Source organism: Spea bombifrons, chromosome 10 (assembly GCF_027358695.1).
Source record: "Spea bombifrons isolate aSpeBom1 chromosome 10, aSpeBom1.2.pri, whole genome shotgun sequence".
In the NCBI taxonomy this organism is placed as follows: Eukaryota; Metazoa; Chordata; class Amphibia; order Anura; family Pelobatidae; genus Spea; species Spea bombifrons.
The window spans coordinates 18,909,794-18,981,882 of NC_071096.1; the positions used below are offsets into that span (position 1 = coordinate 18,909,794).

Sequence of the window (72,089 nt, forward strand, 5' to 3'; positions counted from 1 at the left end):
TGCCGCGCGCATCGCAAGGGAGCAGGATAAGAGGTCTGCATTAACAGACCTCCTGCTCCCTTGATTGATTTTAAGCCGGTTGGAGGGAGATCCTTGATCTCCCCAACCGAGCATGCTCCTCCGTGGTGGCAACCCCCTGATGAGCGGCACCCTGGACGGACTGCCCACCCCCCCCAGCTCCCTGTTAGGTACTGTGCGCTCTTTCTAAAAGTTATGTGCACGCGCACAAGCGCACAGCTTAGAGGGAACACTGGTCAAGAAGGAATTTTTTCCCTGGTTAGTGCAAAATTGGAAGGAGCCAAACTGTTTTTTTTGCCCTCTTTTGGATCAACAGCAAGGAAAGGGGGAAAGGGGAGAGAGTGAGAACTAGTGAGAAAGGGGGTTAGTAAGAATATTGAAATGAAGAGTGAGAATGAGTAAGAGAATGAATAATTAATGCATGGATGAATTGTGTGAATGAGTGAGAGAATGAATTAATTAATGTGTGGATAAATTGTGTGAATGAATTAATGTGTGGATAAATTGTGTATGAATGGGAGAATGAACAAATGTGTGGATGAATTGCTTGAATACGGACTGTCCATCCCCCCAGCTCCCCGTTAGGTACTGTGCGCTCTTTCTAAAAGTTATGTGCACGTGCACAAGCGCACAGCTTAGAGGGAACACTGGTCAAGAAGGAATTTTTTCCCTGGTTAGTGCAAAATTGGAAAGAGCCAAACTGGGTTTTTTTGCCCTCTTTTGGATCAACAGCAACAAAATAACAGATAAGGGAAAGGCTGAACTTGATGGACGCATGTCTTTTTTCAGCCTATATAACTATGTAACTATGTAAAGATTACCATCAAGAACTGATATCCATTACCTCTTATCTCTAAACTACTAGACTGGGTGTGTTCGGCAACAATATTTTCTTAGCTGGATCTCCGGGGAGCCTATAACCTAGTCCGTATTCATCAAGAAGATGAATGGAAGACCGCCTTTAGGACACGATATGGCCATTTTGAATATTTAGTCATGCCATTTGGTCTCTGCAATGCCCCTGCTACCTTTCAGCATTTTCTAAACAATATTTTTTGAGACTTTCTGGATCTCGGCATGGTAATATATCTAGATAAAAACCTGATCTTCTTCTCCACCCTGGCAGAACACAGAGACCATGTAACCCAAGTTTTACTCCGGCTTAGAAAAAATGGACTTTATGCTTATCCAGTTACTGTCTTTACACTACACATTACAGAAATTTAGAGTATCTTCGGTCTGCTCGGCACCTCCACGGCAAGCCAGATGGGCCATTTTCTTCTCCCGTTTTCAATTACACTGTCTTGGTCGTGATGCCGGCATTTTAATGCTGAGTGCCGGTATATGACTCCATACCCGGCGCTCATCAGTGAACAGCAAGACAGAGGCCTGGAGGACTTCAGCACGGTAAGTGAAATATAAGGGGGGGTTGATAGTGAGAAGGGGGGGTATGGGTAGATAGTGAAAAGGGGGAAAGGGGAAAGAGTCAGAACTAGTGAGAAAGGGGGTTAGTAAGAATATTGAAATGAAGAGTGAGAATGAGTAAGAGAATGAATAATTAATGCATGGATGAATTGTGTGAATGAGTGAGAGAATGAATGAATTCATGTGTGGATAAATTGTGTGAATGAATTAATGTGTGGATACATTGTGTATGAATGGGAGAATGAACAAATGTGTGGATGAATTGCTTGAATATGTTTGCAAAATGCATTAATGAATATGTGTAAATGATTTGTGTGAATGAGTGAGAAAATTAATGATTGAGCGAATGAGTGAGTGACTGTATACATGTTTGTATGTATCATATATGTATAAGTGATTTGGGGAAAGGCAAAGATGGCACAAGCAGAGTGTTTGAGCCTTGGGGACCAAGATGGCACAGGCAGGGTGTTTATGGGACAAAGATGACACAGGGGCAGGCCCGAACTGGGACACAAAATAGGCCCAGGCATTTACGACTGAGCAGCCCTTTTTTTTTTTTTTTGTTAAACCAAATTCTGACAAATTTAATATACAATTTCTTGTTGTATATTAGTTATATTTCAGCATGCTTTTGTCACTGTACTCAATTAGCATGACATAAATATATAATAAATGAATCATAAAGTCATGCAATTTATAAAGTGCTATATCTTTAATGAAAGATTCTAAATCTTTGACCATTTAGTTGGTACTTAGAAAGAGGTAGAAACTTTGTAAAAAAACAAACTTTCACTTAGAAACTAAGCCTTGTTTACTTAAAAGGGTAGTCTAAGCACCAAAACAACTTTAACTTAATGAGGCCGTTTTGGTGTATAGATCATGTCCCGGCAGTCTCACTGTTTAATTCTCTGCCATTTCGGAGCGAAATCACTTTTGTTTGTTTATGCAGACCAAGTCTACAGTTTGGCTGGCCCAACTGAGCGCAACTGAGCACCGCAATCATGGATGTGATCGCAGCGAGATCGCATATGTGGCAGGCTCAATTGGCCTGCCACATATGGCCAATATATATGCCAGTATTTTAACTCTTTCCATGCAAGGATTGTTTTAAGCTAAAGTGCTAATTTTAGGACTTGCTCACAAAAATATTTTTTTATATATATATTTTTTTTTTTGCCTTTTTTTACATTTTTTGGAACTTGAAGGTTCCCCTGATGGTGACATCAGTGGGAAATTATGTTTACATTTTAGTTTTTTGTAACTATTTTTTTCTTATTATTTTTATTTATTTTTATTAATCACGCTGTGATTAGAAAGCTGGGCTCCATTGACTTGCATGGTTGAATGCAGTACCTGTATTCAACCTGCAAGTGGAGCCAGAGTTCTCTAGGGGGTCTGGAGACCGTCTAGTGAACTTTTTCAACTTCATTGTATTTTTTACAGGGCGGCCGTCATCTTGCGGTTGGCGAAGTCACTCGCAGTGGCGGTTGTGAGTGTTTGGTGTTGAAGTTTTGAAGTGTTGAAGTTTAGGAGGTGATCGTTGATCGCCTCCTAAACACTTTTAAAATGGGCGTCCGCTGCCATACAGTGTATGGCGGACGTTGCTGCCCCGGGGAGGGGCCAGACACGGCCCGTAGTGCCGATTGCGGTGTTGCTGAATGCCTCGAGGTCGAGGCATTACAGCAACACGGTTTGGGTTTTAGGGTGACCGTTTTGGTTTTAGGGTGACGGTCCTGGCACGTCAATTGTTTACCCTTTGTTTTCGGGTGACGTGACCCGGACCGTCATTTGTCATTAAGGGCCTGCAATGCTATTTCCAGGAATTTGAATTTACAGGTATATAAGAACTGAAAGTTATGGAAAATGCCTTTTAACATGTATTATTCATAATTTATACTGGACAGAGGGATCATCATCTATGCTTCTGATCACTGGCTTAGACTTCAATCATAGCTGTTTTCTGTTGAAAACTCATTGAAGCCAAAAAGAGGAAAGTTTAGATTTTAGATAAGTCAGTTAGTTTTTTTTTCTAATTTCTTCATATGTCTCTCTTTACTTTAAGTAATGTTGCTAAAAAGTTTTGTAATGTAAATATCTTGATCCTCGTGTAGAAGAGTTGGCTATGCAGGACAAGTATTGTGAATTGCTAATCCATTATTTTTTTTATACACTGATATCATTTCAGTGCAAATGTTAGTTATTTAATAAAATCCATTTTAGGAATAGACCCTCTTTTCATGTGTTTTTCTGCTTGGACGACAGATAGTTAAAATCTGCTGATGCATTCTATGTTTCTATGCTTAAAAAACAAACAAACATAAGTTATATGGAGAAATTAATGCACACTGTTGTGTATTGTAATTGTGTACTGAAAAACTTTGTTTTCATGTTTAGTATGCAGTGTTGGCAGTTCGAGGTCTGCAACTTGGTTTCATGCAGAAAATTGGGCACTCGAAAACGTTCGCAATCACTGCTCTAAGATGTTAAATGCTGACTTTGATTTATACAATTTCATATGATACTCATAAAGATAACTGCATTTATATTGACTCTACATAAACTTATATACACTATTCATTCATTTTCCCAAACTTCAAACTTTAATATCTTATTATTTCATAATTAATTCATTTAATAAAATACAAAAATTAGATTAAATTAGTATAAGGTCAATAATAAAAAATAAATTTCATCACACATAATTTTCAAAGTTTCAATTTCTCATCAGAATTTCAATGAATATCATGTGAGACATATAGTGTGTTTGGTCAGACCTGGACTGCGAGTCTCATTATACCAATTCTATTTTCTCTAAAGGGAATACTACCAACTAAGCACACACAGACGTAATTACTAGACTTGGGGTGCCGGCGAAGTCTTTGTGTTCGTCTTCGGGGGAAAAAATCTTCGTATTCTACAAATATTCCCCCCGTTCCTGTGTTCATTTCGAGCGAATATTCGTATACGTTACTCGTGTGCATTTCCATCTTCGATTTCCTAGCAGGGATTAATATGGGGTTAACAAACACATTGCAGCAGCAACTTTGGCCATGATTTAAAGGTCGCACACACGGACCGCGCGATCCGAGGTGCTCCGAAGTGTACCTTGCCCTAAAAGGAAATCCCTGTTCCTCTCAGGCCAAGTTGCTCAGAGCAGTTGTCTGAGACTTAGAAAAATGCTCTGAGCAACTTGGCCTGTGAGAAACAGGGATTATTTATTTATCATATAACACCCATAGAAGTATAATAAAATAATAATAGGGGACTTTAGACCACTTTTACATACTTGGCTAACATTTGTAAACTATTTACAATGGCATACTTTCCAACAACCCGAATTTGACGGGACAGGACTGAAAAAAAACACGACTCTCCCGGAAAAGTAGGGGCTGTTGGCAGGTATGCGGATGAAAGAATGTGGGACAAAAACTCAAAATAAGCTTAGACTTATAGGGTTAATGTAAAGTTAAGAATATTAGTAGTGCACTGGGTTGGTTAAAGATCTATTATTGATAAATAATATATCAAATTTTAAATTTAATGGGTGTTATTACAAATAATGGGTACATTTCTTATGTTTATTTTATTATATTATAAAAATAGTTTTATTATATTTATTTTTACCTACATTTGCATACTTACCCACAAGGGCATACTTACTTACCAAAGTTGACAGGATGCAAACAACGGGACTGTAGGGAAATTTGGAACCGTTGGAAGGTATTTGTTAGAAGAAAGAGGACCAAAAAACTCCAAATATTATCTTAGGGTTATATGGTGAAGTGTAAGTTATAACATTACCTGTAGGCTACTGAGCGTAGTGTTAACGGCCAGGGCAAATAACAGGAAAGATCCTTGTGAATTGTGTATATGTGTATGTTATGTTTGGTTGGTTGTGAATCAGATGGAGGTAGCAGGCTTTGCCATACCTCAAATAGATGCAGCCAGGGGGAGAAACTACCTTTACCATTAGGGACATTTTGGGCATGACTTTAGCCAGGAAGCGAACTGGCAGGGAAGAGACACTGGCACCACCACCAGCAGCATTGGAAACGGAAAAGGTGAATGAGTGGGCAATTGACGACCCACCAGGGCAAAGCATCCAAACACTGTCAGTCCTTGACGTTTGGGAGCGGACTTCCAGAGCTCAAACAATAGGCCCTAGCGTAAGCTGGCTACACCGGCGTGTAGAGCTGGGTACCCCAACTTGGGCAGATTTAATTTAAGAAAGGCAATCTGCTCCATCAGATGAGGTGTCATGCGTGAGCGCTGTGGACTCAGTATATTTCCAGTCATAGAAAACACATGCTCACTTTGAACATGCTAGTTCTGTCAGTGGGTCCGACTATACTTCCAAGTGCCTCTTCCCAAAATGCAGCTGCTCCACTCAGCTGTGTTGTGCTGCTTGTGGCACTGCTGCTGATTCTGCTGCTAGGAGTAGCAGACATCATCTCTTCCTCCACCTGCACCTCTCCCTCCTCGGACAGCATTCCACTTTTATGCTGCCAGTCACTCACCTTTTGAACCAATTGCTCCCGGTAGCTACTAAGAACAATGAATTTGATTGCTAGCCTTACCTTAAGACTTGGATCGCAAAGGCACGCTAGCATCATTTCAGGACTTTCTTCCATCCTTTTGCGAAGGTGTACTTTTAGCAGATCTACAGCTTCCTGACTATGGCTGCTACGTCAGGATATAGAGCGCCACCTTGAACAGCCTCACAGTTTTCAAGGAACACATGCTTCTAGCTTCCTAGATGGGAGAACACTGGGATTACCTGGGCCAGACTGGCAGTGTTTGAGCTTACATTTTCTGTGGCATCCCTAAATGATTTAAGGACTGCCACTAGCTGGGTGATCACTGTCCAATCCTCCCTAGTCAATGGAGATGTAATCCCAATATTGTGCTCTGAGGCAAGATTATTGATTGCCCTCTGCTGCTCCAAAACCCTCTTCAGCATATCTAAAGTGGAGTTCCACCGCGTACTCACATCTTAGACAGTGTATGGGAAGACCTGCCCTCTCCTGCTCTTCCCTCAAAAGTTGGCTAGCCTTAACAATGTAGTGGAAGTGCCCAGTGATCTTTCTGTAGCCTGACAGAATTACTGCTGCTAAATTACTTCCTTCTTACATTGCTGACTTGACTATAAAATGGATGATGTGGGCTGCTCAGCGCACACTAACAATATGACCATCTTGCAGCGCTTCCACCATGTTTGCATGTCCGTCAGTTACCACAAACTCAACTTTACCGTTGGTGCCACCCTCTGCTCCCACCCAAAGGCAAAACATTTTCTTTATTGCATGCAGAATATTTTCAAAAGTGTGCCTTTCATCCATCACTTCTGCATGGAGAAGGAATGATCGGTAGCCTGCTGCAGCAGCTTCCTTAGACACACCGGGCTGCCACCAGTGTGCTGTCAAGAAAAGAAAGGCATGCTGCCCGCTAGGTGTACTCCACAAATCTGTTGTGAAATGTACACACTGACCAGCAGCCTTGGAAACTGCTGAAACACAGGAGCGATACGAGTAATCCTACCTCCTGCACTTTCCATAGCGCCCTTCTTCTACACTTTCAAATTGGGGCACGGGGAGCCTTGGACAGTGCACTTTTGAGAGTTATTCTCACTCTCCATCTCTAGGCTCTCTACACTGCTACTAACAGTGGTTGTTCTTCATTTGGCACAGTTACAGTACTGGTGGTGGCAGTGGTAACAGTGCCAGTGCAAACAGGAGTACTGGCCATAGAAATGCTAGTGGGACTGCAAATTTTTTGTTTTGCTGTTGGAAAATTGTGCATTAGTCATTCGTACACTGCTTCCTGAGGAATCAGATTCCTGAATACTCATCTCCTCTATTCTCTCCTCCACTTCCTCTGGCTCATAGTCAAGTTCTTCATTAGCCAGATCAAATGGAATTCATGCTAGGCTGGAGCTAAGACTGATATCATGACTACTACTAGTAGTAGTACTAGCAGGAAGAACAGAGCCTAACTCTGAACTTCGCCTCTCGGTCTCACGCGCCTCTGGTACCTTGCTAGATGGAGTTCCACTACGTGTAGCTCTCTCTCTCTAACTGTCTTCACAAAAATATTGTAAGGACTTGGTAGCTTGCTAGAGGTGGTGCTAGGAGGAAATGGTGTGGCAGTACCTGTGGGAACAGCAGGCACAGCACAAGTGGTGGTAGAGGTGGTGGTCTTGGGAGGCCCTTTAACTTTGAATGTGCTTCTGGTGCTTTAGGCTTTCCGTAACAAAACATAGAGCTGGTGGGCCTAGCAGTGCTACTGCTGCCTGCTATTATTGCCTTTCCTTTACATGATGACATAGATCCTGCAAGCAATGATTCCCCAAATGAGAACCGAGAGCTTGGCCTACTTGTCTGACCAGACTGGCTGCATCGTAGACGAACTTGTGATGGTGGTGATGGTGGTGGTAGATGGATTTTGTCCCTCCCTCCTTTTCTTAGTCCCATAAGGAGGATCTATTTCAAATTTTATGTTGTGTGTGTAGTGCTAGGGGGAAAGGGAAAATAGCTTTCTAAAGAAAAATAGGATTTAAAAGAAGAAAAAATGGAAACACAAAAAATTTGAGGAAGTTTCCCTTCAGTGCTACTGCTGAAAAAGAATGTACAACTGCACTGTGCTGTTGTGTGGAGTCTGGCAAAGTGCTCAAGTTATTTAAAGAGTGGTTAACTAATGCCACTAAATGGTCTTATTAACTCAAGTTTAACTACAATATACTACCTAGTAAAACTACTAGCAGTATTTTATTTTTATTTTACATTTACATGGGCCTAAGAGCCTACTACTATGCTAAAGCTATATTTCATTTTTATTCTAAGTCTACCTCTAAGCAAGGGCAGACGCTCTCAAGCCCGCTAAGCTAAAGTGAGGTTATATCAGCATCTTATATTACCGTATTTGCTCGATTATAAGACGACCCTGATTATAAGACGACCCCCCAAATCTGAATATTAATTTAGGTAAAAAGAAAACGCCTGAATATAATACGACCCTATAGGAAAAAAGTTTTACCAGTAAATGTTAATTCATCTAAACTATTTTTTTTTTTAATAAAAGCTATGATTGAGAAAAATATTTTGGTTTTATTTCCTTCTATTTTCCAACCTGCCCCCCAGTTATGCACATCTGCCCCAGAAATGCCTTATACCCCCTATATGCCACTCTGCCTCCAGAAATGCCTTATACCCCTATATGCCACTCTGGCATTTAGAGGGTTAAAAGGCATATTATGGGGAAGAGTGGCATATAGGGAGGTTTAAGGCATTCAGGAGGCAGAGTGGCGTATAGAGGGTTAAAAAGGCATTTCTGGAGGCAGGGTGGCATTAAGGGGGTTAAAAGGCATTTCACAGAGCACTCTGCCTCCAGAAAGTGGGGTGGCGGGGGGGGGGACAGGAGGATCCAGGTCCCCTGCAGCTGCGGGGGATCTGGATCTTAGTTAGGGCTGCAACTAACGATTATTTTAATAATCGATTAGTTGGCGGATTATTTTTTCGATTAATCGGATAAAAAAAATGCAATTCTTTTTCAACTTAAAATAATGTAATAAAAAATGTACAATTTACACTGTCATCTCTTTATTGCAATGGCCTCTCTCTATTCACCTTCTTATTTTACTAACATAATAATAAAAGCTACAAGAACCCAAACACGGTGTTTCTCAAACTAGGTTTTAATACAAAGTTATTAGTAAATATTAATTCATATGTTAACTATTTTTCATATTTAATAAAAACTATGAGAAAAAAGCCTTGTTTAAATTTTTTTTTATTTACCAAACTGCCCCCAGCTATGCACATCTGACCCCCAGCTTGCCACTCTGCCCCATATATGCCTTATACCTCTTATATGCCAGATTCCACTGTGCCCCCTGATATGCCACTGTGCCCCCGATATGCCTTATACTCCTTATATGCCAGTGATATGCAACTGAGCCCCCTGATATACCTTTTACCCCCAGATATGTTTTATGCCCCCCTGATATGCCTAATATCGATATGCCTTATACGCCCTATATGCCCTGAAATTCATAATACACCCCATACACCACTATAACTCACCCATACACCACTCTGGCTCCTCCCCCTCCCATACACCACTCTGGCTCCTCCCCCTCCCATACTCCACTCTGCCTGCTCCCCCTCCCATACTCCACTCTGCCTCCTCCCCCTCCCATACATCACTTTGGCTCCTCCCCCTCCCATATACCACTTTGCCTCCTCCCCCCTCCCATACTCCACTCTGCCTCCTCCCATACATCACTCTGCCTCCTCCCATACATCACTCTGCCTCCTCCCCCCTCCCATACTCCACTCTGCCTCCCCCCCTCCCATACACCACTCTGCCTCCTCCCCCTCCCATACATCATTTTCCCTTCTCCCCCCTCCCATACATCACTTTGCCTCCTCCCCCCTCCCATATACCACTTTGCCTCCCCCCACCATACTCCACTCTGCCTCCTCCCACTCCCATACTCCACTCTGCCTCCTGTCAGCAACGGAGGTTCACAAGACACCAGGGAGCTGGGTAGAGAGGCAGAGTGGCGTATGGGAGAGGGAGGAGCCAGAGTGGTGTATGGGAGGGTGGCTCCCATACACCCCTCTGACCCCCCCTCCCATACACCACTCTGCCTCTCTACCCGGCTCCGTTACTGACAGGCACTTTCACTGCAGCTTCGTAGAAGCCTCAGCGTAAGTGAACCCTTACGAAAAAATTACTGCAGTTTTTCTGAAGTAATACTGCAGTTTTTTGGACATGAAAAAACTGCAATACTGCACTTTTACTGCAGTATTACTGCACATTTACTGCAGTTTTACTGCATTTGTACTTCACTGTACTGCAGTTTTACTGCAGTTATTTTTGTACGGAAGTACAATTGCAATAAAGCTGCAGTACATTGAAGTACAATGCAGTATAATTGCAGTAAAAAAAAAAAGCGCAGTAAATACGCAGTAATAATGCAGTACAGTGAAGTACAAATGCAGTAAAACTGCAGTAAACGTGCAGTAATACTGCAGTAAAAGTACAGTATTGCAGTTTTTTCATGTCCAAAAAACTGCAGAAAAACTGCAGTAATTTTTTTGTAAGGGAAGGGCAGTAACGGAGGCTGTCTGTGCGATGCAGACCCCCACCGGCTGACAGAGAGGATGATTCTCTGTCAGCCGGTGGGGGTCTGCATCGCACAGACAGCCTCCGTTACTCACGGTTACGGTGAGAGACCGGCCGACAGTGAGGGGAATCCAGGTCTTTCATCAGGTTTTTTCATTAGCTTTTTTGGATGAGTAAAAGATTTTTGGGGTAAAAGTCAGAAAATGTGGGGGTTTTTTTACATTTTTCATCATATTTTATTATTTTTTATGGGAAATTAGATAATATGATTAAAACAATGGTATCTGAAGAAAGCCCTTCTTGTCCTTAAAAAAACAACATATAATTTGTGTGGGTTCACTAAATGAGTGAAGAGAAAATTACATCTAAACACGAACACCGTAAAAGTGTTAAAACAGCCTCGGTCCCAATGGTACAAAAGGTAAAACACAGCCTGGTCATTAAGGGGTTACTAGTAGCTTTTTTCTGCACATTATGGGACAATAAGTACCAGTAGCGTTTTGGTATTTCAAAACCATTTTTCCCCCAAAGCTGGTCATTCTGCCCCATGTGCTATTTCGGGTATCTTTGAAGCCGGCCAATGCAATTTACCCCATCAAACCATATAGTTTTAAAAACAAGACACCCCAAGGTATTTCATATGCTGGTATTTTAACCATTTCCATGCACTAGTTCTACCATCAGCCTTTGTCAAACTTTATGGTTTGGATGTCGTTTTTGAAGAACCTGTTCTAGTGTGTGTGGTCTGGGTGTCAGTGTGGCAGAGCCTGTCCTAGTGTGTGTGTTTGGGTGTCAGACAGAGCCTGTCCTGGTGTGTGTTTGGATGTCGGTGTGACAGAGCCTGTCCTGATGTGTGTGTGTGTATGGGTGTTGGTGTGACAGAGCCTGTCCTGGTGTGTGTGTATGTGCGTTGGTGTGACAAGCAGCTGCGAGGGCCAATAAGGTTTTGGCATGCATAAAAAGAGATTGATTCAAGGGAGGGGGATATTATCTTGCCTCTTTACAGGTGATTGGTAAGACCTCACCTTGAATATGCAGAACAATTTTGGGCACCAGTCCTTAAAAAGGACATTATGGAATTAGAAGGTTTTTTTCTTATTTAGATGTCTTTACTGTCTTTCTTTGCAGCTTTACTGATTAGCTAGTCAGTGGTTAGGAGCAGATGTGTTAGGTCGGGTCTTCAAAGAGATAATGTTATTGCAGATGAGAATAAGGTGGGGGCCTTTGTTAGCAAATCCAAAACAGTTCACAAAGGGGTGGGTAAATGGTTTTCTCTTATGAAGCTAAATGGGCCCCCCTGTGCTTCAGTGATACATTACCTTGGAATGCGTCAAAAGGTGGAAGGACCATTTTTTGTGCATCAATCAGGAATTTTGTTAACTAAGTTTCAGTTCAATGGGGTACTTCAGTTATGTATTGGGGCATGTGCGTTATTCTTCACACTTTCACAAAAGGTGCAGCGACGGAAGCAGCAAGATGGGGTTTGGGTGGGTGGTAATCTGAAAGATTCAAAATCTACATTAGGCATTTAGTATAGGTGATTAAGCTTTTGTGTTTTATGAAATTATATTTATTTTATTTGTGTCTTATCAAGCAGGAGAAAGAAGGCAATCGTCTTGGTGGTTTGGCATTTCTTTATCTTCTAGGCTCAGAAGACGGCTGAGGAAAGATACTATGGCTTAAATTTGGGCTTGGACTCAGGAACAGTGAACACTTTTTTACAAAGGAGTGCAGAGTTTAAGATGTGCACCGCTTATTTCTGTTATACCACAATGCTTGTTGAATTTTCCACATCTGGATGTCATTATTATTTATTTGGGAGGGAATGATGTTGGGGTCTTAAAGTCTGTTAATCTTTTGTTTGATAGGAAAAATAATATGTTGTTTTTAAGCAAAAGATTTTCCAAGATTTGCTTTGTTTGGTCTGAGATGGTACCTAGATTGTGCTGCCTTCGAGTGAGCTACCTCAGACCGCTTCACTAATTCTGCAGGAAAGTTAATAAAGCTATTGAAAAAAATCAGGGCATGTTTTTCAGGCATACAGAATTGGAAGGTGGATTATTTGGTTTATACCCCAGGGGTGAGGGACACCTGCCAGATATTGGTATAGACATTTATAATGTTAATATACAGACAATGGTGTAAAGGGCCATGGGGCTGTTGGACAAACCTACGTGCCTGAGCCAGTAATGGCACCAGTTACATGTTGCAGCGTCTATTTAATTTAGCTGTTTTAAGGAAAATGTGCAAGGTGCACATACAGTGAAGAAAAAAAATTTTTTATATCCCGTCCTGATTTTGTACGTTTGCCCACTGACAATGACATGATCAGTCTATAATTAATGGTAGGTTTATTTGAACAGTGAGAGACAGAACAACAAAAAAATCCAGAATAACGCATTTCAAATAAGTTATACATTGATTTACATTTTACTCAGCGAAATAAGTATTTGACCCCTTTGCAAAACATGACTTAGTACTTTGTGGCAAAAGCCTTGTTGGCAATCACAGAGGTGAGATGTTTCTTGTAGTTGGCCACACATCTCAGGAGAGATTTTGTCCCACTCCTTTTTGCAGATCTTCTCCAAGTCATTAAGGTTTTGAGGCAACTCGAACCTTCAGCTCCCTCCACAGGTTTTCTATGGGATTAAGGTCTGGATACTGGCTAGGCCACTCCAGGACCTTAATGCGCTTCTTCTTGAGCCATTCCTTTGTTGCCTTGGCCGTGTGTTATCTTGCTGGAATACCCATCCACAACCCATTTTCAATGCCCTGGCTGAGGGAAGGAGGTTCTCACCCAATATTTGACGGTACATGCCCTCATCCATCGTCCCTTTGATGCAATGAAGTTGTCCTGTTCCCTTAGCAGAAAAATAACCTCCAAAGCATAATGTTTCCACCTTCATGTTTGACGGTGGGGATGATGTTCTTGAGGTCATAGGCAGCATTCCTCCTCCTCCAGACACTGCGAGTTGAGTTGATGTCAAATAGACTTTGGTCTCATCTGACCACAACACTTTCACACAGTTGTCTGAACCATTCAGATGTTCACTAGCAAACTTCAGATGGGCTATATATGTGCTTTCTTGAGCAGAGGGACCTTGCGGGTGCTGCAGAATTTCAGTCCTTCACGGGATAGCGTGTTACCAATTGTTTTCTTGGTGACTATGGTCCCAGCTGCCTTGAGATCATTGACAAGATCCTGCTGTGTAGTTCTGGGCTGATTCCTCACCGTTCTCATAATCATTGAAACTCCACAAGGTGAGGTCTTGCATGGAGCCTCAGACCGAGGGAGATTGTCAGTTATTTTGTGTTTCTTCCATTTGTGAATAATCGCACCAGCTGTTGTCACCTTCTCACCAAGATGCTTGGCGATGGTCTTGTAGCCCAGTCCAGCCTTGTGTAGGTCTACAATCTTGTCCCCAACATCCTTGGACAGCTTTTTGGTCTTGGTCATGGTGGAGAGTTTGGAATCTGATTGATTGATTGCTTCTGTGGACAGGTGTCTTTATACAGGTAAGAAGATGAGATTAGGAGCACTTCCTTTAGAGTGCTCCTAATCTCAGCTCGTTACCTGTATAAAAGACACCTGGGAGCAAGACATCTTGCTGTTTGATAGGGGATCAAATACTTACTTCACTAAGTAAAATGCAAATCAATGTATAACTTATTTGAAATATGTTATTCTGGATTTTGTTGTTATTCTGTCTCTCGCTGTTCAAATAAACCTGCCATTAAAATTATTGACTGATCATGTCTTTGTCAGTGGGCAAACATACAAAATCAGCAGGGGATCAAATAATTGTTTCCTTTGCTTTAATATGAGGACATAATAGGAGAACAACCTAGCAAGGTACAAACGGTTTGTGATGGAAAGCAGACATTACGGAGTTGTCATAAAACAAAATGTGCCAGCTAACATTTTGAGCAGAAACTGGGCAGTGTGTACAAAAGCCAAAGACTCCAAATCTCTAAAAACGCTTATATGAAGATCTGTGGCATTCAGTCCCAGAACCAAATAAAGTTTACTGAAAATCAGATGCCACATGCACCGTGACATTAAAAAGTGTTTCAGTGCACAGTCTAAGCTCTGTGACTTCTTTCTGTCCCCATGGCTCTCCATCTCCTCCTCTGTAAGCAGTGACTCCCAGCTCCTCTACATCCTACCTAGCTCTGACCATAACTTCCCAAGCCCTAAACCCATTCCTCTCCCGGCTACCTCCCACACTCTATCCAAACACAGGCAAGACCTAAAGGTTATGGAGGTGTTGCATATGATATTTTTAAAATGTTAATGCCAACAACAACAGTAAGGTTATAGATGAGCAACAATCCTTACCTGAAAGCTAACAAGTACAACTCGATAGCTGAAGTTAGAGTAAAAGTCGAAACCAGCAGACTGTAATTCCAAGACCTCAAGTCTCCGTTTGAAAGAAAGAAAAAACAAGAGAACCAGAAAAGTAGTTATATAGCCACGTGGGTCTTGTAAAAAGAGAGTCATGGGTTTAGTTAGGCTCCTGTGACCAATCCATCACAAGTCTTTTGTGCTATAAAACAGTATCTTAATGAGAAATCACTCTTCCTAAGGACTTTCAAACGGGGCAGTGACAGCCTCAAGGCTGTTGATGAGCAAAAACCCTTAGCAGGATTGGCCCTAATGTGATTTTGCTGTAACAACCTGCCCTAAAATGAATTCACTTTGACTTCTTTGGACACATTGCAGTTTGCTTGGTCTGATTAGACGTGCAGTGGTGTAGATGTGGAATCAAAGCACGATGGGCTACAAAACCCGTAATTGGCATTTACATGCAATTATGTTTTGTTTTTTTGTGCCCTGGGAGTTGCATTGTACAGTATAATTTTAAAGAGTGGTCTTCATTTTCTCAAAGGTTTAGATGAATCATTAAATCAAGTCCATGCGGTATAGTGATGTCCGGATCATGAACGAATCGTTCATTTGATCCGGTTCTTTTTAGTGATCCGGATGAGTCGGTTCACTAGACTGAACGATTCGTTTGTAGCGGTTCAGTCTGTGAATCATGCAGCTGTAACCTGATCCTAGAGCTGTGAGTCATCTGCAGAGCACTCAGACACAGACTCTGGGGTCAGGTTACAGCTCATTAATTCACACAGGAACGATGACTCATAGAGTCAGAGAGTCGTTCAAAGAGTCGAATGATCCGAAGAGTCGAATGAACCGAAGAGTCGAATGAACCGAAGAGTCGAATGAACCGAAGAGTCGAATGAACCGAAGAGTCGAATGATTCGAATCTTACAGGGATCCGGATCTTACAAGGATCCGAATCTTACAGAGATTCTAATCATTCAGAGAATATCACTGATACCATACTTTTATAAATAAATACATTAATAATGTTCACACTGCCCCCAGGATTTAGATTCCCATGAGTTTGCCCCCCTTTACCTATAACTGCACCTACAGTTAACTTTATTAAATTAATTAAATTAACCCTCAGTCATCAGCATAAAATTAACCCTTATACCCCATCAACCATAACTGCCCCTGAAATTAACCGTAAAGATCCCATTAACCATAACGGCCCCTGAAAATAACCCTAAAGACCCCATTAACCATAACGGCCCCTGAAATTAACCCTAAATACTCCATTAACCATAACTGCCCCTAAGTTAATTGCATGTACTCCAGATAAATTACCTAATAAATTGGTATGGTTGATGGGGTCTTTAGTGTTAATTTGGGGGCAGTTATGCTTAATGGGGTGTTTAGGGATAATTTAGGGGCAGTTATGCTTAATGGGGTCTTTAGTGTTAATTTAGGGGCAGTTATGCTTAATGAGGTGTTTAGGGTTAATTTGGGGGCAGTTATGCTTAATGGGTCTTTAGTGTTAATTTAGGGGCAGTTATGCTTAATGAGGTGTTTAGGGTTAATTTGGGGGTAGTTATGCTTAATGGGGTCTTTAGTGTTAATTTAGGGGCAGTTATGCTTAATGAGGTGTTTAGGGTTAATTTGGGGGCAGTTATGCTTAATGGGGTCTTTAGTGTTAATTTAGGGGCATTTATGCTTAATGAGGTGTTTAGGGTTAATTTGGGGGCAGTTATGCTTAATGGGGTCTTTAGTGTTAATTTGGGGGCAGTTATGCTTAATGGGGTCTTTAGTGTTAATTTGGGGGCAGTTATGCTTAATGGGGTGTTTAGGGTTAATTTGGGGGCAGTTATGCTTAACGGGGTGTTTAGGGTTAATTTAGGGGCAGTTATGCTTAATGGGGTGTTTAGGGTTAATTTGGGGGCAGTTATGGTTAATGGGGTGTTAAGGGTTAATTTTAGGGGCAGTCATGGTTGATGGGGTGTTAAGGGTTAATTTTAGGGCAGTCATGGTTGATGGGGTGTTTAGGGTTAATTTAATGGTGAGGGTTAATTTAATTAATTTAATAAAGTTAGCTTAAGGTGGAGTTGCAGGTAAAGGGGAATGTAAATCCTGGGGGCAGTGATTATTAATGTATTATTTATAACAGTATGGTGATATTATCTGAATGATTAGAATGCCAATGAAGGCAGAGAGTCGTTCAAAGATCCGGATCTTACAATGATCCGGATCTTACAATGATCCGGATCTTACAATGATCCGGATCTTACAGTGATCCGGATCACTGTAAGATTCGGATCCCTGTAAGATCCGAATCTTTGAACGACTCTCTGCCTTCATTGACATCACTGGAAGCAGGGGGGAGGATTCATAATGAAAGGGGCGGGGCCAATCGTTAGTGTGTCTGCACGGAGTTACTGGAAAACAGTAACTCCGTGCAGACACACTGAGTGATCCGAAGATCCGGATCATGAATCGGATCATTTCAGTGAACGAATCGAAATGATCCGATTCACTTTAATGATCCGAACTTCCCATCACTAATGCGGTATGAACAGAAACCAGCCAGGTCTAGAGCCTAGTAGTGAAGTGATGTCCGGATCATGAACGAATCGTTCATTTGATCCGGTTCTTTTTAGTGATCCGGTTGAATCGGTTCACTAGACTGAACGATTCATTTGTAGCGGTTCAGTCTGTGAATCATGCAGCTGTAACCTGATCCTAGAGCTGTGAGTAATCTGCAGAGCACTCAGACACAGACTCTGGGGTCAGGTTACAGATCATTAATTCACACAGGAAGGATGACTCATAGAGTCAGAGACTCGTTCAAAGAGTCGAATGAACCGAAGAGTCGAATGAACCGAAGAGTCGAATGAACCGAAGAGTCGAATGATTCGAATCTTACAGGGATCCGGATCTTACAAGGATCCGAATCTTACAGAGATTGGAATCATTCAGAGAATATTACTGATACCATACTTTTATAAATAAATACATTAATAATGTTCACACTGCCCCCAGGATTTAGATTGCCCTGAGTTTGCCCCCATTTACCTATAACTGCACCTACAGTTAACTTTATTAAATTAATTAAATTAACCCTCAGTCATCAGCATAAAATTAACCCTTATACCCCATCAACCATAACTGCCCCTGAAATTAACCGTAAGGTCCCATTAACCATAACGGCCCCTGAAATTAACCCTAAAGACCCCATTAACCATAACGGCCCCTGAAATTAACCCTAAATACTCCATTAACCATAACTGCCCCTAAATTAATTGCATATACTCCAGATAAATTACCTAATAAATTGGTATGGTTGATGGGGTCTTTAGTGTTAATTTAGGGGCAGTTATGCTTAATGGGGTGTTTAGGGATAATTTAGGGGCAGTTATGCTTAATGGGTTCTTTAGTGTTAATTTAGGGGCAGTTATGTTTAATGAGGTGTTTAGGGTTAATTTGGGGGCAGTTATGCTTAATGGGGTCTTTAGTGTTAATTTAGGGGCAGTTATGCTTAATGAGGTGTTTAGGGTTAATATGGGGGTAGTTATGCTTAATGGGGTCTTTAGTGTTAATTTAGGGGCAGTTATGCTTAATGAGGTGTTTAGGGTTAATTTGGGGGCAGTTATGCTTAACGGGGTGTTTAGGGTTAATTTAGGGGCAGTTATGCATAATGGGGTGTTTAGGGTTAATTTGGGGGCAGTTATGCTTAATGGGGTGTTAAGGGTTAATTTTAGGGGCAGTCATGGTTGATGGGGTGTTTAGGGTTAATTTAATGGTGAGGGTTAATTTAATTAATTTAATAAAGTTAGCTTAAGGTGGAGTTGCAGGTAAAGGGGAATGTAAATCCTGGGGGCTGTGATTATTAATGTATTATTTATAATAGTATAGTGATATTATCTGAATGATTAGAATGCCAATGAAGGCAGAGAGTCGTTCAAAGATCCGGATCTTACAAAGATCCGGATCTTACAACGATCCGGATCTTACAACGATCCGGTCTTACAACGATCCGGATCACTGTAAGATTCGGATCCCTGTAAGATCCGAATCTTTGAACGACTCTCTGTCTTCATTGACATCACTGGAGGCAGGGGGGAGGATTCATAATGAAAGGGGCGGGGCCAATCGTTAGTGTGCCTGCAGGCACACTGAGTGATCCGAAGATCCGGATCATGAATCGGATCATTTCAGTGAACGAATCGAAATGATCCGATTCACTTTAATGATCCGAACTTCCCATCACTTCAGCCTAGAAGTTAACTGAAAAAAGTGTCGGCGGCTGACAGAGGAGGAGCCAAAAAGGCAGAAACCGTGAGAAAAATCAGAAAATAAAAAAAACTGCATTCATAGGACAAAATGAGGCAGAGGTTAAAGACAAATAAAGAGAGCCAAAATAAATGTAAAGGAGCTTGGAGAATGACAAGACTAAAATAGGGCCTCAAAAGAGAGAGAAATAGCTTTTTCCTGACCCTTTTTATAAAACCGTCTGCCAGATAGCATGAGAGAAAGACGCCAGTATGAAAGGGATAAAGGAGGGAAATGAAAATTTCCTTGTAATAACTATGAGATTATATGAAAAAATGAAGGATTCCATTCATATGGCAAAACAGATTTGAAAATAATCAAACGAGCAAAAATTAGAGATTGCTAGAAAGACAAAAGATAATGGAATATAATATATAGTTTGAGAAGAAGGGGAAAAAGCACAGAAGGTCAATATAAAACATACAACAGGGAAACAAAGAAATACGTTTTAATAAATAAACAAATTAAAGGGGTGAGATTCTCAATAGAAAGGACAAACGTAAACTGAAGATGAAAATGAGTTGCAGCGGCTGCACCAAAAAGAACGAGGCACAGACGGCCCATAAGGGGGAGCTGTCTCTTTAAGAGGCGGGGAAGGGAGGATGTGGGAGAGACGGCAGAGACGGCAGAGACAAAGGAGACGGAGACAGACAGGAAGGGTAAGAGACTTTATGGGGTTAGAGAGAGTATTCCACGTGGGGGAGAAATAGCACGATAGAGTGAGTTATGGAAGAGACCTGTTTGGGAAAAGTCAACTAAACAGCTCGTGTACACCAAAGAAACTCCCGACGAAGAGTGATTTCTCATAAAGAAACACAAAAGACGTGTGATGGATCGGTCACTGGAGTCTAACTAAACCCATGACTGTCTCTTTTTAAAAGACCCACATGGCTATATAACTATTTTTCTGGTTTTCCTATTCTTTCTTTCAAACAGAGACTGTCGCTTGAGGTCTTGGAATTACAGACTGCTGGTTTCGACTTTTTCTCCAACTCCAGCTATCTTCCGAGTTATACCGAGTTAGCTTTCCGCTTATCAATAACCCCGAGACTGACGTTGTTGCCCGATGGCAGCTCTCAGTAGCCCCGGCTCCAGTCCACACCCCACTTCCCCCCGGGTGTACTTCCAGTCTCCGAGTGAGAGTGCAGAGGAGCCGGAGAGACGGCATCAAGGCAAAGTAACAGTCAAATATGATCGCAAGGAGTTAAGGAAGAGACTGCGACTGGAGGAATGGATCCTGGATCAGCTAATTGGGCTGTATGACTGTCAGGTGAGGGCAATTAATGATAGTTTATACCATGCTATGGCAATCAGCTTTTCCCATCCCCGACCACTGTGGGTTGGAGCTGCCATTGTTTAAAGCCTCGTTCGTTGTGATGGGAGTTCTAACCCAGTAACGCCTGATGTTGCAATAAATTCGCTGGGCAGTATACGTGACTTGTCCTTTCTGGAGGCTTTTACTGCCCTCTCTGTAGTGCCATCGGAACATGACTACCCATGAGGAAATTTGGATTAGAACAATGGGGGCCTATTCCTTATATTGTCATTGCTAGGTTTACTACCTAATAATTTAATATGTTGCTACCCGAAATACTTGGTGCAGCGAAACAGTTATTTGATTAGAGCCTAGTTGCCCCATTCCCGACAGATGAGCTCTGGCAGGGTCCACAGATGATGCCATCTAGAGTCACAGGAACAGCTGAGGACACCTGTCATCAACATGTGATTGAGGAAGTTCAGAGGGGGTGGGGTGCGAGACATGTGCAGAAAGTGTGAGCACCCTTTACATGTAGTTGTGTTACGCCGGTGTCGTGCGTGGAATCCAGCAGCCGTAGAGTGATGATATTCACTGTAAAGGAGGAAAAAGTCATTCTCTGCAGGGTATTGCTAATAATTAGATTAGTGGGTTTAGATCTACCCTTTAATTCTGGGTTTCCAGGTAACACCTGTTTTATAACATGCTAATACTTTATACTAAAATTCCCAATAACTATGTATGATACATAGTAACTGCATATCAAACAGCTGGCGTATTAACTCCTGTTGCTCACATCCTTTTAGTTGTTTCAATGAGTCTTTTCTCACATTACTTCCTTCCTAAAAAAAAAAAAAAAAAAAAATATTGAACTGGCCCGGGCATGTAATTCGGTATGGCTTGCAGAATGAAATTCACCCTTGGGGTTACCAAATGGTATTGGGGGGTTCAATAGCGGGACCATTTCATGAGACTAAAACTGACTGCTCATAGTCCCACTTACACACACTCATTGTGACAAAATTAACCCCTTTCGTACCGGTGACGTACCTGGTACTTCCTGTCTACATTCCCTGCAGACCGGGACGTACCAGGTACTTCATCCCAAAAAAATGCCCCCACATCGCCACAATCGTGGTGATCGCGGGGGCGCTGCTGCTGCTGTCTGCCCAGGTCTCTGGGAAGACAGCACAGCCCCCCGAGCCTTTGATCACTCCCATAGAGTGATTCTGTAGGCTGAAAACGTGAAGGGGTTGTGTGTTGATCGGGTCCCCACGCTGATGCTGCATCCCCCTGCTGCCTGATCGCTCCATGAGAGCGACAGTGCAGCGTTAACCCCTTCAATGCTGCGATCGTGGTATTTTAGGGGTTAATACCCGTTTTGTACGTGGTTCTGCTGCTGGTGTTCTGCCAGGCAGACCAGCAACAGCAAAAACAAGCCTCCACAAGCCCTTTGGTTACTCCTGTAGGCATGGAAGCCTACAGGAGTGATCAAAGAGATTCCTCACTGCAATCCCTGGTCTAAAGACCAGCAATTGCATCCAAGGGGAGAAGGTTCTTTGGTCTCCACATGAGTGTGGAGACCAGCCCCAACCCTCCCCTGCTGCCTGATCGCTCCATGAGAGCAACAGTGCAGCATTAACTCCTTCAATGCCTGATGTTTATGACACAATTGTGGTATTGCAGGGGTTAACATTTGTCCCCACAAGGGTAATTGGGGGGAGGGGAATATTAATTTAAAAAAATACGTAATTATTACCTGATCACTTGTCAGTGACATTTGAAGTCACTGATTATTGATCAAAAATTACCCTAGTTGAACACTTTGACTTGTCTACTGCTCGTAAACATATACTATGGGATAATTTTAATTGTGGGGGGGCTTCCAAAATGTCCCAAATGGGATATGGGCCTATCAAATCAATTTCTGAAAATTAGAAAATTGAAAACTGAAATGTGCATGTTCCAGTTTTAGCCTCATAGCTTCCTCAAAAATGCATGAGCCATGCATGTGAGGGATGTTGGTGAACAAAATGTGGTGTTTTTTCTGTAGTTGCACATATTCTATGCAAAATCTAATATGAAATCTAACGCAACATTGCAACATATGCAAAAAAAACCCCACAAAAATGTAAAAATACCTCAAAATTGGACATCAATTGGTGGAAAAATGCCTGCTTGAAAAGTGTCAAAATGACCCTAGTTCAGGGCTTGACAAATTTGTTTTAAATCTAGGCGCCAGCTAAAAAAGTTAGGAGGCAGGACTTTTTTTTTCCCCCCAGCCCTCAGTCTCGCGCTTTCCCCCCAGCCCTCAGTCTCGCGCTTTGCCCCCAGCCCTCAGTCTCGCGCTTTGCCCCCAGCCCTCAGTCTCGCGCTTTGCCCCCAGCCCTCAGTCTCGCGCTTTGCCCCCAGCCCTCAGTCTCGCGCTTTGCCCCCAGCCCTCAGTCTCGCGCTTTGCCCCCAGCCCTCAGTCTCGCGCTTTGCCCCATCACCTTGACCCAGCAATGCACATTGCACTTGCTCCAAGTAGCAGAAAAGTCAGCCGTCAGCTTAACAACACATCTATCATTCGACTAATCCACAATGAAAATCGTTGACAATGACTTTCATTATTGATTTTTATCAATTTCATCGATTAGTTGTTGCAGCCCTACTTCAGATGCAGCTAGGAATGCACCGAAATGAAAATTCTGGACTGAAACGGAAAATTCAGGATTCACTTGGCCAAAACCGAAAGAGAAAAAAATAAAACACCAAAACTGTAAAAAAAAAAAAAAAAAATCAATAACAATATATGTAGATATGATTAACAGGAATCACAGTCCTGCCTAGACATACCCAGGTTCCAGCATGTACCGGCTGACTTGGCATGATAGGAGTACATGCGGAAACCTGGCTTGCTGCCCCCCGTGTGCAGCATCAATACACATCACTTAGAGCCCCCTGTGCCATGCTCCTCCCCCCACTTACACAACCATACTATCACACACTCATTCATATACTCATTCATACACCCTCCTTCACCCCCTTACCTGCACTGCAGATCTCTGACATGCAGACCTCCATAGGGGCCCTGCTGCTTGTCTCTCTGCACGAACTTCTCTTGTCCCGCCCACTGGGAGGAGGAATGGAAGTCATGTGACACATGAGATGCATTCATGTGACTCCTCTGGTTGCTGTGGCCAGCACAAGAGATGCTGCTTTCACAGTAAGAGGGGATTATTTTCCGCCGTTTTTTTTTTTTATTTCGGCATTTTGCTGAAGATGTGTTACGGCCACCGGTTTGGCACACAAGCACCTAGGCGCTAGGACAAAATTATCAGTCACCATGGCGACCTGGCGTCTGGGATTTGTCGAGCTTTGCCCTAGCTGAACACCTTGACTTATCTACTAGTCATAAACATATAATTTTTGGGGGGGTAATCAGTATCTGTGACAACTATTGCAGTTATACTGGTCAAAATAAATGAAAATCCTGGCCATATAGGGTGGTTTCCAAATCAGGAAAAGTTTAATGAATATATCTTGGATATTTTTTTTCCCATTGGTTTAACGTGTGTACAATTTATATGTATACAAAACTGTTTAAAAAATGAGGGTTTTTCTTTTTTTCATTTTTCCTGACTTTTTCAAGTTTATTTCAAACAAAACAATGTGCTACGCCGCTTAATATTGTTTCAAATGAAAGTCCTACTTGTGCTGAAGAAAACAATATGATTTGTATGGGTGCACTAAATGAGAAAAGAGAAATTACAGTTGAAGAAAGACATAGCAAAAACAAAAAATGGCTCTGGTCTTTTAGCGCGTACCTAGTGTGGGGGGGGAAACGGTCCTGAAGGGGTTAAACCCACTGACCACTCAATCAATCATACTGATCGCTTTTGGCCACACTGAAATACCCTCAAACGCGTCAAATTAGCACATGGTATTCAGAACCGGCCTTAAGTGTTCTGCCGCCCTGTGCGGACTACTCCTCTGGTGCACCCATCCCAAGAAAGGAAAAACATCTTGTAACAAACAACTAGCTTTCATTAAAGATAGTGTATGTGCAAGTGCAAACAAGTACAGTAATATATTGGAAACAATAATATACATTAAATACAAGGAAAAAACAGCTAATCTGCTGTAACAAAAACATTTTTTTAAATATTGAAAAAATTGGACCCCAGAAAGCATTTCCTTGGGCCCTGCTCCACGCTCCCTAGTATGCAATCACTCCCTTCACTACCACACCAAAAAGAAAATTGCCACACTGACTGCAGATTAGAGGAAGACTGAGAGTCTGTGCAGCCCCCCCCTTTCTCACCCTGACCATGACTTTGAGAGCCATACCTCCCCTTTCCTTCCTCCCTGTGAACTATAGATCAAACACATATAAACAACACTTGCATGTATAGATCACATACAAACCTTATATTTGCAGTTATGCATAAATGATGTATGGAAACATAGCATATCAGGTATCGAGCCACAGAATCAACACAAAAACCAAGCTTTGCAGGTATAGATCAATTGAAAATCACGTGTTATTTCAGCGTCGAAGGTATAGATCAAATAAACAGAATCAGATATACAAATAACACACACCCAGCTTTGCCGGTATAAATCAATTGGAATTCACATATAAAGTCAGCATTAAAAATATAGATAACCCAATAAATTACAGGCATAGATCACAGGTTGCACACCCCAAAGCCAGCCCTGGTGTCCACATTGCCCACATAGAACCTGATCAGCACCCAGATTACACACCTATTACAGCCCCCAACTAACAGCCTAGTGTAAGACATCTTTGTCGGCAAAGATGGCACATGAAGGGTGGGCTGTTTGCATTTCCCCAAATCGCTTAAACATCCATGATAGACACAAACACTTACACAGTTACTCACTCATTCACACAAATCATTTACACATATGCATTAATGCAGTCTCACAAATCATTCAAGCAATTCATCCACACATTAATTAATTCATTCTTGTACGCATTCACACTACCCCCTCTCCCTATCTACCCCTCCCTTTCTTTTCTGCCCCATCTCACTATCTACCCCCTCCCCCCCTTTCTCACTATCTACCCCCTCCCCCTTTCTCACTATCTAACCCCTCTCCCCCTTACTGCCTTCCCACCTCTGCCCTTTCTCACTATCTACCCCCTCTCCCTACTTCTCATTATCCTTACTTACCTTGTTGACGTCCTGCGGTGGGAGCGGGAGGCGTCCGTCTTCCCGCCCTGATGAGGTGCGCTATTCACAGCTGAGCGCCGGAATGACATAGTCCGACGCTCAGCATGAAATGCTGGCACCGTGAAGGAGTCAAGGAGAGTGAGGGGTGCCGAGCAGTTGCTGAAAACTTCATGGAGGTGTCATGGTCAGGACTACTTGCCAAGCCGTGACTGGGTGGAGGGCGTGGGCATGAAGGGGTTAATAGCACCAGGCCTCTGGATTTACTAACTTGACCCCTTAACAAGGCATAAGTTACACCAAATTAACCCCCAAATCCTGCCTGTATCCCCCCAGGTAGTCTGCCACCACTCACGATTTTGATACCGGATTCGTGAGAAATCCGAATTAGAACCTTTATCTCTATATATATATATATATATCAACCCACCCCGGGCAAACAACATACATATATATCCTGTAAAACTTAATAACAATATGGTAACGTGTTATCCTCTCTTAGGGTTTGTGGATATCGATACTAGAGCCCGAAGACAGACTTGGATTTCGAATATTTTAATAACAAAAATACAAAGATTACACAGTGCCAGAATTACAAAAACAAGACATACAAAATAAAAGTAAAACAGCAAACAGTTCTTAAAAACAATGGGACTTAAACACAGGACCCTCACTCACGAGTTTCTCCAATAAGTAGGCCTGTGGGAACTCCTTAAGTCCAGATGGTTTCTTATGATGCTGCTTTGAGGTCGCTGCATTGTCCCTAAATCAGACTTTTGCAAGCAAACGCCCCTCTGACCACATGACTGATTATATGACACCATCCCCAGAATCGGGTCCCATCTTTGATGTGCCAATAAGTTATGGTGGGGTAAAGGTGATGGAAACCCCCCACTTAAGATAGGAATGGAATTCCTATAACTAAGGATCCTTATCAGTTAGGCCATGAATCACCACAGGGGTCCTTTGGGAAGATGACACCTCTAGCCAGAACAGATACAGAGGGCATTGACAAAGAAACACATTAAATCAACCTCAGATTAACTCATTGAGTGCTGAAACAAAGAAACTAACCACCTCTGGTGGGTTACCCTTCCATGCATCCACTACATTATATGAGTTAATCATGACAGGAGGATGTTAAATAATAAACCTGATGTTTTAATTGAAGTCCCGGGCAGGCGCCCCTGCTGCCATGCCATGCACAGGTCACACACCCCTAAGGCCGGCCCTGATTTTCCGCTAAATTGCATACAGCCATACATCCCTCTTAGCACCACATGCTGCGCTGTGAGCATGGAGTCATGTGACATCACATGACCGCTGAGTATCCGCCTCCCAGGCGTTGATACAAAAGTGTTCATAGACGACACATCATTATGACTGTGCCTTTTTGGCTTGCCATGGTGTGCTTGCTTTTATGCTCTAACTGCAAGACTCTTGACGACACACACCAATTTTAGGCCCTGATGCCTTCTTTAAAGTTTAAATAAGTGTGTTGTGTGAGGTCTTAGAAAACCTCAGTTCGGAGCCTGCCATGTGTGTGTTTTTTTTTTCACCATCTGATGATTTAACAATGATGTGTACATGTAAGAGAGCCGTTCTGAAATAGTATAAGACAGGTTCAATACATTTGGTTTACTGCACAGAGGATAGTGAGGTGGGTGCTCTGAGACTGCTCGCCGAGTTACATAACGTGCAGGAAAGCATAGGGTGGCGAATTCACAATGGCAGCCCTAGCCAGTTTTTATCCTCCTATCCTGCAAAAACCTTTGCGCCTGAATGTGGTTTCTAGTCGCTATGGCAACCTGAGTGATCTGTTTCTTTTATTCATGTTATTATTGCTCAAGCTTAATTAAAGTATGATGCATAGGCATTAGGATCTTCACAACACACAGACATGGTTTGTGATAGGTGTGACCCAGAGAATCTTCTATTGCCATGCACAGTACAGCCACATCCAACTAAATCTACAGGTTACAGAAAGCCCCAAGGGAGTTATTCTAGCCTACCATGGTGCAATTGGGACCAGGCCTCTGGATAAATACCAGAATTGCACACACATGACAATACAAGTAGGAGTGAGTCTTTTTTTCAGTGTTTGTACGTAATTTACAAAGTGTATATTGAAAAGGGGTGTATATTGTAGATGATTCTAGTAGGGCTGCAACTAACGATGTATTATTTACTCGGGAGATGCTGCTGAACACATATTGGGGTGTTGTTTGAAAGTGATGTATACCTGGAGCTATAAATTTGTACCTCAAGTACAATTCGTGTGTTTAAAAAAAAAACAAAAAAAAAAAACAAACTTTGGCAAAGGCTGGTGGTAGAATCTCATGCATGGAAAAATATATGGTTTGATTGGGTAAATTTGAATTAGCCGGCTTCAAAGATGGATGTATTAGGACATGGGGGCAGTAGGACCAGATGTAAAATTTCCAAGTTAAAAAATGCACACTTCCTAAATATGGCATTTTACCTCCAAAACAACAGACAAACCCATGCATGGGGGGTATCACTGTACTCGGGAGATGTTGCTGAACACATATTGGGGTCTTGTTTGAAAGTGACGACAGACACCAGGAGCTGTAAATCCATACCTGAAGCACAATTTTTGTGATTAAAAAAACACAAAGTAAATTACTACCACAAAGTTTGACAAAGAGTGGTAGTAGAATTAGTGCATGGAAAGGGTTAAAATACCAGCATTTGAAATACCCTGAGGTGTCTAGTTTTAAAAATATATGGCTTGATGGGGTAAATTGCTTTGGCCAGCTTCAAAGATACCCAAAATGGTACATGGGGTAAGAATTACCAGATTTGGGAACAATTTGGGAAATAGCAAAACGGTACTTGTACTTATTGCCCAATAACATGCAAAAAACATAAAAAAACATTGGGTGGACAAATAGTAGAATCTATTTAGCAGTTTTTTTCATTAGCTTTTTTGGATGAGTAAAAGTCAGAAAATTGTTTTTTTCCCCTCAATTTGTCATCATTTAATTAGTTTTTTTTGTTGTTTTTTTTTTTTTAAATTCGATATGATCAAAAACTGGTATATGAAGAAATCAGTATATAAGTTGTGTGGGTACACTAAAAGAGTGAGGAGAAAATTACATCTAAACACGAGCACCGCAAAAGTGTTAAAACAGCCTTGTTCCCAAAGGGTACAAAAAGTAAAAAACAGCCTTGTCCTTACAGGGTTAAAAGAATTTAATGAACAAACTGGGTGTTAAATACACACAGCAGAATAAAAAAACGTAACATTTAAATTAACGTGTCATTGTACTATGTGCACACAACACTTTTACCGCTATCACAATGGCATTTCTCTAATTGCCTTCTTGTTTGACGGAGCACAGGAAGGTCATGTCACGCCAGCGCTCCGTCATGGAAGCCATGGCGGAAGTGGGAGGCAGCACAGACTTTCTTCAGCTGCCACAGAGGAGGATCCAGGTCCCCTGCAGCGCTGCGGGTGATCTGGATCTTAGTCTTATAATCAGACCTCTATTTGAGGTTGGATTATAAAACGATGTTCATTATCGTTGGTTTTTTTTTTTTTTTTAAAATGTATTGATTAGTTGTTGTTGTTACCTAAACCCTAAGACAGGAAACCAGTTAGTAGTGCCTATTTTTGCCATTGCTGTTGAAACAAAAAACATGGGAGTATAGGCAATGGTAATAAATGAATGTAATCACACTAATAGTTGGTAATATAAGCATAAGATATAATATACTGGTATGGATAATGGCAACGCTGTAACAGAAATTATTGGTGGCAATTTGCATTTCATATCTTATGTTCCTGTAAAAGGCTATGTTTGTGGTCTTACATATTTTTACACTATGTAGAATTGGTATAATAGAAATATATGTATATCCAAGTGTTGCACAACAAACTATTAATGCCATTGACCTAAAGAATCCATTATCTCAATCGTCACTGTACATAGAGATAAGCAGTCTCTGAGCTGCTGATGTGTGAATGTCAGTTTGTGTGTTTATGAATTCATACAGAATATCTCTACATAGGAAGAAGAAATTCCAGAACTGGAAATAGATGTGGATGAATTGCTGGACATGGAGACAGATCAGGAAAGAAAGGAGAGAGTGAAGGTAGGGAATTGGTTAAGTTGTTTTTATTTTCTTTTAATATGGTTTTTGGATGTCTAACCTTTAGTTTTCTTCATTTCTAGGAACTGCTCGCAGACTGTTATAAACCAAAAGAGGTAAGCATCTATGGTATATTACCGTGAGCCTAGTATAAAAGCAATTATCACAAGAGATGTTTAAAAATAGCTGCCTAATGACATATATGGGATCAGCATAGGGAGTTGTGTTGTAAAGATAAGGTATGCATTGGGGTAGGGTCTGTACAGAGGGTCTTAAATGTATTCTGACCTGTGTATAGTACACTGGTATAACTTTGTAGGGAAGATTTAACTACTAGCGGGGGAGGGCTGGCAGCCTAAGGCCTGGGGGCAAGTCTAGTCAAGTGGCCCATTGCGCCACCGAATCAGCCTACTATCCATGCCCATCTTTTCCTGATTTTCTAACGCATATTGATGTAATGTACTTTCAATCCCATCACATTACATCAGTACGCTAAAAGTCATCTTATACGGGACGCCTAAAGCCACAATTTAGTGCCGCTAATCCTTTTTAACCCCTTAAGGACCGGGCTCGTTTTTTCTTTTTGTACCCTGTGGGACCGAGGCTGTTTTAATACTTTTGTGGTGCATGTGTTCAGCTGTAATTTTCTCCTCACCCATTTAGTGTACCCACATAAGTTATATATTGCTTTTTTCAGGACAAGATGGGCTTTCTTCAGATACCATTTTGATCGTATCATCTTATTTACTATAAAAAAACATGGTGGAAAAATTGAAAAAAAAACAAATTTTATGACTTTTATTTGAAAAATCTTTTACTCGCCTAAAAAAGCAAGTAAAAAAACTAGCTAAATAGATTCTACTACTTGTCCTGAGTTTAGAAATACCCAATGTTTTTATGTTTTTTTTGCTGTTTTTTGTAAGTTATAGGGCAATAAGTACAAGCAGCGTTTTATGATTTCCAAACCTTTTTTAACAAATCTGGTCAGTCTGCCTCCATCTCCTCTTTGGAACACCTTTGAAGCCGGTTAACTCAATTTAACCCATTCAAACCATATATTTTTGAAAACTAGACACACCAGGGTATTCCAAATGCTGTTATTTTAACCCTTTCCATGCACCAATTATACAACCACACTTTGTCAAACTTTGTAATAGTAATTTTTTTGTTTTTTCACACAAATTGTACTTTAGTTATAGATATACAGGTTCTGGTATATGTCACTGTCAAACAACACCCCAATGTGTGTTCAGGAACATCTCCTGAGCGCAGTGATACCCGACATGCATGGGTTTGTTGTGCTGTTTGAGATTTAAAAAGCCACATTTGGGAAGTGCGCTTTTTTTCTCCATTTTGGTCAGTCTGTACCTATGCCCTATCTTTGAGCTCGGCCACTCCAATTTACCCCATCAGCCATTTTTTTTTATATTAGACACCCCTTGGGTATTTGAAGTGCTTTTATTTTAACTCTTTGTTGAGATTTTTGAGAAATTTTAGCACTTGCTCAAAATAATAAACTTTTATTTTTTTAATACTTTTTTTTATATTTTTTTTTACACATTTTGCTGGTACTGGATGGTTCATCTAGTGACATCACTGCATAATTATTTTTAAATGTTAGCACATTTTTTTTTTTTTTCATTATTTTTTGAATATTTTACTAATCACATTGTGATTAGAAAGCTGGGCTCCATTGACTTGCATGGTTGAATGCAGTACCTGTATTCAACCTGCAAGTAGAGCCAGAGTTCTCTAGAGGGTCTGGAGGCCGTCTAGCGAACTCTTTCATCTTTACACAGAGGTAAGTGTTTGGTGTCGCTGGATGCCTCTTGATCGAGGCATTCCAGCGACACCATTTTAAACGCTTTTAAAACGGGCGCCCGCCCGGCTGTTGACGCCCCAGGGAGGGGCCAGACATGGCCCCCGATGCCGATCTCGGCCTTGCTGAATGCCTCGACATCATTACAGTAACGCCGTTTAAGCGAAGAAAGTGATCGTTGATCACTTTCTAAGCTTATTTCATTTTTTGACGGTTCAGGACCGTCAAAGGTCATTAAGTGACCGTTTTTCCATGAACCGGCAAAGGTCGTTAAGGGGTTAAAAGGATTGAAATGGCGTAAATAACACAAAACCTTTACTTTTCCCCTGATTGATTTCTGGGCCTAGAAAGTTTGTCCTATGAAGTGACTACAAATTCAGGAGCGCGTTTTTGTCAGGTCCCCGACGCAGTACTCACCTTGGTCCCACGCCGCGTCCTCCTTCTGACCCACGCCGCCGATATGGCAACGCACGAAGAGGGGTCCGACGTGGCAGACCTGCTCACTCCCTGGCATTGACGGTGGCACGATCTTCTTCCCGGCGTTGTGATCTTCAGGACGGCCAGAACACAACTGCAGGGCCGTCCCAACAGAGACGGAGAACACGTTCAGTCTCTCGCACGCCCTCTAGTGGCGTGCGCGCGCATACAAATCCTCTTCTTAAAGGCACAGTCTGCAATATTCCCAGGTGTATAGAATCAGGTTAATCTTGCAACCCCACTTGAGGAACTGACAACCAACCCAGAACCACAGGTGCCTTTGCCAGAACGTTTCACGGGTGAAAGAACCAAATACCGGACTTTTATTATGGCATGTGAAGTTCTGTTTGAACTGAAACCTCGCACATACCATTCTGATGCCGTAAAAGTCCGCACTGTCATTGTCCTCCTATCTGGGACCACCACAGGACTGGGCCCACGACCTCCTACGCAGCAATGATCCCTGTGTCTTGACCTGGCACTCCTTTGTTACGGTCATGTCCTCCATGTATGATGACCCGCATCGGCAAGAAACCGCTCAGTCTGTTATCAGGGCTTTACACCAGGGTCGTCAACCCACGGAAGACTACATCACTGACTTCAAACGGTATGCTGTTGACACACGCTGGAATGAACATGGATTGATCAACCAGTTTCGTTTAGTGTTGTCTGAACCCTTGAAAGACGACTTCGCTCATTTTGGAATTCCGGAATCATTGGAGTCCTTTATCCAACAAGCGATCCAGCTAGACCGACGTCTTAGGGAACGACGCCAAGAAAAAGCCGCAACATCTACTGCACCACCTAGATATTCCTCGGCTGCTTACTCTCCTTCTGCTTCTCATTCTCCAGTCCAGACCAATGCAAGTTGGTCTGGTTCAAGGAAGGCTGCCGCCAGCTGAATTACAACGCAGAAGGCAAGAGAATCTTTGTCTCTACTGCGGTAATTGTCGAAACAACGTTGAATCCTGCCCTAGAAAGGCGAGAAACAGGGGTAAGCCCGATGACTTTGCTATCATGCCATCCACTCTGACCGCCATATCACCACCCTTATCTGTTCCTCTTTCCTTGCAGTGGAATAAGAACACCTATGAATGTCAAGCTATGATCGACTCCGGGTCCTGCGGCTGTTTCCTCGACGTCCACATAGCAAATGCCTTGTCCATCCCTGTGCATGATAAAATAAATCCTTTGCGCATACAAGTCATAGATGGGTCATTTTTGCAAACGGGTCCCCTCACTAAACAAACCGCACCTATCCATGTCTCCATAGGGAGGCATACAGAACTGCTCACGTTTGATCTGGTTCCCTCACCTCTATTCCCTGTTATCCTTGGGATACCCTGTTTGCGCCTCCATGATCCAACCATTACCTGGTCAACAGGCACCTTAATCTTCTCCTCATCCGTCTGTAACCATCATAGAGGACAACTACCGACTGGTTTCATACACTCCATATTAGAAATGAATATGAAAAAGGACGAGATCATGCTACCCAAAGTGTTCGACAAAAAGGGGTAGAGACCTTGCCACCACATAGACCATACGACTGTCCTATAGATCTCCTGCCTGGGGCACCTATACCCTATGGCAAAATATACCCACTGGCAGAAAAATAATTACCATACTTACCGGCGTATTACACACACCGGCGTATAACACGCACCCTCGCCGGAACCGGAAGTGCGGGAGACGCGGCTGCAGATCGTGCAGCACAGAAAGTTATCGGCGTATAATACGCAGGTAGGGTTTAAACTTATTTTTTTAGATATAAAAGTGCGTGTTATACGCCGATAAATACGGTACACATCTTAAAAGAATACATCCTTGAAAATCTAAAGAAAGGCTTCATCAGATCCTCTACGTCCCCAGCAGGTGCCGGCATCTTTTTCGTGGGAAAAAAGGATGGCAGTATACGTCCATGTGTGGATTACAGAGAAATGAATCACATCACCATCACAAATAAATATCCTCTGCCACTCATTCCTGAACTCCTGGAACGCCTCCAAACAGCAACCGTCTACACCAAGCTAGACCTCAGAGGTGCCTATAATCTGCTTCGAATATGCCAAGACGACGAGTGGAAGACTGCGTTCCGATCCCGATATGGACACTACGAATATTTGTTCATGCCTTATGGACTGTGCAATACCCCTGCTTCTTTCCAGCGTTTTCTTAACGACATCTTCAGGGACCTCCTCGATCAGTACGTAGTGGTGTACTTGGATGACATCCTCATCTTCTCCCCTGACCTACATACCCACCGTCTTCATATGACAGGTCTTGAAAAGGTTACAACAACACCACTTATACGCAAAGATCGAAAAGTGCATTTTTTTGAAACTGATTGTGTGGAGTTTTTGGGTTTCATAATCAGACCTGGCAAGGTTGAAATGGATCCTCGCAAGGTAGAGGCAATCCTCTCATGGCCGATACCACAAAATAAGAAACAAGTACAGCGCTTTCTGGGGTTTGCCAATTTGTACCGGAAATTCATCCGGAACTTCTCACAGACAATCCAGCCATCGACTCATCTCACTAAAAAGGACGTCAAATGGTGTTGGTCATCAGAAGCCCAAAAGGCGTTCAACACCCTTAAACATCGGTTCACACCGGCTCCCATTCTCCATTTGCCAGATCCCAAAAGACCCTTCTTCCTCGAAGTGGATGCATCTAACATAGCAACCGGGGCCGTGCTATCACAAAGAGAATGTGACACAGGACTCCTACATCCAGTGGCCTTTTATTCACGCATAACATTCAACGCCATTTCTGGTGGTCCTCTCTTCCCCACGATGTCAGGACATAGGTAAATTCCTGTGCCATTTGCAACCGTGCCAAGACCGCTACCTCCAGAATGGCAGGTTTGTTACAACCCTTGCCTATTCCATCCCAACCATGGAGCCATCTCACGGTCGATTTCATCGTGGACCTCCCAGACTCACAAGGATACAACACAATCATGGTCGTGGTCGATCGGCTGACAAAAATGGCCCACTTCATCCCAACCAAAGGGCTCCCTACTGCCAAAAGAACAGCCACCCTCTTCCTTGACTCCATATTCCGACCCCATGGCATACCTGAGGTGCCCAAGATGGCTGCCTCACCTTTCACTGCTCCTAATCTTCACCAAAACATTCTAACTTTCCTCCCACCCTGGCTTCAAAATCTCTGCACTATCCATGGACTCTACATCTTCTAGACTGGCCGCACTTATGGACACCCTCACTTTTAACAGATTGCAATGTAACTCAGAGATACAAAGTGGATTTAATTTGCAGCCCTGAGTCCCAAAAGCCCCTCACAGAAGCTGAACTGACAAGTTACAAGCAAGGTACTGTGAAATCCTGCCAATCTTCTTGAAACCCCACTTTTAATCACCCAGAGTTTCCATCCTGTTTACCTATAAATAGAGCCCCAGTGTTACCTATAAATTTAATTCAAATATTCCACTATACACAGAGGATATACATTGGAATTATACAGATTCCTCAGAGAATTACAACATCCCTCACAAGCCCTGTTATATTTTAGTTTTAGTTCTACAGCCACCATTTGTCTATCTGCATTTGCATTCAAATCTTCAAAGCCCTTTCACAACTCCTGCTGCTTTGATTTAACACCTATCCTGGATTCCAATGCATGCAACTAACAACCCCCCAGAGACTGATCAATAGAACATTAACCCCCTCATTGCCATGATATCCTACTCGCCAAACTTTCTGCATTCACTCTGCCCTCCACAGCCTGCAAAGATCCATTGTAACCTACATACCTGGCTTAAATCACTTGGCATCCTTCGGAAAACTATCAGGGGCTGTCGGGGAGGTGCTAAATTTCGGAGACTTAAATATTCCCCCACAAATGACCCATCACCCAAGGACCTGCCTTCACAGAGAGAGACCTACTGAATCGCAGTGGTCCAGAGTCGGAAACAGCAGGTGCAAAAAGCTAGACCAATAGTCGCTGCCTAATTCCCATCTCAAAGCATGCTGCTATAAATCTGCAAGAAAATCTGGACTCTGCAGCCAGCCCCATCAGAGGCCTCCTATGCAATGCCAGATCAATGAAAAAATAAATAAATAAAAACCAAGTCTGCTACCATTGCCAATCTTATTGAATCAGTAGATCTTGCTTGCGTTACTGAAACTTGGCTGGATGAAACTGCAGGCCCCATCTTGGAAGCAGCAGTCCCAAGCAATTATTCAGTGCACCACTGTCCTAGACTAGACCGCAAGGGTGGAGGAGTGGCAATCTGCATCAAATCCTCTTTAAATCCTAGGACACTCTCCATTTTGAATGCATAGCTGCCAGCATCTCCACTGTGAAAGGAGAGCTAACCAAACTCCCCCCTCCAAGGCTAGCCAAACGTTGCTCATTAAAGGGTTTGACTTCACCAATCTTTTTATCAAACCTCGACAGAATTACTGGGCACCTGCAAAGACCCCAACTTATTAGTCCAACAGTATAATAAGAGAGTGAGCGATACCTTGAACAGCCTTGCTCCGCTTCGCATTGAACCTTCATGGTTTGACGACACCATCAGAATGCTGAAGAAAAAAGGCTGTAAGCTTGAAAGAAGGTGGCGTAAAACACACAACCAGGATGATAAGCGTTCCTTAACCGAGCACATTACCGACTACCAACTCACAATAACTAAGAAAAAATCTGCATTCCTGTCTTGTGAAATCAGCCTTGCACACAACAGACCGGCCCAGCTCTTTCGCACCATAGAAAGGCTCTGCAAGCCATCTTGCGTGCATACCTCCACAAATCTCACACAGTCCAAATGTGAAGATTTTGCAGCCTACTTTTCAGATAAGATAGCTTCCATCCGGACCTCTATTGCAAAAGGACAGCCAAAGGCATTACAGAGGTACAAAAACAGGGGTTTAAATTCCCCCACCCTTTGGACAAGTTTTAACATTCTGGACAAGGAAGAAATCATCTCAATCTCACAAAACCTGCGGGCAACCACCTGTGACTTAGATCCTGCACCTACATATCTCCTCCCTGCATGCTCAGAAACAGTAGGCCCAGTTTTTACAAAAATAGTCCAATGTTTTCTGAACTCCAGACCTACTGAAGCAATTGTGAAATCTCTTCTAAAAAAGCCTTCCTTAGACCCAGAATGCTTAACAAACTATAGGCCCGTCTCCAACCTCCCTTTTTTGGGAAAATTATTGAAAAATGTGTGCTAATGCAACTAGAGGCCCATCTGTCAAGTAATAATATATTTGATTCTTTCCAATCGGGCTTCAGAAAATGTCATAGCACTGAAACTGCCCTGGTTCGTGTTCTGAATGACCTCTTGATGGCAAGAGACAAGGGTGATCATTCTTCTAGATCTGTCAGCAGCATTTGACACCATTGATCATAAGATTCTTATTGAGCGGCTGGCACCTACGCGGACTGGGAGATACAGTTCTAACATGGTTTAAATCTTTCCTCACAAACAGGTCACTAAGGGCGTCATCAGGAATGTGTTCCTCAGCTCCCACACCACTAACCCGTGGAGTAGCACAGGGATCCATTCTATTTGCCATATACATGCTGCCACTGGGGGACATCATCAGACAACATGGATTAAGATACCACTGCTATGCAGATGACACGCAGCTCTACCTTTCCTTTACACCAGGAACTAAGGATCCAACTTCTCTTTTCAACAGATGCTTAGCAGATCTCTTAGAATGGATGCAAGCTAGCTGGTTAAAGGTAAATCATGATAAAACAGAAGTCCTGTTGATCAGAGGACAAAGGATAACTGTGCCGATCCTAGGAAATACTAATACAACTGGCATGGAATTCGGGGGTTCAGAGCTACTCAGGTCAAGTGAAGTGCAAAATCTAGGAGTACTCCTTGACAGTGGTTTGTCACTTAAACATCAAATCTCCGCTGCAACAAAATCTGCCTTCTTCCACCTGAGAAATATAGCCAGGATAAAGCACCTAATCTCACCAGAGGATACTGCCACCATAATCCATGCATTTGTGACATCTCGTCTGGATTATTGCAATGCACTGTATGTAGGCCTCCCAGAAAAAGAACTTCGCAAACTGCAGTTGGCTCAGAACGCAGCAGCCAGACTATTAACAAATCAACCCCGCTCTTGCCATATTATGGTCTCTCCATTGGCATCCTATCAAACGGAGAATTCACTTTAAGATAGGTGTGTTGTCATTTAAAGCCCTAAAGGGCCAGGGACCCTGTTACCTGAAAGATCTATTAACACCCTACATCCCTGCTCGCCCCCTCCGATCCACACATATGTCTCTTCTCATTACCCAAAGTGCGCACAAAATCCGGCTTCAATGCATTCTGTCATGCTGCTCCCACATTCTGGAACTCTCTGCCACTATCAATCAGAGAAGCCCCATCTTTAGAGACCTTAAAAAAAAAACATCTTTTCTCCCAATTCTTCAGGTAATTCACTCTCTTTCTCATATGCATATACCTGTAAAGTGCTTTTGAGTCCCACCGGGAGAAAAGCGCTATATAAATACTTGTTGTAGTTGGTTTCTTCCATGAGTCTATGCATTCGCCGTAGTGCAGGGCAGCATTTCATCTGGGCTGGTCAGCAATATGTAAAGGCTGTATGTATCCTGGAAAACAAAACATGGCCGATGTGGTCCCCCTAATGCCCCCACACTCTTGTGTAGTGCCCCCCTTTAGTATCATGTCGGCACTGGTATCCTGATTGCATAGGATTTGCCTCCAAAAAGCCTGCCTGTGGCATCCTAGCCTCAAACAGGCTCCCTGTGCAATGATTTCACCCCACTTACAGATCCATGCTATCACACACACATTCATTTACTTTTTCACATTCATTCACTCATTCATATTTTCATTCACGCATTCACAGATACATACGCATACTTGCTCAAACAAACTCCCCCACCCCCTTACCTGAACTGCAGAGCTCTCTGTGCCGCTCGCAGACTTCCGCAGGGCTGCTGCTTTCCTCTGTGTTGTTCGCACTCTGTGCGAACCACTTCTCTTGTATCGCCCCCAGGGGAAGCAGGGTCATGTGACATAAATTCACGTGACTCCGCTGGGTTCCTGCTTCCCTTGGGCGGAACAAGGGAAGCAGCAGGGCCCCTGCAGAAGTGATCACGTTGCTGCGGGCTTTTGTCCTGCATTTAAGAAGTCCCTGTGTGTCGTGCAACCACTTTAGCGCACGGCCGTTTTTGTTTAGATTTACGGCAGCCCGCCCCTGAGTGGTATATAATACACACTTATAACTACATCCTTGCGGGTCTATTTCTACAATGTCAAGCACACGCACTTAAATATACTGACACTTATACACCTACACACTCACATATACAAACTCATTCCATGCCCCACACGCATCTACGTTTAGAATGTCATACTAACCAGTTTCCATTAAAGTTGCTCCAGCAAACCTTAAACCTTCAGCTGAACTGTACTTAGTAGAGCACAACTCTGAGTTTTTTACTATTTTACATTAGTAGTCCCAGTAGAATCGGGAACTTTGTTGTCTGGTTGCGTCTAAGCATGGTCATGTGTGGCAATCAGGGAATGTAATAAAACAGTTTTCTTAGTTATTTCTGTACACGTGTCTGTTTGGCACCACGGGGAATAGATTGAGTAGGAGTAGGGCTGCAACTAGCTATTATTTTCATAATCGATTAGTTGGCCGATTATTTTTTTGATTATTAGGATAAAAAAAATGAATGTAAATTTTTCATTTATTTAAAATAAATAATAGGGCTGCAACTAACGATTATTTTCATAATCTATTAGTTGGCCGATTATTTTTTCGATTAATCAGATAAAAAAAATGAATGTAAATTTTTCATTTATTAAAATAATTTAATAAACAAATGATGTTAAATACAAACAGCAGAATAAAAAAAACTTTGCTAAAATGCATTTCTTTATTTCCCAACCAACCCCACCCAATTTATGCACATTTGAGCCCAGGCTGCCTCCCACGTATGCCACGCTGCCTCCCACGTATGCCACTCCGCGCTGCCTCCCACATATGCCACTGTGCCTGAAACGCCTTATACCCCCTAATACACCACTCCATCCTCCCCAGACATGCCACACTGCCTCCCAGACATGCCACGCTGCCCTCCCCACATATGCCACTCCACTCTACCTCCAGATATGCCACTCCACTCTACCCCCAGATATGCCACTGTGGCCCCAGATATGCCTTATACTCCCTGATACACCACTCCGTCCTCCCCACATATGCCTTATATACCGTATATGCCTTATACCCCCAGATATGTCACTCCGTCCTCCCCTGATATGCCTTATACCCCCCAGATACCTTAGTCCCCTCATAGAGTCACAGACCCGTTCGCATCGCACTGACACCATACTTTTATAAATAAGTACTTCACTGCCCCCAGGATTTAGATTCCCCTTAGTTTGCCCCCCCCTTTATCTCTAACTGCACCTTAAGTTAACGTTATTAAATTAATTAAATTAACCCTCAGTCCTCATTAAACTAACCCTAAACACCCCATTAACCATAACTGCCCCTAAATTAACCCTAAACACCCCATTAACCACAGCATCCCCTAAATTAACCCTAAACTAACCCTAAACACACCATTAACCAGAACTGCCTAAAATTAACCCTAAACACCCCATTAACCACAGCTGCTCCTAAATTAACCCTAAACACCCCGTTAACCATAGCTGCCCCTAAATTAACCCTAAACACCCCATTAACCATAACTGCCCCTAAATTAACCCCCACCTCCCCTAACTTCCAGCAGCCCAAATATTAATATTATACTTGGTTAGATGAGTGTCACAGCCATGTGGTTCTGGAAGAAGGAAGGGGCGGGGCCAGTTGTCACAGTAATTACAGGGAGGGACTGGTAAGTAGGAACTGCTGCTGTGAGTCACTGAAACGGATTACCGTATTTGCTCGATTATAAGACGACCCCCCAAAATCTGAATATTAACTTAGGAAAAAAAGAAAAAGCCTCAATATAAGACGACCCCAAAGGAAAAAAGTTTTACCAGTAAATGTTAATTCATGTAAACAATTTTTTTTAATAAAAGCTATGATTGAGAAAAATATTTTTTTTATTTCTTGTATTTTCCAACCTGTCCCCCAGTTACGCACATCTGCCCCCAGGCTTGCCACTCCAATATGGCACTGTGGCCCATGATATGCCTTTTAACCCTCTATATGCCACTGTGCCCCATGGTATGCCTTTTGACCCCCTATGTGCCACTCTGCCTCCAGAAATGCCTTATACCCCTATATCCCATTCTGGCATTTAGGGGTTAAAATGCATATTATGGGGTAGAGTGGCATATAGGGAGGTATAAGGCATTTCAGGAGGCAGAGTGGCATTAAGGGAGTTAAAAGGCATTGTATAGAGCACTCTGCCTCCAGAAATGCCTTATACCCCTATATGCCACTCTGGCATTTAGGGGGTTAAAAGGCATATTATGGGGCAGAGTGGCATATAGGGAGGTATAAGGCATTTCAGGAGGCAGAGTGCTCTATTAAATGCCCCCTTAACGCCACTCCAGAAATGCCCTATGCCCCCATTTAACACACACACACACACACCCTATACCCCCATTTAACTAACACACACACTCTCTCTCTCTCTCTCTCCCCCCTCTCTCACCCCCCTTCCCCCTCTCTCACCCCTCTCTCCCCTCTCTCCCCTCTCAGCCCTCTCTTACCGGTGCTTCCAGCCGGGGCAGCGGGTTGACGTCGCCTTCCGCTGCAGCCGGAAGGAGGTGGAGTTGGCAGCGGAGGTTTGTATGCGTCCGTCGCGTATACTTTCCCAGGCTGTCAGAGATCAGAGTTCCCCGCACCGGTGCGGGGAACTCTGATCTCTGACAGTCGGGGAAGGTCTACGCGACGGACGCAGACAACACCCGCTGCTAGCCACACCTCCTTCCGGCTGCAGCGGACATTGTCTACGCGGATCGCGTAGACGTCAACCCACTGCCCCGGCAAAACAGCAGGAAGCACCGGTAAGTGTGTGTATGATGGGGGGGGTGAGACAGGAGGATCCAGGTCCCCTGCAGCGGTGCGGGGGATCTGGATCTTAGTCTCCTAATCAGACCTCTATTTGAGGTCTGATTAGAAGACGAGGGGTATTTTTCAGAGCATTTGTTCTGGAAAAAAACCTCGTCTTATAATCGAGCAAATACGGTATATAATGAGGGGTATTTTTCAGAGCGTTTGCTCTGAAAAAAAAACTCATTTTCTAATCATTTCTAATCGATAATGAAATTCGTTGGCAACTATTTTCATTATCGATTTTATCGATTAGTTGTTGCAGCCCTAAGTAGGAGGTTGTGTGGAATAGATCTATGTGTGTAACTGTACTTGTGTTGTAAACTGTAGGACAAGTGAGATGGTAATGTACAAAGTATAATATGATAGTTGCTGTATATATCAGCACATGAGATTTTTCTTTAATCAAAGTATACTATGTGGGATTGGAGAAATGGAGGCATATGTGTTGCAAAGGAAGATAGTGGTACAACAAATTGTTTTTATACCTCTTTCCCACAGGCCTTTATTGCTGGATTGCTGGAGAAGATTCAAGGAATGCAAAAGCTGAGCACCCCCCAGAAGAAGTGATGTGCAATTCCATGACAGGAAGGTATGGCTCCACACACCTTTCTGGTGGAAGTCCAACGACACGGGCTGTCAGGGTTACAGGTTCCCTTCTGATGGATGCATATCAAGTTTTATGTGTGACAGAGAAGGCCCTCCCTCTTTTGTATGACTTTTTTATTTTTAGAAGGCATTGTCTTTTTTTTATTAATTAAATGAAAAAAAAACTGAAGAATTGTTGAACCAGTGTCTTATATATAGTCACATAGCCTACTATGTTACACAAACGAATATTCTTCTATAAGCTGTTATCTTTCTATTACACTGAGCAGCCTTCCTTCTTCGTCCTCTCATGTGTACGTGAAATTATGTATACATGAATCTGTTTTGTGCGCCGGGATATGACATCAAAACCGAGGGAGCAGGAACGGAGGGCAGACTTATTTTAAGCTGGTTACATGGAGGTTTTTGATCTCTAGAGGCGACCATTATAGTCCACCTCCGGAGGGGTGTGGATCCGATGCCACCTGGTGGCGCCCCCCTTTAGGTATGCTACTGGAACCAATTATAAGGCACAAAATGGAACCAATAGGACTAATGAACACCAAGAAAGTGACCAATGTGTGTGTGTCTGTGTGTGTGTGTGGGGGGTTACATAGAGTGACCACTAGCCCTCTAATCTGTAATTAGATACTCTGCAGGAATGTACACAAGCAGTGCTGCCAAGGAAATGCTTTGCTATAGGTAGATAGGTATAAGGCAGACACCTCCATCAGGGTATAAAATGATTCACCAGAGGAAGGGTTTTGTCTAGCTTTGGTACACTAAAGCAGCTATAATAGCAACAGGGGGACAAAATTGAGTTAAAATTACAATAAGTAGCATTGAACATAATAGTGCTTTTGCCAAGTGCATACGTGTATTCTGGCAAGCCAGTTTATTCAGCTCTTATCCAAAACTCTTCAAGTGCCTCTATAATAAAAATGAATAGGTACATTATTTAGATACCTCACAACTAGGAAGTATTGTCGTTGCAGGGGGGAAAACAGACGTTACCACAACAAAGTGACAGCCCAGGACAGTCAATAATTTTAATGTTTATTTAAATGTTGTTCTCTGTGGATGACCCTTAGTCTGGCAAGGAAAAGAAGGGCAAATTTCATCTTCCTTATGAAGAGCTGGGAAAACGTTGAGGAGTCCTGGAATACGAGCAATTTTTGGCCTTGGTAGGTGGCCAGGTGACTTTAAGCCAGCAGGAATTTCCTTTTTATCAGTGAAATTAAAGAGTGTAAAGATAACAGTCCGAGATCTGGACTGTCATGTCTGGAGTGGTTGTCCCAACTGCACATCCATTCAATGGCATATGAGTAGCTTGTTGTTTCTAGGAACAGAAGTTTAGATGGCAAGAGAAAGTTGAGCAAGTGTCTCCCTTTTAGGGATTCTGATAAACTCATGACCCACAAGATAATTCTCCTGCTGCCATTCTTAGTTCAGGAAAAAGAGAAGAGGCATATTACATGATGACTTGTATAATACTGTTAATTAAAATTGTCACTAGAAAACGTTAAATATTAAACTAAGATATAATGCAGGCTCCTTCAGGTGCTGACTATACATTGTACAACGTTATTATTTTTAGCATTTATTTATATAGTATCAACAATTTATGCAGCGCTTTGATACAGAGCATAAGAAGGGACGTTACAGACAAAAGTAGACAAACATGAGGTAGAGGGTCCTGCCTGTAAGCCTACAATCTAGAGGCAATGGGGGGGGCATAAGAGTAAGTGAGGTGATTGAAGAGGAGAAAATAAAAACAAATTGTGGATAGAAGGGAGGTTACCAAGTGGTTAATTGCAAGGTTAAATCACATCATGTGATGAATTAGACATATATAACATTGATCCGGGGTTGTGAGTTGTGGGAGGACATTAAACAGTCTGAGTTGAGTTGCTAGGGCAGGGGTGTCCAAGTTTTTTTTGCAGTGGGCCACTTCATCATAATTGTGTACGTGCGCGGGCCGCACTCATTTTTCACTGTGAGAAAATATGGCCTTTAATAAAATATGCAGATTAAAATAAAGTAAATGACGCAAAACCTTTACTTTTCCTCTCACTGATTTCTGGGCCTAGAAAGTGTTGTGACTACAAATTCAGGATAATTAAAAATGAAATAGTTCTATTTATTCTAGGGATACACCGAATTGAAAATTCTGGACCAAAACATTCACGGTTCACTTAGCCAAAACCGAAAATGACCCCCCACCTTTAAAAATAATAAGAAAAACTCACATTTTTAATAAAAGTAGGTAACGCACCACAATTGGACAAAAAAAATTAGCAACATGACTTGGCATGACAGGAGTGCGATTGCTAACGGCAATCACACTCCTACCATACCCAGGCAACAAGTAAATGCTGGTACCTGGGCATGATGGGACTGTGTTTGCTGTGATTGCTGTTAGCAATCACACTCCTATCATGCCAAGTCAGCCAGTACATGCTGGTACAGGGTGGCTGTAAGTGATGTGCAGACCCCATACTGCTGGCAGCATCAATACACAAGGGGGGCAGCTAGCTAGGTTTCAGCATGTACTGACTGACTTGGCATGATAAGAGTGTGATTGCTAACAGCAATCACAGTCCCATCATGCCTAGGTTCCAGCACTTACACATCCAACCAGTAAATGCTAGAACCTAGGCATGATGGGACTGTGATTGCTGTTAGCAATCACACTCCTATCATCCCAAGTCAGCCAGTACATGCTGGTACAGGGTGGCTGTAAGTGATGTGCAGACCCCATACTGCTGGCAGCATCAGTACACAAGGGGGGCAGCTAGCCATGTTTCATCATGTGCTGGCTGACTTGGCATGATAGGAGTGTGATTGCTAACAGCAATCACAGTCCCATCATGCCTAGGTTCCAGCACTTACACATCCAGCTATCACACACACACTCCTTCATTCATATACTCATTCATTCACAGATTCATTCCCTCAATCACACATACTCATTCAAACACCCTCCCCACCCCCTTACCTGCACTGCAGCTCCTCGATGCCTCTCACAGACTTCAGCAGGGGGCGTGGTCTCCCTCTGTGTTCTCTGGTACTGAACAGAGGAAGCAGGACTGGAGCAGAGTCATGTGATGTTGGGTTCCGCTTCCTCTGTGCAGTACAAAAGACCCTCCCACAGGTAAGTAGCAGGGCTCTCGTTGTAGCAGGGCTCAAGGTGCGGCCCCCGTAAGATCGGTTGCCCTGGCTGCCGATCTTACGCGGGCCGCACCTCGTGGTCTCGTGGGCCCCATTTGGCCCGCGGGCCGCATGTTGGACGACCCTGTGCTAGGGGAAGGTACGTCAGGAGTGATGCCTGTGAGGGAAGGTACGTCAGGAGTGATGTCTGTAAGGGAAAGCTCAGGAACATACAGTATATTGAAGGCGCCCTCCTTTTGCGGAAGTTCACTTGGAGGCCATGTTCATGGAGAAGCAGACGAAAAAAGAAGACAGACCAACAAGAAGAAGCAAGCTCCACGGCAAGGAGACGGGCAAGGAAGCGGTGGGAGAAGAAGGTAGGGAGGCATTCAGGGAGAGCTTCAGAGAGAGTGAATGAAAGTGTGAGACAGCATGAGTGAGAGTGAAAGAACCGAAACACTTCAAAATGAAAGTTCAGAGCTCTTTGCTTTGTTTTCGTTTGTTTCATTAAAAGTTAAGCTCTTTCTAAATGGTAAATTTACTTCTGATCCTTTGTTTCAGTCCTGCTCTTAGCTTCAGCTTCTGTTTCCTTTATAAGATGTGGGGCACCCGTTTGTTATTTTTGTCTCGGTTATGTGTTTAGATTTAATAGTTAGCTTCAGTTTATTAGTGATTCAGTAGGCAGGGTTTAGTGCTAGAACCTACCGAATATTGGAGTACTTTGGCATAGTGGTGGGCTAAGCATACTATGGCCATAAGATGTGACTAAATGTCCAATTGTTATATAGTCCTAGGCTAGCTTTATGTATCTTTGTGTGTCTATATTTTATGTACATTTGCCCTCTTTTCCCTGAATCATCTGAGGATCTTGGTTCCTCTCTCCTCTCCCCATGTTCCAGTTAAGATATCCTATCTTAACTGGGGTCTTGGCTCCTCACTCCATTCCCTGTGTTCCTTGCCTTGTGTCCTGTACCACGTATGTCTTGTCTGGCTATGTTTCTTGCTCAGTCTCCCTGCTCTTTGCTCTGTTCCCCTTGCTCGCTTTGTCCGCCTTGATTGCTATGTTTCTGCTGTTACTCTGGTTACTCCCAGCCTGCAGCATCCTGCGCATTTGTCTGTAGAGCTATGTCTCATGCCTGCTCCAGGATGCCGGCAGGATATCACTTTGTTTTGTTCTGGACAACATCTGCTGCTATGTCAGGGCCCTGGTATGTGGCCACACAACCCTAGGTGCACTCTCCAGGGTGCACTCTCCAGGGTCTGTCCAACTCTGCTACTGCGCGTTATCTCCTGAACACCATCTTTGGGCGCTCTGTCGTCTGTATGGATCCAGTCCCTGACAAGTCCTCTGTGTTCCTGAGCAGATATGGCTGCTGAACTGCCTAGGAAGCTAGATCCATGCCAAGTCAAACCTCCTCTACAGCTGACCCAAAGAAGCCTGAGGTGGTGATGCAGCCTCTGGATGCTTCTGCTGTGCTGGCTCACCAATTCAACTCAACAGAAAAAAAGAAACCATAATAAATACAAGTATAAGCCCTAATGCACAAAAAAGATGCTCTATACCACACTCAAGGTGCTTCCCTTATAAACACCCGAAAAGCAAGTTATACAGCAACACATATAAAGCAGGTGAGCATTGCACATATACCAAACATATAAAACCAAATAAATATAAATAGTAAATAAACCCAATACTGGTTACGGTTTATCACCGCAGTGAAAAAGTATTTAAATGGTAAAACTAGTAGAAATCTGCACACTTTTCTTTAGACGTAAATAGTAGCTTCCACAATTCTATAGGGGGAAAAAAAACAAAAAAATAAACCTAGTGCGACTTGTTTATTATACATGAGAATCGAGATCTTAATTATAGCCTACTTACAGGAGGTAAAGCACTAAGTGCTAAATGAGCCCAAGTAAGAGCCTTTCATGACACTTAGATGTCGTATTAGAGCTTCTTGATCCAAGGAGAAATCCGATTGCCTCTTGGAGTCAAGAAGGAATTTTTTTCCCCTGATGGCAGAATTCGAAGTAGCTTAATTAGGGTTTTTTTTTGCCTTCTTTTGGATCAAGAATAGGAAGGTTAGGTAGAAGGGTTGAACTTGATGGACTTAGGTTTTTTTTTCAACCTTATTTACTATGTAACTATATAAACACTCCATATATGGTTAAAGAAAAACATTTTAATAAAAAAATAAATAGAATACAGATTTATGTGGCTCTTTCGGGGGTTATACTGTGCTCGTGGTTGGTCACAATTGGAGGTGGTTACTGAGAGGGAGCTCATTTGGGAAATCTGGTTTTATTGCTCATCCTTAGAACTGGGGCTTACCCAGCCACAGCTCTGGAATTCTGGCCCGACTACTTTGCAGACTATGCCCAGGGACGTTCCCAACGCTGTCACTTAGGGTACCGATGATTTGGAACATAACATCTTTGAACCCTGGCCTCTCCATTGTTAACCCGGCATTACCGCTGCTCCCTTGGGATTATCCCGGAATAGTGACTCTTTACTAGGTGGGCATTGCTGGCCATAGAACTGTATGGAGGTACCAGGCTTTCTGGTAGTTGATGGGATTATACTCCTTATTTGATTATGTGTGTGAAAATATCAGTGTTGTTTTCAATAAACCTAGTTCTGTTTACAACCTACACTAAGTATCGACTAGTGCTTGGGTAATTACAAAGGGTTAATCCCTTGCGGAAGTGAACTGTCAGTGGCAAGGACGATATCTGTGGTGGAACTAATCAGTCTGAGCATGGGTCTCTGTCACATATGCTACCTTATTTATCAGGTATTTAACCCTTACGATTCTGGATCTATATTCAGTATCAATATAGAGGGTCATACACTCTCTATTCTACTTTCACCATATAATATTGTTCCTATGCATTCAATGGAATAATTAAAATATGGAAGCGATATATAAATTATTTGGACACCGCCATTAAAACTTAACTTAAACATTCCAATACACGTCTTAGTACTGTGAATACCTGGGAGGATGATTTCCAATATGTCTTTGATCTGATCAACAATTTGAAGGGGGGCTGTACTGATGATGACGCACAAATGATTGACTATTGACTAATTTTATTTGTATTTGTTTAATTTTGATTCTTTTGTTGGGGGGGTTAAGGGGGGAATCAACAGCTATCATTACTCTAACATTTCTTTGCAGGCAGTGAATGTTTGTTTGATCCATGGAATACATATGTACCTTTTACAATATTATTTTTGTTGTAATCAAGGTTTTGCCATATCAATGTGCAAAAAACAAAATGTACAAAAATGTACCCACCATTTAGCTGCTGGTTACTGTGATTGGGTAGTTTAATGTTATTATATATAATGTTGAGCTTAAAACTGTAATTGTTTTTAAATTAAAAGATGCATGGAGGCAGCTAAAACCTTCTAATTCTAATGTCAGCTCCTGCATTGCTTTTATGCTCACCTTTTCTGTTTTTTATCTTCAAGATAATGTATTCTCAGACCATAGGCTTTTAAAAACTACCTTTGCTGAAGGCAGAAGGAATGAGAAATAATTTTAAGGACTTTTATGGGTGATGGTGGTGCCAGAAAGACCCAAGTCAGAACTTGAACTGGTGACAAACCATGAAGTCCAAGATTAAGAATTTTTTTTATTGACACTGGCAAGAAAATAAAATGGAGCAAGCAAGTTTTTAAAGCTCTTAAGATGTGTTTGCAAACTCGTTTTAAGTTAAAAGATGCTGGTGTAAGCAATGCCAATAAACTGATTACTGAACCCACACACATTAGATATTGTTTTTTTCAGGACAAGAAGGGCTTTCTTTAGATGACATTGTTTTGATTGTATCATATTATTTACTACTAAAAAAAGTATAAAATATGGTGAAAAATCTCGAAAAAAATGACTGTTTCTAACTTTTATTTGAAAAATCTTTTCCTCATCTATAAAAGGTAATGAAAAAACCTGCTTAATAGATTCTACTATTTGTCCTGAGTTTAGAAATACCCAATGTTTTTATGTTATTTTGCTTTTTTCTACCCATTATGGGGCAATAAGTACAGGTAGCGTTTTGCTATTTCAAAGCCATTTTTTCCAAATCTGGTAATTCTTCCCCCCATGTGCCATTTCGGGTATCTTTGAACCCGGCCAATGCAATTTACCCCATCAAATCATATATTTTTGAAAACTAGACAGCCCAGGGTATTCCAAATGCTAGTATTTTAACTCTTTCCATGCACCATATCTACCACCAGTCTTTGTCAAACTTTGTGGTAGTCATTTTTTTGCATTTGGTTTTCCACACACATTTTACTTCAGGTATGAATTAAAAAGTTCTCGTATATGTCACTATCACAAAACACCCCAATATGTGTTCAGCAACATCTCCTGAGTACAGCGATACCTCACATGAATGATTTTGCCTGGCCGTTTGGGGGCAAAAGGGCCACATTTGGGGCATGTGCATTTTTCAATGTTGAACTTTGGCATTTGGGGATCCACTGCCCATGCCCTATTTGGTACATCTTTGAGCCGGGCCATTTCAGTGTGCCCAACAAAACCATATATTTTTCAAAACTAGACACCACAGGGTATTTTAAATGCTGGTATTTTAACTCTTTGCATGCACACATTTTACCACCAGCATTTTTTCAAAGTTTGCAGTAGTATTTTTGTGTGTGTATTTTTCCCACACACACCTACTTTATGTATGAATTTACAGCTCCTGGTATATGCCGCTGTCACACGACACCCCATAATGTGTTCAGCAACATCTCCTGAGTGCAGTGATACCCCACATGCATGGGTGTGTCATTTTTGTGGAAACTAAAAGGCCACATTTGGTACGTGTGCATTTTTTCTAATTGGAAATTAGGTGTGTGGCCATCCTTCCCCCGGTGTTAATTGGGACGTTGTTGAACCTGGCCAATTCAATTTACCCCATCAAATCATACCTTTTTTAAAAGTAGACACCCCACGGGCATTTAATATGCCAGTATTTTAACTCTTTCCATGCGAGAATTGTTTTAAGCTAATATGCTAATTTTAGGACTTGCTCACAAAAATATATTTTTTATATATATATATTTTTTTTGTCTTTTTTTAAAAAAAAATTTTAACATTTTTTTTTCATCTTGGAGGTTCTAATTATTATTAATTTTATTTTATTTTTTAATTTATTTTTACTAATCACACTGTGATTAGAAAGCTGGGCTCCATTGACTTGCATGGTGAATGCAGTACCTGTATTCAACCTGCAAGTGGAGCCAAAGTTCTCTAGATGGTCTGGACCATCTAGCGAACTTTTAAAATTTGTTTTCTGTTACAGGGCAGCGGCCATCTTGCTTGATGGCGAAGATCATCGGCAGCTGCGGCTGTGACCGCTCTCCGGAGCGGTCACAGCCCATCGAAAGGTTAGTGTTTGGTGTCGCTGGATGCCTCCTGATCGAGGCATTCCAGCGACACCATTTAAGTTTAGGAGGCGATCGTCGATCGCCTCCTAAACGCTTTTAAAACGGGCGTCCGCCGCAATACAAAGTATGGCGGATGTTGACGCCCCGTGGAGGGGCCGGAGATGGCCCCTTCGTTCCGATCGCGGCGTTGCAACGTTTTTTGGGTGCAGAAAGCGAAAACAGATCGCTTTCTGCACCCGTTTAAATACGTGCCGGTCCTGGCACGTCAATTGTCGTAAAGCACATGCTTTTCCGTGTCGTGCCAGGACCGGCAATTGTCGTTAAGGGGTTAAAGGAGATTTAAAAGGTAAACAAATTAGTTTTTTTTTAGATCTACACGTAGAACAAGAAACAATATCTTTATTTTACACATTCAGTGAACATCAATATATATCCTTCACTGTATTTTTGAACTTGAAGTGTTGCTGGAAGCATTCACATGCATACATAAAGATGATTAATAAATGTTAATGTGTATACATATACATTACATTACAAAAAAAATTATTAATTGTGTTTCTGTATGACATCATCTTGAGATTTATATAAATAATGGGTTATTGTGCTGGTACTGTGGCTGTTAACTTCATTTTTCCCCCTTTGTCACACACACATTAGATAGATACTCTTATTACTTGCTCTTTTTATATAGCACCATCAAATTCCGTAGCGCTGTACAATGGGTGGACAGGACAGAACAAGTAGTATGTAACATAACAATTTGATTTACAGAGACAACAGGTGAGGAGGGCCCTGCTCAAGCGAGCTTACAATCTAGAGGATATCTCTAGATAGGTAGGTAGATGTAAATTAAGATAAAATATAGCAAATATCACATGGGTTCACAAAATGCTTGTTATATTTGAGATATAGATTATAAATTGGATACATGAAAACATGCAGAAAAGGTAATAGGGTGAGATTGCGTAAAGACATGCCTACTGTTTCTTGGGTAAATCACCCAGGTGAAGGGGTACATTGGGGTATGTGTAGCAAATTGAAGTGTTTCTTAAGGCCAAGAGAACATTGGTAGGGGTAAGAGAACTAAAGAGAAGGGATATAAATGTGTGTGCCAGCATATATATTTTTTCTTTTTTTATTTAGTTTTTCTTTAAACAGAAAAGAAAAAAGGAAACAAATAATATCGACCAATACTTACCGTATTTGCTCGATTATAAGACGACCCTGATTATAAGACGACCCCCCAAAATCTGAATATTAACTTAGGAAAAAAAGAAAAAGCCTGAATATAAGACGACCCTAAAGGAAAAAAGTTTTACCAGTAAATGTTAATTCATGTAAACTATTTTTTTTAATAAAAGCTATGATTGAGAAAAATATTTTTTTTTTGTTTTTATTTCTTGTATTTTCCAACCTGTCCCCCAGTTACGCACATCTGCCCCCAGGCTTGCCACACCAATATGGCACTGTGGCCCATGATATGCCTTTTAACCCTCTATATGCCACTGTGCCCCATGGTATGCCTTTTGACCCCCTATGTGCCACTCTGCCTCCAGAAATGCCTTATACCCCTATATCCCATTCTGGCATTTAGGGGGTTAAAATGCATATTATGGGGCAGAGTGGCATATAGGGAGGTATAAGGCATTCCAGGAGGCAGAGTGGCATTAAGGGAGTTAAAAGGCATTATATAGAGCACTCTGCCTCCAGAAATGCCTTATACCCCTATATGCCACTCTGGCATTTAGGGGGTTAAAAGGCATATTATGGGGCAGAGTGGCATATAGGGAGGTATAAGGCATTTCAGGAGGCAGAGTGCACTATTAAATGCCCCCTTAACGCCACTCTGCCTCCTGAAATGCCTTATACCTCCCTATATGCCACTCTGCCCCATAATATGCCTTTTAACCCCCTAAGTGCCAGAGTGGCATATAGGGGTGTAAGGCATTCCAGAAATGCCCTACACACACACACACACACACACACACACACACACACACACACACACACACTCTTACTTACTTACTTACTTACCGGTGCTTCCAATTTCCTGCTGTATTGCCGGGGCAGCGGGTTGACGTCTCATTCCGCGGCAGCCGGAAGGAGGTGGAGTTGGCAGCGGGGGTTTGTATGCGTCCGTCGCAAATACCTTCCCCGGCTGTCAGAGATCAGGAACTCTGGAACTCTGATCTCTGACAGTCGGGGAAGGTATTTGCGACGGACGCATACAAACCCCCGCTGCCAACTTCACCTCCGGAAGCACCGGTAAGTGTGTGTGTGTGTGGGGGGGGGCGACGACAGGAGGATCCAGGTCCCCTGCAGCGGTGCGGGGGATCTGGATCTTAGTCTCCTAATCAGACCTCTATTTGAGGTCTGATTTGAAGACGACCCCGATTATAAGACGAGGGGTATTTTTCAGAGCATTTGCTCTGAAAAAAACCTCGTCTTATAATCGAGCAAATACGGTATTTATTCAGCATCTCTTCTTTCAGAGTTGAGGAGTATCAATCAATAATATAAAATATAAAACATCACAATAGAAAAACACATGCAGCCCACTGGGAGTCCCACGCCCGTCAAACTATTTCCATACAAACAATGCAAAGTCATCTGGATTTCTTAATTTTATATTTCCTCCCAATTTTGTAGTATTCCAATCCACCTATCCCAGTTTTGTATAGCACGTATTGACATCTTAGGTCTTCTAATGCCTCTTTCCATTTGCATCTGATATAGTAAATGTAACAGGTTCCCCAAGAGAGCTGTAGTAACTCCCAGAGATCACCCACATGTATCCTCCCATTGTCCCTGGAATCACTTCCAGCACCAGCCAGCATGCGCACCTTGGAACCCTGCTATGTGTACCCAATAAGTAGACACACAACTACCTTGGGTTTATTGTTGTAAAACATAGACTCATATAGCCACAGAACTTCATTAACATAAATCAACATTGATAAACAGGTACATGTAGACAACCCAACCTTTAATTCCCTTTAGCTACTGAATATCCCCCTGGCAGCAATCCTGTTAATGGGATTAGTTTACACAATGGAGTTCCTGCCTGTTTGGCAGCCAGGCTGGAGCCATCTCTGACTACCTTGGTGCCTTGTATGACAGGTCATTCTGTCACAGTAATTGTTGTTTAAGATGTGATTCAGAGAAATTTTGGTAATTCTTCCAATTTCTTGCAATTAAAATTTTTGCTGCAATTAATCATTGGATAACTAGGGTAGTTTGTATTTTACTTTCGTTATGAAGGAAGGTTAACTAATTTAAATCTGTTTAGTTTAGAGCAACGGCGCCCCAGAGGGCATATGATAGCATTATATAAATATATTCGGGGCTAATACAAACCATTGTCTGGAAACTAGGGCTGCAACTAAAGATTATTTGCATAATCGATTAGTTGGCAGATTATTTTTTCGATTAATTGATTAATCAGAACAAAATTGAATGTAAATATTTAATTTATTTAAAATAATTTAATAAACAAACAGGATGTTAAAAACAAACAGCAGAATATTTTTTTTATATATATTTCTTGTTTTTATTTCCCAACCTCCACCCCCCCCCCCAGTTATACACATTTGAGCCCAGGCTTGCCACACTGCCTCCCAGACATGCCACACTGCCCTCCCCACATATGCCTTATACTCCCAGATATGCCACTCCGCCCTCACCCCAAATGCCTTATATCCCCTATATGTTTTATACCTCCTGATATGCCTTATACCCCAGTATGCATTATACCCCCAGATAGTGACATACACTCCGTCCTCCCCAGATATGTCACTCCGTCCTCCCCACATATGCCTCATACCCACTGGTATGCCTTATACCCCAGTATGCATTACACCCCCAGATATGTCACTCCGTCCTCCCCAGAAATGCCTTATATACCCTATATGCCTTATACCCCCTGATATGCCACTGAGCCCCCCAGATATGCATATCACACTGACACAATACTTTTATAAATAAATACAGGATTAATATTCACTGCCCCCAGGATTTAGATTCCCCTTTACCTCTAACTGCACCTTAAGTTAACTTTAATAAATTAATTAAATTAACCCTCAGGCCTCAGCAATAAATTAACCCTAAAGACCCCACCAACCACAACTGCCCCTAAATTAACCCTAAAGGCCCCATCAACCACAACTGCCTCTAAATTAACCCTAAACACTGAATTAACACAACTGCCCCATAAATTAACCCTAAACACCCCATTAACACCACAACTGCCCCTAAATTAACCCTAAACACCCCATCAACCACAACTGCCCCTAAATGAACCCTCAACACCCCATTAACCACAGCTGCCCCTAAATGAACCCTAAACACCCCATTAACCATAACTGCCCCTAAATTAATCCCCACCTCCCCTAACTTTCAGCAGCCCAAATATTAATTTTATACTCAGTTAGATGAGTTTCACAGTCACGTGGATGCTGTAAGAAAGGGGGCGGGGCCAAACTGCCCCTGACTACAGGGAGGGACTGGAAGAAGGAAATGGGCGGGGCCAATCATCAGTGAGTGACTGCAGGGAGGAACTGTAAGTAGGAACTGCTGCTGTGAGTCACACTGAAACGGATTATAAAACGAGGGTATTTTTCAGAGCATTTGCTCTGAAAAAACTAATTTTATAATCGATAAAAAACGATTCAACTAATCGATAATGAAATTCATTGGCAACGATTTTCATTATCGATTATTATCGATTTTATCGATTAGTTGTTGCAGCCCTACTGGAAACCTATTCGTAAACAGGACTATGCATAGGACACGTGGTCACGCATTTAGACCAGGAAGAAAGGGGATTTAGTCTAAGGCAAAGGATGCGGTTTTTTACAGTAAGGACAATAAGGATATGGAATTCTCTGCCTCCAGAGGTAGTTTTATCAGAGTCTGTACATACGTTTAAAAAAACATAATGTTCAGGGATATAATTTTTAAATTATGGGGAAACAGCTTCTTGATTCAAGGAGTGATCTGACTGCCTTTCTGGGGTCAAGAAGGATTTTTTTCCCCTAGTTTGTTGCAAAATTGGAAAAAGCCACAAACAGTTTTTTTGGGGAGTTTTTTGCCTTCAATCCCAGAGGCCGTACTCTCTAGTGTGTACCATCCTTCTTTCCTCATGTCTTCTATTTGCATCATTGCAATGTGAAACATCACTTCAACGTCAAATTGATTTTTTATGATAGGTAGACCCAAACCTCCCTTTTCTACTCTATTAGACATTACAGCTATTTTAATTCTCGGCATCTTACCTTTCCATACAAAATTTGCAAACAAGGTTTGGACCATGTTTAACCAAGTGATTGGGACTGCTAAAGGTATAATGCAGAATAAGTATGCCCATTTGGGAAAAATATATGCTCTTAAAATAGTTAATGCCTGGGTAAAGTACTTTGAAGAAGGGGAGATGTGCACCTGTTACTTGTTTTAAGCAAATATCTCAAAAGAGAGGTCTAATTTTAGAAATGGAAAGACATTCTTCCATTGCAAGCGTTTTAAAAGTGTCAAAAGAATTTTGCTAAAACCTTTTTGATGCAAAAAAGTTATAGAAGATTCCTTTTTTTAAAGAAACACTAACATAACTAATGGTTTACAATAAGATTATAAGTTTCTCTGCTGGTAAGTCCCCAAGGGCAGATAAAATCCCCATTGAATATTATTTAATATTTTTTTATATTTTTATAGTTTTCAATGCCCAAGAATTACCTCCATTACTTTATTGTTTTAGAATGGTGATAGGTCAAAATTAGAAAACTGGAGACCTATAACACTGTTGAATGCTGATTACAAAATTATGGTCAACCAAACCAAACACTGTGATAGATAAAGTAATTTACCCAGTTCAGGTCTGTGGTGTCTCAGGGGGTGCTGTATGGAAACATCTAAATGTAATTCATGATTTGATCTGGTATAAGAAATATTAGAAAAATTGGCCACTTTATCTCTTGATTAAAAAAAAAAAGGAGATGCAGCTAAACAATTTTGGCCGGGGTTCTCTGCCGTAACATATAACCTGTGCAAAATAATCTAAGCAACACAGAAGTGTTGGTGGGAAAAAAGTACAGGAAATAATTTCTGCTGCCAGGTTTCACAGTGATTTGCTGCCATATAGCTGCATGAAGAGTGCCCAAATACCCCTCATACGATAGTCTGGGTTGTCTGCTTTACATAATTATATACTTGTGTGGATATTTTTGGTTTATTTGTTTAAAATTAGAATTGCAATCCCATCATAACTCATGTAAAAATTCTACAGCTTTGTAAAGAATAATGTACACCTTATAATATGTTCCCTATAAGTGCTGAAAAAGTATGGAAATTCTATATAAATTAGGTTTTTCTGAAATCAGGACACCTGAATTGATAAATTTGGAGGGCATTTTCCTTCACTTTACCTAATTTTGTGAGGATTCAGAGGGGAAAATATATATAAAAATATTTTTTTTTTAAATTTCACTAGTTTTTACTAAATTTCTCTTCCTAAATTTTCAACTAATTATCTAACTATAGTATCAAAGAAAGCCCTCTCTCTTCTAGAAAACACAATTTATAGTTTACATGGGTACACTAAGTGCAGGAAAGGGGAATAATCACTGAACCAACATACCGCAAAAATGGCAAAATTGCTCCAGGACTTGAGGTACCAAAAACCCCTGGGGTTAAGAAACACGTATGTACACCTTTTAAAGGACTGTAAAGGCATAAGCCCAATGAAAGCAAAGAGACATTGGTGCCTTAATATGTGTCTTAACATCTTAATTGTACTGATTTTATGCATTTTTTGTAATATCCTAATTTGGTCTTTTAATTGGTTTTATTATTATTTTTGTATTAATGTTTCATTATGTCCTTCGAATTGTCTTTCTTTGTATTTCATTATTATACTGTTACATATAGCTAATAAAAACATGGGTAACTACACTGCAACTTATCTATATTTTGACCCTCGACATGGACTTTGACATTTAACTAGGTTAGTCTCCTAAGTATTGCAATTAATTCGTATTATGTGGACTTTACCCTTTTTACCCACTATGGACTGTACTTCAAATTCTATGTCTGAATTCACCATCAAGTACCTGTAGGGTTTAAGTCTCTTTAACATGACAGTTGCCGAATGTAGGGAACAACCATCGATGGCTTTTATATATATAGAAGGTTAGGGTTGGTCAATAATGGAATGCCATTCCGCGGAACATGTGATCGATAAAGTCCCATGAATCAATGAGTCCTGAATTCAATGGTGTAATCCGACAGGGAGCGTGTACCTTGAGCAAAACATCTAGAGGAGGTGGTATGACTAGGTCTATCAAAAACCTGTCTGAAGGCTGTCACAAAATTCAAATAACTGTTCACAAGAGGCACATTATGTTCCCAGAGAGATGCCCATGCTAAGGCTCTGTTTGTGAGCAAGGATAGCATATACCCCACTGGACGTCTGTCAGAGGGAGATGAGAACGGAGTCATCTTGAAGTTGTAGAATCATAAGAGACGGGAGATAAGAACCATTCGGGCCATCCAGTCTGCCCAACATCTGAATACTTTCCTTAATCCCTGGCCTTATCCTATATCTAGCTTAGCCTTATGCCTATCCCATGCTTGCTTAAACGCCTTCACTGTATTAACATCTACCACTTCTGCTGGAAGACTGTTCCGTGCATCCACTATCCTTTCAGTAAAGTACCGTATTTGCTCGATTATAAGACGAGGTTTTTTCCAGAGCAAATGCTCTGAAAAATACCCCTCGTCTTATAATCGGGGTCGTCTTCTAATCAGACCCCAAAAAAATGGCTGGGGCCATGCTGCTTACCGGTCGCGAGCAGCGTCTCTTCCGTTAGAAGCAGGAGGACAGGAAGCTTGTAGCTTCCTCACAGAATTCTATCTCCCCCTCCCTCCTCTGGGGGCGGGGCCAGAGAAGTTGCTGGTACAGCCGGTCCCCTGCAGAAGTCTTCGAGTGAGAGATCTGCAGTTCAGGTAAGGGGGTGGGGGAGGGTTTTTGGGTAAGTATGTGTGATTAATGTGTGAAGTATGTGTGATTAATGGAATGAATGAGTATTTAAATGTTTGTGAATGTGTGTTTGTGTGTGATAGCATGGATGTGTAAGGGGGGTGGGGGTTGTAGCATGGCATAGGGAGGCTGTAATCCCACTACTATCATCCCCAGGTTCCAGCATGTACTGGCTGCCTTGGCTTGATAGGAGTGTGATTGCTGTTAGCAGCAATCACACTCCTATCAAGCCAAGGCAGCCAGTACATGCTGGGTTAAAAGGCATATCATGGGGCTGAGTGGCATATAGGGGGTTAAAATGCATTTCTGGACCTCCAGAAATGCATTTTAACCCCCTATATGCCACTCAGCCCCATGATATGCATATATACCTCCAGAAATGCATTTTAACCCCCTATATGCCACTCAGCCCCATGATATGCCTTTTAACCCCCTATATGCCAGAGTGGCATATAGGGGTATAAGGCATATCATGGGGCAGAGTGGCAAATAGGGGGGGTATAAAGCATTTCTGGGGGCAGAGTGGCATAACTGGGGGGGCAGGTTGGCAAATAAAAGGAAATTTAAAAAATATATTTACATGAATTAATATTTACTGGTAAAACTTTTTTTCCTATAGGGTCGTCTTATATTCAGGCTTTTTGTTTTTTTCCTAAATTAATATTTTGATTTTGGGGGGTCGTCTTATAATCGGGGTCGTCTTATAATCGAGCAAATACGGTAATATTTCCTGATGTTACTTTTAAACCCATCTAGCTTAAGACTATGTCCTCTTGTTGTGGTAGTATTTCTCCTTTTAACCCCTTAAGGACAATGGACGGTCCCAAAACCCATTGAAAACAATGCATTTTAAGCCCGTACATGTACAGGCTTTGTCATTAAGGGGTTAAAAAATAAACTATTCCTTTTATCTTGTTGATTCCTTTCAAGTATTTAAAAGTTTCTATCATATCCCACTTTCACATCTTTCTTTCAGGCTATATATATATTAAGATCCTCTAACCTTTTCAGGTAAGTTTTATCCTGTAATCAGTGAACCATTCAGACCCCAAACAAACCGACAAACCCATGCAAGAGTGGTATCACTGTACTCGGGAGGTGTTGCTGAACACATATTGGGGTGTTGTGTGACAGTTTTAAAACGTGTGTGGGGAAAAATACACACAAAAAATACTACTGCTAACTTTGACAAAGGCTGGTGGTAGAATAAGTGCATGGAAAGTGTTTGAAATACCCTGGGGTGTCTAGTTTTCAAACATATATGTTTTATTGGGCACATTGAATTGGCCAAACTCAAAGATGTACCAAATAGGGCATAGGCAGTGAATCACCAAATAAAGTTCAACATTGAAAAATGGGCATGCCTCAAATGTGTCCCTTTTGCCTCAAAACAGCCAGGCAAACCCATGCATGGATGGTATCACTGTACTCAGGAGATGTTACTGAACACATATAGGGATGTTGTGTGACAGTGGCATATACCAGGAGCTATACATTTGGTAGAATTAGTGCATGGAAAGAGTTAAAATACTAACATTTGAAATACCCTGGGGTGTATAGTCTTCAAAAGTATATGGTTTGATGGGGTAAATTGTATTGGCTGGCTTAAAAAATACCCGAAATAGCACATGGGAAGAATTAGCAGATTTGGAAAAAATGGTTTTGGAATAGCAAAACGTTACTTGTACTTTTTGCCCCATAACATGTAGAAAAAAGGAAAAAAAAACATAAAAACATTGGGTATTTCTAAATTCAGGACAAATAGTAGAATCTATTAAGCAGGGTTTCTCATTAGCTTTTATAGATGAGTAAAAGATTTTTTCAAGTAAAAGTCTTGTGTGGGTTCAGTAAACGAGAAAGAAGAAAATTACGGCTAAACATGAGCACTGCAGAAATGTTAAAACAGCCTTTGTCACAAAGGGTACAAAAATAAAACCAGCCTTTGTGTTGTTTGTTGGTCCAGTTTACCCTGTGTTTTTGCACGGGGGCCCCGGTTGGTCCTGGAAAGCTTAGGGGTGTTCAGTTGTACTTGGTTTTGGGTCATTGCAGTGTTAACGCACCTTTTTTATGTTCACAAGTTGCGTGGCAATGATAATAAATCGGCTGTGGCCTTTTCATCCCACATTGGTGTCTGTGTTTTATTTGGGGGGTTAATTGGGTATGACATAGCCCATGATTCGAGGTTACTCCTGTCAATACCTTTCCATCAAGACCTTCTGCAATATCACTAATACACATATTAAAGAGAATGGGTCCAAGTACAGATCCCTGAGGTACCCCACTGGTAACAAGACGTTGCTCTGAATATACGCCATTGACTTCAGCCCTCTCTTTTCTGTCACTCAGCCACTCCCTAATCCATTCAACAACATTGGGATCTAAACTCAGATATTGCAGTTTATTTAGTCTTCTATGTGGGACATTGTCAAAGGCCTTTTTGTGTATTTGAATGTTATATAGATGTTGCTCACAAACACAGACAAGCAGTGGAACATAACTTCTTTTCTTTACTTCAGTAACCACATGCAACACATTAAGATATATACACAAGAGACCTAACACAACAGAACAAGTGCACATTTCCATTATGCTGCCATCTACTGGCAAAACAGACTACATAGTACCCCAATACATAACACTCCTCCCCCTAGACCTCAAAGTCTTTCAGATAATTGGGAGGGTGAATATTTCTTCTTGGCCGCCCCAAGGTTGGAGCAGGTTCGCCTGGACCATCAGCTTGGCCGTTGTCCTGTGCTCTGTCCTGTGGACTACAAGGAACTGGCTCTGCAACAATAACTCCTGGAGAACTGACACCTGTATCATCTAGTGGTTCACCAACATCTGGCATCACAGGAGACCCAGTATGACTGGGACCCGCAGCAGGCACAATCTCGTTACTTCGTTCCCGGATCTGATCTTCGTGCCTTCGTAATATTCTACCATCAGCAGTCTGTACTTTGTATGACAAAGGTCCTGTGGACTTGTGCAGGTATCCATCTAGGCCCAGAAGCATAGTTCCTCACATAAACAGCACTGTCAGGTACAAATACTCTAACAGTAGAAACAGTATAGCGCTTATTGAATTGCAATTCTTGCTTCTCTTGCAGCTCAGACGTCAAATCAGGATGTAAACGATCCAGACAAGTTTTTAGACGGCGGTCCATGAGGAGCTCTGCTGGACTCCTACCGGTGCTTGAGCATGGTGTCACATGTTGTTGTAGAAGGAAATTTGCAAGCCTACGATTCCAGTCTCCCTCAATAATTCTCTTGAGTGAGTCTTTTGTGGTCTGAACCATACGCTCAGCTTGACCATTTGAGGATGGATGAAATGGTGCAATTGTGACATGTCGAATAAGATTACTTTCCATAAAGATTTTGAATTCTGATGAGGTAAATTGCCATTATCAGACACAATTGTATCCGGCAACCCATGTGTAGCAAACAGACTCCTTAGAATCTTTATGACAGTGACCGAGGTAGCAGATGTAACTAGAACAACTTCTAACCATTTCGAAAAGGAGTCAACATGGGTGTACCGGGGCTTTAGGTGGAGCTTGACGTGTGGATTGACATGGTACACAGTTCTTTACCCACTTCTCAATAACTTCATCCATTTTAGACTAAAGCTTTCATACGAACTATTCCAGGATGTCCCTCATGGAGGGCATGTAACACTTTAGCTTGTCTTGCATTTGGAATTACCACTCTGTTCCCCCATAAAAGACAACCTTTATAGGCAGATAGTTCATGTTGGTGCACTACAAACGGCTTGAACTTGTCTTCAGCTTTTGCTTTTGGCCACCCCCTCCAAACCCAGTTGAGCACACGGGAGAGCAATGGATCCTTGGCCGACATACGAGCAGGGCCGAGTGGGGCAACCGCTCCAGGCGGCACTTTTGAAGGGGCGGCACTTTTGAAGCCCCTTTTTTTTTTTTTTTTTTTTAAAGCGAAAGACAAGCTGTCGGTACCCGCTCGGCGCCCCTCTCTCCTCTGCGGCGAGTCTCCCTGTTCGGTCTCGGTGCCGGCTTGTAATGCTGAGTGCCGGCGCTCATTTCCGGTGCTCAGCATTACAAGCCGGCACCGAGACCGAACAGGGAGACTCGCCGCAGGACTGCTGAAAGGTAAGTACAAGGGGGGCGGCAGGGACGGAGGGAGAGGAAAGGTAGATAATGGGGGGGGTTGCAGGGACGGAGTGAGAGGAAGGGTAGATGAGGAAGGGTAGATGAGGAAGGGGGGGGCGGCATTTTAAAATTCGCCCCAGGCAGCATTTTGCCTTGGGCCGGCCCTGCATATGAGCAATATCATTTGCATGTAAAGGAGGGTTTGGAACAGATTCCAGCATGAGAACCTCGGACATAGGAGGAATAAGGAAATCAGGAGAAGGCAAAGGTAACTGACTTAACCCATCAGCATGTGTGATATCCTTACCAGGACGATACTTGAACTCACAATCATAAGCATTCAACATAAGCGACCACCTGAGCATGCGTGGGGAAATAATTTGAGGAGTCGGAGTATTGCTGGTGAACAGACCCAGTAAAGGTTTATGATCTGTTACAATAGTAAACCTCCGCCCATACAAATAGTCATGAAACTTTTTTACCCCGGACACAATAGCTAACGCCTCCTTGTCAATTTGGGCATAATTCCTCTCTGTTGTAGATAAGGTCCGTGAATAAAATGCAATAGGAGCATCAACACCCATTTCTCAAAGTGTGACTCAAAACAGCTCCAATGCCGTAAGGAGACGCATCGCAGGTAAGGTTGAGTGGTTTCTCTAAATCATAGTGTACAGTGTCAGAAAACAACAGCTTCTTTGCAGCACTGAACGCTTTAGTATGAACGTCAGTCCACCTCCATGGAGCGTCTTTATCCAGTAGACGATGCAGAGGTTCAGCAACAGTGGCTTTGTCAGGCAGGAAAGAATGGTAAAAATTAAGCAACCCTAGAAATGCTTGCAGTTCTTGTTTGTTGGTTGGAACTGGAGCTCTATGGATAGCTTCAAAATTAGAATCAGTTGGATGAATGCCATGTGCATCAATTCTGTAACCAAGGAAATCCACACTGCTTACACCAAAAACACACTTTTCTTTTTTAAATTTTAGACCAGTGTCAAGGAAACGTTTAAAAACAAGTTGTAGCTGTGCAGCCAATGACTGTAGACAATCTGCTCCAATAAGAGGGTCATCAAAATAAGGAATTACACCCGGAAGTCCAGATGAGAGGTCCTCCATTAGTTTCTGAAACATGTCAGGAGCAATGGAAACTCCAAACTGCAAACGTTTTGCTCGCAAAGCTCCTTTGTATGTAATGACAGCTTCATCATCCACAGGTAACTGCTGGTAGGCTTGAGCCATATCTAATTTGGCAAATACCTTCCCTTTTGCCAAAGTAGTAAGGATTTGATTAACAGCTGGAATTTGATAGGATGCTCTTGCAATGCTTTGTTGGTTGTACATTTGTAATCTGCACAGATTCTGACATCACCATTTGGTTTCATCCCACTTAGGATGTGTCACAGGTTTAAGAATACCTTGTTCTACAAGACGTGTAATCTCAGCACCTATTTTGGGTCTGAGAGCTAATGGAACTTTGCGAGGCTTCATACGAACTGGAGGTACTGTAGGATCTAATACAAAAGAAACAGGAGGACCTTTATACATGCCAAGACCTTCCTTGAAAACTGCACTAAAGTCATCAACCACATTCTGTAGTGTATTTGTGGATACATTATGAACTCCAGTTAATGTGATTCCTAGGGGTTCAAACAACTCTCTACCCAGCAAGCTTGCTCTTTGTCCCTTAATAATTATTAAACGTAAGTGTCCTCTGAATTTACCATATTTGACTGGTATAAAGCAAGCACCTTTGACAGCCACAACTTGCCTGTTGTAATCTACCAGATGAATATCACAAGGTACTATTGAAGGGCCATAATGAGACCATAACAAGGCAAATGTCTCTTCTGAAATCAAAGAATATGCGCACCCGGAATCTACTTCCATTTTGCAAGGAACATCTTGGAGCACAATCTCAGTGTAAATCTTAAGCCCTGATAGCAAATTTTCCACTTTATTTACATAGTCATTTGAGTAAACACCTGTAGTCATTTCACTACCCCAAACAGCATGTGGAATATTAACAGAGTGTGCTGCGGTTGGCATTGTACTTGCATTTTTTCTTGCATTATATTGGTTTTGTGTTCCACTGGCTTTACTTTGGCAAACTTTTACATATGTGGCAAACTGCATTTAGGAAATTACATGTATTACGTCTGTGTTTTCCGCCGCAACTATAACAAGTCTTTTTAAATGGAGCTGTGACATTAGTGTGTGGTGAAAAATCCTTTCATTTAACATCCATTTTCCTCACTAGATTTAATTCAGGTGGGTTATCTTTGCTGGAGCATTGTATCTCTTTGGAGTGTAAATATGCAGCCTCATATGCAAGTGCTTCTTCTTGTGCAGTAATAAAAATTAAGTTTTGTCTTGCAAGAAGTCTCCTCTGTAATGCTTCATCATGCACTCCACACACCAGCCTGTCCCTAAGCAAGGATTCTAAACTGAGACCAAAATTGCAATTTTCAGACAGCCTGCGCAGTTCTGCAATGTATGCTGCAATACTTTCCCCTGGTTGCTGACTTCTTCTGTTGAAATGGAAACGCCTCACTGTTTCAGATGAGGTGGGTGCAAAATGATTTTTTAATAGTGCCAGTATTTCTTCAAATGAGCAGTCTTTTGGTGTAGCAGGAATTATCAATGAGCGGACAGTATCAAAAGTCTTAGATCAAATAACACTCAGTAACACAGCTCTTTTCTGAATAGCATCAACCACCATATTAGCCTCCAGGAAAAACACTAACCTGTCAGCATTTGAGTCCCATGAAGATGGATTAGCCAGATCAAATTCCTCCGTGTGCCCCAGAGAAGCCATCCCTTTAGCTCACCTTTCCTAGTCCCTCTCCTACAATACTTTTACTAGTGTGGCTGGTCTATCCCTCACAACGGGACTTTTACCTATTGTGTAATACACCCTAAATCCCTCTAGACTGTAAGCTTGTTTGAGCAGGGCCCTCCTCACCTGTTGTTTCTGTTATGTTACATACTACTTGTTATGTCCTGTCTACCCATTGTACAGCGCTTGGGAATTTGATGGCGCTATATAAAACAATAAATAATAATAATAAATTTGAGAAGTTAAGCATTCATAGTTGGTTAGGGAGGCCAAAGCTAGAGCAGCAGCAGGTAGTTCACTCCCTGTCCTCTGAGCAGCCCATTGGGCAGAGGGGAATAGGCATTAATGAAATTAGAGGTCATTTAACAGTTCATGTAGCTGAATGTGTCTGTATTCCATGGCCACCCAGTGCCCTACTGTTGCTGCCACCGCTTCATCAGATTCCTTACTCTGAGAAGTCAATTTATAAAACTTGTCTAATTTTTTTGTCGCTCTATGTGCCTGCCTGCGCCTGCCCAGTTCCCTACTGCTGCTGCTGCTCTGTCACAACCATTTGAAAAATACACTTTCACTCAGATTACGCTGGACACCCGGATACCAGTTGTTTAATATTTGTGCGATCATTAATAGTTTTCTTATAAATATGCACATGCCTATAAAACTCCAAGCTGTCTGTTTCAAGGCATGGTTAATAAGACTACACTAGATACAAAATTGCTAATTTTCTGCACTTACACGATACATTGATAGGCCAACATTAGCTCATAAGAAAACTACACTGATCAGCTATAACATTAGGACCACCTGCTTATATTATTATAGGTCCCCTTTTGCCGCCAAAACCATGAACCACCAAGGCATGGACTCCACTAGACCTCTGAAGGGGTGCTGCGGTATCTGGCACCAAAAACATTAGCAGCAGATCCCACAAGTCCATGATCATTTTAATGCTTAAGTATCCCTTTTTTGCTGTATTATTATCAAATGTTTGTGTTTGTTATATGTTTTTTTAACCTATACCAGTGACCTATTTCAATTTCAATATATGTGTTTTATATAAACTTGTATTTGTGCTTTATTCGTCATACATTCCCTAAAAGAATAACCCTGTAAGAGGGTTATAATTTCTTACACCACTACCTCCACAGGCTTGCATTCTTCCCATAGTGCATCCTGGTGCCATGTGTTCTCCAGGTAAGCGACACACCCACCCATTCATCCAGGTGATGTAAAAGAAAACTTGATTCATCAGACCAGGCCACTTTCTTTTATTGCTCCATGGTCCAGTTCTTATGCTTACTTGCCCATTGTAGGCGCTTTCAGCAGTGGGCAGGGGTCAGCATGGGCACCCTGAATGGTCTGCAGCCTCATACGCAACAAACTGCTATGCACTGTGTGTTCAGACACCTTTCTATCGACACCAGCATTAACTTTTTCAGCATTTTGAGCTACAGTAGCTCATATGTTGGATTTGACCACATGAGCCAGCCTTCGTCCCCCACATTCATCAATGAGCCTTGGCTGCACATGACCCTGTAGCGGGTTTACCGATTTTTCCACTTTTGATACTGACCGCTGCAGACTGGCAACAACCCACAAGAGCTGCAGTTTTGGAGATGCTCTGACCCAGTTGTGACAGGGCCAGGTTAACTGTAGTTGCCCTGGACCTCCTGTCCCCAGGCAGAGACAGACATTCTAGTGGAACTCTGGATCGGGTTGTCTGGGGGCAGTTTGCACAAAGTCTTTCATTGTGTGGGGGGGTTTTAGAGGTCTTTGTTGGGGATTCGTGTGCGGTTTAGCCGGGTCATGAGCGCATCTGTCTCCTGTTTCTGATCCCATGACCCGGTAATATTTTATAATGTTTTATTTTATAACTGGCCCTAGAGACTGAATGTGGCTGCAGCTCCGGCCCTTCAAAGTGACAATCTTGTAACCTGGCTGGAGCTTTTAACCGGCCAGCACAGCCCTGTTTGCCTAGACGGCAGCCTCACTACAGGAAGATAACACAGGCGGGGAAATCCATTGTATACCTTAATCCCCTCACCTTATCCATTCCCTGTGTACTCCCCGAGCTGCTGGGATTTGTGGTTGGGTTCTGTGTGCATTGAGAACGTCTGTTAAAGGAATGTTGATAGAATTAAGGATCTATATAAGTTCTGTGTGTTTGTAATAAAAGTGGTTCTTGTTTTACTGCACAAATTGTGGTCTTACTGATCCGTGGATAGCAGGAGCTATCTGTATGAGGGTACTGACTGGTGATTCCTCAGCTCTCGAACAGGGGTACCCAGCCTTGGTTACGGTGACCCTGTAACACCAGTCTAGCCATCACATTTTGGTCCATTTTTTTTACTGCTTCTAAAAAATCAACTTTAACCCCTTAAGGACCGAGGCTGTTTTAACACTTTTGCGGGGCTCGTGTTTAGATGTAATTTTCTCCTCACTCATTTAGTGTACCCACACAAGTTATATGCCAGATACCATTTTTTTATCATATTATCTAATTTCCTATACAAAAAATAATAATTTTATTTGAAAAAACTCTTTTACTCATCCAAAAAAGCTAATGAAAAAACCTGCTAAATAGATTCTACTATTTGTCCTGAGTTTAGAAATACCCTATGTTTTTATGTTTTTTTTCTGCAAGTTATTGGGCAATAAGTACAAGTAGTGTTTTGCTATTTCAAAACCATTTTTTTCCCAAACCTGGTTATTCTGCCCCATGTGCTATTTGAAGCCGGCCAATGCAGTTTACCCCCTCAAACCATATACTTTTGAAAACTAGACACCTCAAGGTATTTCAAATGCTGGTATTTTAACCATTTCCATGCACTACTTATACTGCTACCCTTTGTCAAACTTTGTGGTAGTAATATATTTTGTGTTATCACTAAAATTGTGCTTCAGGTATGGATTTACAGCTCCTGGTGTACATCACGTTCAAACAAGACCCCAATATGTGTTCAGCAACATCTCCCGAGTAAAGCGATACCCTCCATGCATGGGTTTGTCGGGTTGTTTGGGAGGTAAAATGCCACAAGTGCGCATTTTTAAACTTGGAACTTTTACATCTGGTCATACTGCCACATGTCCTAATAGGGCCATCTTTGAAGCCGGCTAATTCAATTTACCCCATCAAACCATATATTTTTAAAAACTAGACACCCCAAGGTATTTCAAATGCTAGAGATTCTACCACCAGCCTTTGCCAAAGTTTGTGGTAGTACCGTATTTGCTCGATTATAAGACGAGGTTTGGTCGTCTTATAATCAGACCTCAAATAGGTCTGACAATGAGACGACTAAGATCCCCCACAGCTGCAGGGGACCCGGATCCTCCTGTCTCCCTCCCCCGCCGCACTTACCGGTACTTCTGAGTCCCCGGTGTGTAGCTGGGGCAGCGTGTAGATGTCTACGCGATTCGTGTAGACAACTTCCGCTGCAGCAGGAAGGAGGTGTGGCTAGCCGGGAACTCTGATCTCTGACAGTCGGGGGAAGGTCTGCGCGATGGACGCAGACAACCCCCGTTGATAGCCACGCCTCCTTCCGGCTGCAGCATAAGTGCGTGGGATCTACACGCTGCCCCGGCTACATGACAGGGAAGTCCGAAGCACCGGTAAGTTGGGGGAGGAGTGTTTAATGGGGGGCATAAGGCATTTCTGGAGACAGAGTGCTCTGTGAAATGCCTTTTAACCCCCTTAATGCCACTATGCCTCCAGAAATGCCTTTTTAACCCTCTATATGCCACTCTGCCTCCTGAATGCCTTAAACCTCTCTATATGACACTTTTCCCCATGATATTCCTTTTAACCCTCTAAATGCCAGAGTCGCATATAGGGTATAAGGCATTTCTGGGGCAGATGTGCATACCTGGGGTGGCAGGTTGGAAAATAGAAGGAAATAAAACCAAAATATTTTTCTCAATCATAGCTTTTATTAAAAAAAATAGTTTAGATTAATTAACATTTGCTGGTAAAACTTTTTTCCTATAGGGTCGTCTTATATTCAGGCTTTTTCTTTTTTTCCTAAATTAATATTCAGATTTGGGGGGTCGTCTTATAATCAGGGTCGTCTTATAATCGAGCAAATACGGTAATTGTTTTTGTATTTTTTTCTCACAAATTGTACTTATATACATTTATAGCTCCAGGTATACGTCACTATCAATCAACACCCCAATGTGTGTTCAGCAATATCTCCCGAGTACAGTGATAGCACCCATGCATGGGTTGGTCTGGTGTTTGGGTATTAAAAGGCCACATTTGGGAAGTGCGCCCCCCATTTTGGTACGTTTGTGCCTATGCCCTATCTTTGAGCCCGGCCACTCCAATTTACCCCATGAAACTATTCAATTTTTTTTAAAATTAGACACCCCTTCGGTATTTGAAATGCTTTTAACTTTTTCCATGTCAAGATTTATGGGACGATACACCACAAATTTTAGCACTTGCTCGTAATACCGTATTTGCTTGATTATGCTCTAAAAAATTCCCCTCATCTCATAATCAAGGTTGTCTTCTAATCAGACCTCAAATTGGGCCAGGCTGCTTACCGGTGCTTTGGTGTGCAAGCAGCATCTCTTCTACCAGCCAGGAGAACAGGAACCCAGCAGAGTCACGTGAATGCACGTCACGTGCCTCTGCTCCTCTTTGTCTGGGGGCGGGACAAGAGAAGTTGCAGAAGGAGGAAGCCGGGCCCCTGCAGATGTCTGCGAGTGAGAGATCTGCAGTTCAGGTAAGGGGTGGGGGAGGGTTTATGAGCAAGTATGCGTGATTAAAGGAATGAATAAGTATTTAAATGTTTGTGAATGAGTGTGTGTGTGATAGCATGGATGTGTAAGGGGGGGCGGTAGCATGGCATAGGGAGGCTGTAATCACACTCCTATCATGTCCAGGTTCCAGCATGTACTGGCTGCCTGGGCATGATAGGAGTGTGATTACTGTTAGCAATCATATATGTATATATGCCTCCAGAAATGCCTTTTAACCCCCTATATGCCACTCTGCCCCATGATATGCCTTTTAACCGCCTATATGCCAGAGTGGCATATAGGGGTATAAGGCATATCATGGGGCAGAGTGGCCTATAGGGGTTAAAAGGCATTTCATGAAGCACAGTGGGATATAGGAGGATATAAAGCATTTCTAGAGGCAGAGTGGCATATAGAGGGTTAAAAGGCATATCATGGGGCAGAGTGGCATATAGGGGGGAATAAGGCATTTCTGGGGGCAGAGTGGCAAGCCTGGGGGCAGATGTACATACCTGGGGGGGCAGTTGGGAAATAAAAAATATTTTTCTCAATCATAGCTTTTATTAAAGATAAAAAATAGCTTACATGAATTAATATTGTGACGGAACCCTCCATCACTGGGACCACTGGAGAGGCTTGACTGCCAGCCTCCTCCCTATTGACTATGGGCCCTGGGTTTGTAAAGGCTTCTGTGGCTACCCCCAGCAGTATCATCTCATCACTGGCTGAGGGGATTATCTCCAGCAGACAGCCAGGATCTGCCACCAGGGAGTGACTGCCATTGTCTTAATTTAATATCAGACACCCCCCCACCCCACGGTGCATTATTATGTTGTGTAAATCAGTCTCCCCCCCCCATTGTATTGTTAATCCCGTTACTGCCCCTGTTGTCTCTGGGAGGCAGATTAAGGGGGCGGTTTGTGTCCCAATATCTTGTTTTATGTTAATGTGTGTTTTGCTGGATATATCCAGTGCTGTGTGTGAGAAATAAATCAGTCTTCGTTTGGTTTTACCCTACACTGAGTCTCGGCTAGTGACTGGGGAACCGGGGAAAGTGTGGTGTCCCAGGCTAAGGGAGCACAAGACAGCGGAGGCAGTCGGTCGGACTA

The 72,089-nt window shown here is 42.2% G+C and overlaps 1 protein-coding gene and 1 long non-coding RNA gene across 2 annotated transcripts; both read left to right on the top strand.

The window, feature by feature from the left end:
• Positions 1–19,967: 19,967 nt before the first annotated feature.
• Positions 19,968–43,002, top strand: PPP1R14B (protein phosphatase 1 regulatory inhibitor subunit 14B). Its single transcript, XM_053449050.1, has 4 exons — positions 19,968–20,495; positions 29,696–29,779; positions 29,860–29,892; positions 42,611–43,002. The coding sequence occupies exons 1-4, from the start codon at positions 20,292–20,294 to the stop codon at positions 42,677–42,679; spliced, it is 390 nt and encodes a 129-aa protein (XP_053305025.1). The 5' UTR covers positions 19,968–20,291; the 3' UTR covers positions 42,680–43,002.
• A 375-nt stretch (positions 43,003–43,377) lies between these two features.
• On the top strand, positions 43,378–44,752 carry LOC128467414 (uncharacterized). Its single transcript, XR_008345720.1, has 2 exons — positions 43,378–43,551; positions 43,850–44,752. It is a non-coding gene; the product is annotated as an uncharacterized LOC128467414 (long non-coding RNA).
• Positions 44,753–72,089: the final 27,337 nt, after the last annotated feature.

Bases quoted from the DNA above. Each gene is read 5' to 3' on its own strand.
- PPP1R14B (XM_053449050.1), top strand. From the start codon at position 20,292: ATGGCAGCTCTCAGTAGCCCCGGCTCCAGTCCACACCCCACTTCCCCC. The intron at 29,780-29,859 runs GTAGGGAATTGG...CTTCATTTCTAG, and splicing joins AAAGAAAGGAGAGAGTGAAG to GAACTGCTCGCAGACTGTTA. The intron at 29,893-42,610 runs GTAAGCATCTAT...TCTTTCCCACAG, and splicing joins ACTGTTATAAACCAAAAGAG to GCCTTTATTGCTGGATTGCT.